Genomic DNA, 72089 nt, shown 5'->3' on the forward strand with positions numbered 1-72089 from the left:
CGACCACGGTGAGTACTGCACCTAGCACACGGGGGGAGAAAAAAGAGCGTGACACACACTCGCAACACGCAACACCCCCCCAACCCTCACCCACATTCAGATATGGAAACAGGTCTGTAACAGATCAGTATATACAAATATGAAAAGCAACTACACAAGTCTGGATAGTGTTCCATTCATTGTCCGTGGACCAGTGGTCCCAAAATGCATGGGTGAAGCCCACACATGAAACCTGCCTCTAAACGGAGAGAACACTGCTGGGACATCAGGTCGAAAAGAAACAGGCACCTCAGGGGGAAGTGAGGGCACCTCAGCCGGATGAAGGGACGATCCCACTGCACCACAAGGGGGCTCCATGCCCACTGATTGGTCATGGGGAGTGCAAAGCCACAGTCTCACAATTATCTCAAGTGGGTGGTTTGCCCACTGTTTGTTCCTGGGGAGTGCAAAGCCAAGGTCTCACAAGTCTCTTAAGAGGGTGGTTTGCCCACTGTTTGGTCCTGTGGAGTGCAAAGCCACAGTCTCTCTAGTGGATTCTTTTCTCCTCTGGTTCTGGAGGGGGCTTAGTGCCCAGAGTGCTTCATTCTGTGAAGAACTTGGGTAGTGGATGCTGTTCTCCACTGGTTCTAGAGGGGGCTTAGTGTCCAGAGTGCTTCATCCTGCCAAGGACTGGGGTAGTGGTTGCTGTTCTCCACTGGTTCTGGAGGGGGCTTAGTGTCCAGAGTGCTTTATCCTGCCCAGGACTGGGGTAGTGGATATTGTTCTCCACTGGTTCTGGAGGGGGCTTAGTGCCCAGAGTGCTTCATCCTGCCAAGGACTGGGGTAGTGAATGTTGTTCTCCACTGGTTCTGGAGGGGGTTTTGTGCCCAGAGTGCTTAATCCTACCAAGGACTGGGGTAGTGGATACTGTTCTCCACTGGTTCTGGAGGGGGTTTAGTGCCCAGAGTGCTTCACCCTGCCAAGGACTGGGGTAGTGGATGCTGTTCTTCACTGGTTCTGGAGGGGGCTTTGTGCCCATAGTTCTTCATCCTGCCGAGGACTGGGGTAGTGGTTGCTGTTCTCCACTGGTTCTGGAGGGGGCTTAGTACCCAGAGTGCTTTATCCTGCCCAGGACTGGGGTAGTGGATATTGTTCTCCACTGGTTCTGGAGGGGGCTTAGTGCCCAGAGTGCTTCATCCTGCCAAGGACTGGGGTAGTGGATGTTGTTCTCCACTGGTTTTGGAGGGGGTTTTGTGCCCAGAGTGCTTCATTCTACCAAGGACTGGGGTAGTGGATGCTGTTCTCCATTGGTTCTGGAGGGGGTTTAGTGCCCAGAGTGCTTCATCCTGCCAAGGACTGGGGTAGTGGATGCTGTTCTTCACTGGTTCTGGAGGGGGCTTTGTGCCCAGAGTGCTTCATCCTGCCAAGGACTGGGGTAGTGGATGCTGTTCTCCACTGGTTCTGGAGTGGGCTTTGTGCCCAGAGTGCTTCACATGGTGTGTGGAAGTTCTCATTCCCGCACCGGGGTGTCAGAGCCACGAGATTTCCTGGGAACAGGTAGCATGATAGTCCATGGAGGCAGAGACACACTCCATCCTGCAGCGACTCAGCCTGCCAACTGCTGGTACTGCCAGTGCTAGTTGTGGTGCCTCATGTACGCTATGCAGGGTCCTGGACATCTCCTGCAGCCTCGGACGACTGCCCACTGGGGATGATGTTCATGTTGGCTGTGGTGGCACAGTCTGAGTGCGTTGCGGGGCAGGTGGCGGTGGTTGTGGCAGTGTCAGAGGCAGACATGCTGGCGGTGGTGCATGTGTCAGAAGCTGTGGAGGGAGACACCAGGACGTCTCCTGCAGCCTTGGACAGCTGCCCACTGGGGATGATGCTGGGGACTGGAGCAGAGGCAGCAGACGTACAGGTAGGCGTGCAGTTGGCAGTGCACCGTAGTACAGGTTGCTGTTCTGACCTGCAGAAGGGGTGTCACCATTCCCTCACCCTGAGGCTTTGTGCCCTGAGCTAACTTCCCTTTAGCTTTGTGTCCCTTCCCCACCTTGGAAGTCGCTGCTGGGACCTTGGCACTGTCCTCTTTTGTCTTGGAGGAGGCCTTGCTGCTTGCTTGGTGTGGCTTGTCCTTACGGCATTTTGTCCCCTTCTTCACCTTGGCAGGTGGCAGAATAGGGTGATCCTTGGCCTCATTAGGTGGCGCACTGGCAGCCCTGATGGGTGTGGCCCACGATGTTACAGGACTTGCAGGGACCACAGTGCTAGAGGATTTCGTGGCTGAGGTGCTGGGCTGGGATTTGGACATTCTGGCCCTAGGGCTAGGACGGGGGGGAGGTTTAGGGAAGAGGTCAAAGTTAGGGAGGAAACGTTTTTTAGACAGACTGGACAGGAAGATGGAGGGGGTTTGGGAGTGGAGGAAGAGGTAGTGGTTGCAAGAGGTGTACGTTTGCTGAATTTGGGTGAGGCTGCATGGGCTGGAGGCTGTTGTGAGGTGGATGGCTGTTGAGTGGGTGTGTGCCGGCGTTTGTGTAGTTTGGGAGGAGGGCTCACAGACACACTGAGAGAGGACACAGGGGACGTGTGAATGGTAGAGGGGGTGGTAATTGCATGTGAGCGGTGTGTGGTGATGGGCGTGCTGATGATGGAGGTAGTGGCTGAGGATGTAGTGCATGCAGGTGTGAGTGGAGACGAGATTGGGAGGGTGGAGGAGGACGTGGAGGTGGGGGACACAGTGTAGGCAGTGGATGTTGGTGTGTCTGCATGGGGATAGTGCTTGTGTGAGTGCCTGTGGGATGTGTGGTGCTTATGTTTGCCATGTCCACTCCTGTGTGTTGATGAGTGTGCATGCTGGTCTGATGGTGTGCTTGGGATAGGCTGAGGTACAGGGGATTGGGTTTGGGTAGTGGAAGTTGGAGGGGGAAGGCTGGACACAGGGACAATGGCTGCCATCAGTGCTGAGGCCAGAGCCTGAAATGCTCTCTGTTGGGCTGCCACACCAGAATGAATGCCCTCCAGGTATGCATTTATTTGCTGCAAATGCCTCTCGACACCCTGGCTGGCATTCAAAATGGTTGATTGTCCAACAGTGAGGGATCTCAGGAGGTCAATAGCCTCCTCACTGACGGCAGTAGGGCTGACTGGGGCAGGGCCTGAGGTGCCAGGGACAAAGGAGATGCCCACCCTCCTGGGTGAGCGGGCACGGGAAACTCGATGAGGGGCTGCTGGGAGGGTGGTGCTGGTAGGGGGTGGCAGCTGTACCTGTTGTTGCAGTGGGCACAGAGGTGCCCGCCATCGCAAGGGAGTTCCCATCAGAGGAGGAGTCGCTGGTGTCTCCTCCTGTCCCTGTCGTGGAGCTCCCCTCGCCCTTCGTCCCACTGGTGCCTAAAGAATCCGTATATACACCCTCCAGGGCCATGTGGGTTGCAGCTCCCTCCTGCTCCGGTGCCACTGCGCCTCAGCCAGATGATGCTAATGCACACAAGGTCAGGGTGACAAAACAAAAAGGGGGGGAAGACAGAGGAGAGACATGTCAATACCTGCAACAACACCACTGTTGGCGGACACAACACACAGGGAGCAGCCCTATGCACTAGGCCATGCACTAACAGTTCAGGGGAAAATCACATGCCCATGGTGGACTGTGCCTATACCCATTTGATGCACACCTGGAACCCACAGGGCCTGACTAGGTGTAGAGGGCCACTACCACTTTTGGGGTTGGACTGCCACTGAGCCTGCCTAACAATGGATCGACCCTGGCACGCTTGTCCTGCCCTAGGGGAACCCACAGCCCTCTTCCCACACCCAGAAACCTCATAACGCGCACAGAGTCAGCTGAATGAGACAGTACTCACCCCTTTGTGGCTGCTCTGATGCCCTCAAGTGCCAATCCAACTCCAGATATGCCACCTCCATGATCCGGTACATCAGGGGGGTCATGGTGCGATGGGCATCCCCTCCATGTTGGGAGGCCATCCCCAGCTGGGCCTCCGCCGTCTTCTTGGTCCAGCAGCGCAGGTCCTCCTATCTTTTGCGGCAGTGGGTGCTCCGTCTAAGGTAAACCCCCAGGGTCCGCACTTCCTTGGCGATGGCACGCCAAATACCCTTCTTCTGGTGGGTGCTGACCTAGAGGAAATGTAAAGTAGGAATGAATTTTCCTCCCCCCGTCTGGTTATTCTTATTCATTGGCCACAACCACCCACCCTGGCCCACAAACACATGCACTGACCATCCTCACATGCTGACCTCCGCCCACCCCCCACCTGTATCTTCTATCAACGCCACTCCATACATTCATGTCCCATCCATCATGCTCACAGTGTACTCACCTGTTTGTCTAGTGGACCGTAGAGTTGCGTGTACTGGGGGAGGATCCCATCCACCAGTTTGTCCAACTCCTCCGCAGTGAAGGCAGGGGCCCTTTCCCCATTGTCTCTTCCAGACTCAGGTCACAGCAGCACTTGCAGTGTAGGTCCTCTCCTGTTGAATGTCAGGTGTCAAGTGAGTGAACAGATAGAAAATGGCGGTCACGTCCGCAGCGGTGCATACCAGCACCGCCGGCATACATTGTCATTGGCTCCTGGAACCCATAGGACCCAATGATAACCAATGATGAATTGCGCTGCGGTCTTCTTCCGCCTACCGCAACGGTGTACAAAGCCAGCTCAGTTACCTAATTTCCCCTTGTCCCTCCTTACAGGTCAGACAGCCGCCATTTCAGGTGGTCACATGGCAGGCCAACTAACTGTGTCACAGCAGTTTTGTGCAGGAATTCGGACATACAGCGCTAAACACAGATTACATCACATTTGTTCTAAACACCCTTGTGAAACCTATGTGGTGTATGACCCTCTGCTCACCCTTCTCCTCCATAGGCCACGTCCGCTGGGGCAGATGATGAGATGGCATCCTCCTCCGGTATACAGATCCCTGGTGGACCTGTCGACAATGGAAGACAGACACATCATCTTCACCTACAGACTTGATGTGCCACAGTCCATGAACTGTGTGCCCAGTTGGAGCCAGACCTGATGTCAGCTATCCGCCAACCCACAGGAATCCCCCCTCTAGAGCAGGTCCTGTCAGTACTCCATTTCCTGGCCAGTGGGTCCTTTCAAACAACAGTGGCCATAGCATCAGGGATGTCACAGCCAATGTTCTCTAACGTGTTGTCCAGAGTGTTGTCTGCCCTGCTGAAACACATGCGCAGCTACATCATATTCACCGAGGTAGCGGATTTGCCCACAGTGAAAGCTGACTTCTATGCCCTGGAACATATCCCTAACATCATTAGTGCCATTGATGGTACATGTGTGGCATTTGTCCCCCCGCAGAAATAAACAGGTGTACAGAAACCGTAAAAGCTAGCATTCTATGAATGTGAAAATGGTTTGTTTGGCAGACCAGTACATCTCCCATGTGAATGCCAAGTATCCTGGCTCAGTGTAAGAGGCTTACATTTTGAGGAATATCAGCATCCCTCATGTGAGGGGGCAACTCCAGAGGCACCATTAGTCCCAACACAGATTACATAGGTGTCTGGCTATGGTAGAATCCCTAATGGTTGGTGTATGTCTCACAGTTGTCCCTCTATATTTGCAGGTGACTCTGGTTACCCCAGCCTGTCATGGCTACTGACCTTAGTGAGGAATCCCAGGACAAGGGCAGAGGAACCCTACAGTGAGGCACATGGGCAGACTAGGAGGATAATTGAGCGTACTTTCGGCCTCCTGAAGGCCAGGTTCCGGTGCCTCCCTCTGACAGGTGGCTCCCTATACTACTCACCGAATAAGGTGTGCCAAATAATCGTGGCATTCTGTATGTTGCACAACCAAGTGCCTTTTCTGCAGGAGGATGGGCCTGATGTTGGTCTTGTGGCAGCTGTGGAGCCTGTGGACAGTGAAGAAGAGGAGGCAGAAGAAGATATGGACAACCGAAACAACATCATCATGCAATACTTCCAGTGAGACACAGGTAAGAGACTGGCACTGCTCCTCTCATATCAGACTACTGTAGGACATTGCATGATTCTGCCTTTTTGCCTCTGTGTATGGACCCTGACAGTTCACTTTGGCTATCCATTTTACAGATCTGTGTACCACTTTCTCCCTTCTGCTATGTTTACTGCTGCCCAAGAACTGTCTAAGATTGGTATGTGAAAATGAACATTGGCTTTGCTATTTTTCTGAAAGTTTGCAATAACACATTTGTGAAAGTACAGACTGACTCCAGATTGATTTGTGATTCAAGGGAGTTTATTTCTGTGCTAATAAGTGGAGGGGGCTGTGCAGTGGGCTGGGGTGATGGTGGAGGAATGTCCATGGTGGAGTCCAGTCTATTGGTATCACAGGTGCATTGTCCAAATGGGCATAGGAAGTGGAGTAATGTCAGTTGAAGGTGGACAGGGTAATAGAGTGGGACAGAAGGGTGACTATCAGGAGAGTCTTATTTCCTGGCGGGGTCTTGGCAATGTTATCTGTCTTGTGCCTGGAACTCAGGGACCGTTTGCGGGGTGGTTCTCCTTCTGCAGGGGGTGGGGTGCTGGAAGCCTGTTAGTCCTGTGGCGGGACCTCCGGTCCACTAGCTCCAGCGGAGGTGGAGGGCTGTTCATCGTTCAGGCTAGTTTCAGGGGCCCGTTGATGTGCCACTGTGTCCCCCATGGTGTTGGCCATGTCTGCCAGCACCCCTGCAATGGTGACCAGGGTGTTGTTAATGGACTTCAAGTCCTCCCTGATCCCCAGGTAGTGTGCCTCCTGCAGCCGCTGGGTCTCCTGAAACTTGGCCAGTACTGTGCCCATGGCCTCCTGGCAATGATGGTATGCTCCCATGATGTTTGAGAGTGCCTCGTGGAGAGTGGGTTCCCTGGGCCTGTCCTTCCCCTGTCGCACAGCGGTCCTCCCAGCTTCCCTGTTATCCTGTGCCTCTGTCCCCTGAACCATGTGTCCACTGACCCCAGGTCCCTGATTGTCTTGGATTAGCAGGTTTGCCTGGGGTCCCTGTAGTGGTGGACACACTGCTGATTGACGTGTCCTGGGTACAGTGGCATGGGCCCGCTGGGTGGGTGCTACGGGGGTGTTTCCTGAGGGAGGAGGTTCTGTGGTTGTTTGTGACAGTGGCAGGGGAACCGACTGTCCTGAGGTCCCTGATGGGACGGGCTGGTCATCTTGATCCAGGCGTGCAGAGCTGCTGTCGTCACTGTGGGCCTCTTCTGTGGGGGGACTGGATATGACTGGCACCCCCTGTCCGGTGACGTTGGGTAGGGGTCCTGTTGGGGGGTAAATGCACAGTTAATGTATCTGTGTGTGCCCTCTTGCCCAATGTGTGAGTTACCCAACCTGTGGTTGGCTTATTGTCTTTGGCCTTGTGTGATTGTTAATTTTAGGGCCTGGGTGAGTATCTGTAGTGGACATGCTTTGGTGATGGGTGTGCATGCATTGGTGTGACATGCAGGTATCTGTGGGGTTTTGGGGTGATGGGTGTAAGGGTAGGGGAAGGAGTTTGTGATGGCATGCAGGTAGGGTGGGGGGGGTGCAGCAGTAAAGATATGACTTACCAGAGTCCAGTCCTCCTGCTACTACCGCCAGGCCCACAGGATGCAAGATTGCCAAGATTTGCTCCTCCCATGTTCTTAGTTGTGGGAGAGGAGGTGGGGGTCCACCGCTAGTGCTCTGTACTGCTACCTGGTGCCTGGATACCACTGAACGCACCTTCCCCCGTAGGTAGTTCCACATCTTCCTGATGTCATCCCATGTTCTTGGATGCTGTCCCACTGCATTGACCCTGTCGACAATTCTTCGCCATAGCTCCATCTTCCTTGCAATGGGTGTCTGCTGCACCTGTGATCCGAATAGTTGTGCCTCTACCTGGATGATTTCCTCCACCATGACCCTGAGCTACTCCTCAGAAAACCTGGGGTGTCTTTGAGGTGCCATGATGTGGTGTGGGTGATGTGTGAGGTGCTGTCTGTTGTGATGTGTGGGGGGGATGTGTTGGGGTGTGTTGTTTGAGGTGCGTGGATGTTGTATGAGTGATGGTGTTGTGTGCCTGTGGATGCTGGTGCTGTGTTTGCTGTTCTCTCTCTCTGGGCTTCTTCCAAACAGGTCATTGTAAGGGGTTGTGGGTAATGTGGGTGTGTGTTTTATATTGGATTGGGTGTGTGAGTGTGGTGTGTGTATGTGTGTCAGGTGTGTGTATTTTGAATTGTCTAATGTAGTTGTGTTTTGTAAGTGTGTGTGCATTTTGAGCGCGACAGTGTGTACTGCCAATGGATTACCGCAGTTGAATGACCGCCGCGTTGATTCATGAGTCGTGATAGTGTGGGCGTAGTTCTATTGGCGTGACAGTGTAGGTTTTGGTATTGCCTGTTTATCACTGACCTTTGGTGTGGCAGACTTGTGTGGGTGTCTGTATTGTGGCAGATTACGAGATGTGGGTCGTAATATCTGTAGCGGATTTCCGCTGCGGCGACGGTTTCTTGGCGGCCGTCAGCACGGTGGTAAGCGGGATTTATCGCTAGGGTTGTAATGAGGGCCTTTATGTCTCTTTTCAGTGATAATTCAATATATATGTATTGCATTTTAATCGTTTTGACCTGCATTTATCCAGATAAATATTATATTTTTCTAAACACTGTGTGGTGTATTTTTGTGGTGCTATATTGTGTTTTTGTATGATTTATTGCACAAATACTTTACACATTGCCTTCTAAGTTAAGCCTGACTGCCCAGTGCCAAGCTACCAGAGGGTGGGCACAGGATAATTTGGATTGTGTGTGATTTACCCTGACTAGAGTGAGGGTCCTTGTTTGGACAGGGGTTAACCTGACTGCCAACCAAATACCCCATTTCTAACAAGCCATTATACATCACAGCTGTCAACTACACAAGAGCCAAATGTGACCCCCATGGCTTTCTACATGTGGTGATAATGTGGATTTGGCCAACACCCAACAATCTGCTCCTCAAATGCCCCTAGAATCTTAACAGTCTGTTCCGACTGGCAATAATACCGTCAGCTGCGGTGGACAGTGTACCTTGGTAACAAAATACACTGGTGATTCTGTCATAGAATCTACACAACAAGGCTGCTTTAGAAAGTTTGTGATGATCCAACAAATACATTGGTGTTGTGACACACTTATAAAGGTCTTATACTGTATTTCCAGCCGCCAAAATACCAGATGCCTGACCTTCACTGAAAATTAGGAAGCGCCAGCAGCTGCCCGCAGAAGTTGACCGCGCACTAGGCAGTTTCAACCATGGTGGACACAGCCATAGGCTAAGATTTTTGCCTGTGGCGATTGCGGGCCAAAGGCTGAGTCTGTCGGTTGTGATGACCATGCAATGGCCTACATGTATACTGTGTTTTGCAAATTCACTCACTTTTCTCCTGACACTGCGGCCATCAACACCTTCACCACTTCAACTGCTGTGTGCCAACTCTGGGAGCAATCATGCCAGGCCAAGCAGGTGAAAGGGCCCTTGCCCTCTCTCCTAAGGAGCTGGACAGACTTGTTCAGGAGGTCCATCCCCTATATGACCAGTTTGATGGGCTTCCTTTACAAGAAGCTGACACATCGGCCCTGATGCATCAGATTTATTGCTCTGCCTAACGATTCTCTTACTACGCCAAGGATGTACTGTATTTTCTATACTGAGCTCCATGGCACATGTTTCCACAGATGCATCAGAAATTCTGATGCATCTGTGGTGCTAAACTGATGCATTGCTGGACTAGCGTCAAAAACATTATGCTACTCCAGAAATACATGGAAGGCTCCACAGGAAACAGCCCTGTGTCCGTTTAACGCCTTCTTTGAGCATGTTGTAAATTTCATTGCATCAGTTCTGCATGGCTTTTTGCCCAGAAAGGCCTACCTTGCAAACATTATACCCGGTGTAGGTATAATGTGATCCAAGGCTTTACAAAATGATGCATTGGGCCTGATGCATCAGTTTCTAATGTGGAGCAGTGTAAAGCACTGCTTACTGCCACTGCTGTGTCACAAAAATGACGCAATGGTCGTGCAAAGCACTTGTAAATGAGTCCCTATGGCTCACCAGAGGAGCAGGTATGAACCTCATAGACATATTTGACTCAGTTCAACACCATCCATTCCTTCCTCATAGGCTACAATGTGCCTCTGTGTGCCAGTTAGACTGTTTGCATGCCTGTTGTCACATTTTATGTGCCATACATGGGATGTACATGGTGCAGGTAGTGGATAAAAGTAGTCTGTGTTTCACATTAACCTTGTGTTCTGTGATGTTTGGTAAGGACTAGATCTTTCTTGTGTTGCATTCATATAACTAGGTAAGGATACTTCACAGCCATACAATGACATATCTTTGGATATGATGGTTGTAAATGTCAAACAACATATATGTGCATCACAGCATGAGCTGTGTATGTATACTGTTGAGTCATTTGAGGATCTTGGAAGCAGTATGTAAAGTGCCACAGATCACTCAGCCCATATCTGGTCTTCCCAAATTGTTGTATAAGACCCATGTAAAACTCACTGTGCCCTTCAGTGTGCCACACAAACATGAACACACATAGATGATGGGCACTGGATGTACAGTCATGCATGGAAGTCATGGTAATAGGAATGTCTTGTAGGTTCTGTATGCTCAGACTGCAGATACTGCAGAGAACAAGGCCTGTCAAATGTATATTCCAGTATGAAACATAGAGTAGGCTTGGGTAGATTTACTGTGGCTATGCAACTGTGGCACAGGGCCCATTCCCTGTAGACCTGTAGATCCTGGCATGTGGCAAAAATGAGTCTCTAGTGGAAAGGCTTGACCTGAAGGCATTTGTCCATTGACTACATTAGGAATGGGTACTGAGGTAACTCCCTGACCTAGTACATATGTGAATTTTGCCGCATTGTCAATGTGTGTCATTGACTTATGCCAGGCCCATTACTCCCACAACTCTGTTGTCACCTTTACATAAGCCATATTTGTCCCGTACAGGCATATTGCACAAGTGACAAACCACCACTGCACATAGCTTGTTGATTCCTGTGAGGGCATGACATGTGAGTCAGCTTGGTTTCATGAAACCGATCAGACCAACCATACCATGGTATGTTGGATGCCATCTCTATAGCATTGCTTATGGGAAAAGGTGCGTTCCGTGCTACTAGTACATACCACACAAACCCACCCTGAAGTTGTATGAGTTTACATTGGGTAGCCCACATGTTCACATATGCATAGCGAATATACTTTCTGTGCCACCCTTGGCAGCCCTTTCATTGTCATTTAAGTCCTACGGATAAGTCTGTATTATGGTAGTTGCCTGTAAGGACAATATGTATTGAGTCTGTGTGGCTGGATGTAAATGTGTCTGTCCAGTTAGGGCCAAGGAGTTTACCCATCAGAAGGCCACACGGGTGTGTTGTTTTTCATTGTGGCTCACATCACAGTACATGTTGCTTGAGCCTGGGCTACCTGATGTCAGCAGACTTGCGTAGTCAGTGTAGGCATGAGCAGGTTATTGGATTAATCTGCAAAGGTTTCCAAAAGGGTGTAGTCATGTCCCTATACTTATCAGCATGTGTGCTTTACAGTTGTGGTGTGTTGACAATTACTACATTTTTGTGCTTGGTGATTCTGAAATGTGTGTGACACAACCATTTGCCCAAAAAAATTGATTTGTAACCTTTTGATTTGTCTCTTGTATCCATACAGGTCAACGCCCATCAGAAGAAAGCAATTTGGAGAGCCATCACCTGGAAGTGGCAGACCCTGGGGATCCGTAGCCAGTGGAGCGCCCACTGTTGGAAGCAGTGGTAGGACCTGAGACACTGGGCCCAGAAGATAGCAGAGGTCCAGATGGAGCAGTTCTCCCAATGTAGGTGGGGAGCACATTGGAACCTGACCTCCTTGTGGCCTGCATTCTGGTGGTGGCCTACCCTGAGCCTGATAGGTATTTAAGGGAGAACTGTAGCTATAAGGAGGTGAGTCCTGTGCATATTCCGGCCTGTTACATTGCCAAGTTAATGTGTTAGAGTCTGCAATCTCACTCTGAAGATTTGAGATGGACATGTGTGACACACAAGATGAGTAATTATTTGTGTACGTATGGTAGTTGGTACTTGCTGATGTGCCTTGCCTATTGGCCCAGAGACCTAGGTCACAAAAGATTACAGTCTTTGACTAATCAACTCTCCAGGTCCAACACATGGCCGAGTACAGTGATCAACAGAGGTGATTTCCCTGGGGACAGCTGATTCATTGTGGTGTGGATATTTGTAGACAAATCCCCCCAGGCATTTTGCCTAACTTGTCTCCAGTGTACATTTCTGTGCAAGATGTATAATTTTTCTGAGCAACTTTAGTACAGTCTTCAGGAGTCTATTTAGACAATGTATATATAGTGATGTTACCATTGTTTTTTTCAGTGTGACATGGGTGTTTCCATGTCACCTACTTCCAGCTATTGTACTTCTTTCAGTAACATGGCAGGAATATTTGGCCATCATTTGATCATGATGTAATATTGGATATATGAAGGTTAGCTGGACGCATGACCTTACAATTGGAGTTGTCTGTGATTCTGAATTTCCTGTTGGAGACTGTTCACAGTTCATGTAGCATGCATGCATATGCTGTGGCAAATGTTGGAGCCACTTTGCTGGAGCTTGTGGCTGGGGGGCTACAGTACATTATGGTAATGTTTGTTAATCACAGATGCTGTTAAGTGTGATCAGCAGGCCCATGTAGGTACCCTATTTGTCTTTGTAATTTCAGCATCAGCATAGGCAAGTGTAGGAGACAGGACCGAACCAAGTGGATAAGCAACTGGCCAAGGTGCCTCCAATCATGAGACATCCAACATGGAGGGAGCCAGTGGACCGGAGGATTAGGGGAGTGCCACAGAAGACACAAGATGTTCAGATTCTTCCTCCAGTCACCACTCCCTAGTGGTGATGGACCCATCAAGATCTGCGCCTGTTCTATCCTTGTCCACCTACCCCAGTTCCATCTCCACCCTCCCTGTTTCTCCCTGTCCATTTGGCCATGCCTGCTCACCCAAAAGGGTGGTTGTCTCCTCCACCCCAGGCACCTTGCCCCGGCCCCCATTACCTCTGCTGTCCTGAGTGAGGAGGCTATTAACCTCCTGAGGAGTATCTCTGTGGGTCAGTCTGCCATTCTGAATGCCATCCAGGTGTAAGGCAGCCAGCTCCAGCAGATGGTGGCGTACCTGTTAGGCATTCATAGTGCCAAGTCTGGCCCACAGAGATCTTTTCAGGTGTGGGCCTCCTTACTGATGGCAGCCTCCCACCCCACATAATCCTTCCTCAACACATACCTTTCCCCATCTAATTTCCCTATTCCCCTACCTGTCCAAAGCACACAGACACATCCACCTCAACACACACAAGCAGCACACATAAACACAAGCATCATAAGACACACAAGCACACAATTACTCAACAGTCATCACACACACAACACCCACCATTCCCACAGATATCACCCTCACAACTCATACACCATACCCACCATACCCACAGACACCACCTCAACACCCACAGACTGTCACACCACGCCCACCATACACCACCCCAACAGACCCACAGACCCGCACACCACAGACACCATACCCCCAGACACCACCCTAAAACCTACACCTAAAACCCACACTCACAGCCACCACACATGCCACCCCCGCAGATACCACCCTAACACCCACAAACACAGCCACTACTCCCACATTACCCAGTACCTCCACCTCACAGCCCCCCAAAAACACACTCACACATGCAAACGGACACCACCCAAACCCAAGCATGCCTCAGACATGCACACACCAGCAGCATCAATAACCACAGCCGACACAATCAGTTCCTCAACCCCCAAACCCTTAATTCCTTCTAAAGTCCCCAGCTGGTTTCCCCTAAGAAAATGTCCTTTTCAAACTTGTCCTTACACTTGTGTTCGCAACCCCCCTCCCAAAACCAAAAGGAAAAGGACCCCACTCACATCCCAACCTATCCCTTCCACATCCAAGTCCTCCCCTGTCGCACCTACCTCGTGAAACCAGCTATACCCTAACACCCTGAAGAAGAAACCCCCCTCCAAAAGTTAAGCCCAACACTCCCAAAGTTAAGTCCACCCTTCCCAAAGTGAAGCCCACCCCTCCCAAACCAAAACCCATTCATCGCAAATGCGACCCATCCCACCCAAGAATGATCCCTGAGGTGCCTGCATGCCCACTTGTTGCCCCTTCCAGTGGAGGTTCAAGCTGGTGCACAACACTGTGCAGAGACTATAATAGACTGGTCAATGGCCTTTAATTCTCATTACTCTTGAGTTAATAAACCCAAGGTGTTTTTTGGGTACACATTTGTCCTTACATAACTTCTTTTCTACCTTTGTGCTGTTCTTGAGTAATTTGTGACTTTAGGGGTAGTGCTGGTGTCACCCAGGACAAGGGTAGATGTTCACTGGATGGATTTACTGACAGGACATCTGTTTGTTGTCAGTGTAAGCATATATGTTTCAGTATGTTCAGATATTTTGGGCTAGTTGTTTCCTGAATAACAGTCTTTTTTGTAACGCTACAAATGTTTATTAAAAACTACAACTTTCTGTATAATATGATGGTGTTTAAATTTAGTTTCCAAGGTACTTCTGATATCATTAGCTCTGCTACAGGAGAAGAGTTTGTGATGTATGTAAGGTTAGTGTAACTTTGTAAACTGCATATTATGAAGCCAAACGTTAGAATAGCAAAAAATGTGTGCCTCTGTGGCTATGGCGCAAGTTGTGAGTAAGAGCATAAACATAATTATATGCAGAGGGACCATTCGACCCAAGGCAAGCCGCATGCTTCAGAAAAAACTTATAACGATTTATTACAGTGTATAGTGAGCAGTGGGGTAGTAAAGGTATTATGGGTCCCAATGCAAGCAAAGAAAATGGGCCCTCTTGCACCCAAGTTTCGTATTAAAGCTAGCCATAATTCAAGTGGTGAGGCACTCTTCTAGGCACTGGTGCTATAGCACCAGCTGCACTAATGATAGTTAGATTACTGTTTGCTGGACTCTGAGTTGCCCTTCTTTCTTGTTTTCACTCTCTTCCCTTTCTCTGTTCATCTCTAATTTTTTCCACCCTTTAACCTTCTTTCTTTTACACTTCCACACTCTCTTTTCCCCTCTTTTTCTAACTCATTGTTATGCCTTTCCTCTCTTTCTTCATCCCTTTCTATTTCATTGCTATCTCCGTGGGACCACCGCCTGCTCTGAAAAAGTATTTTTGCTAACATTCACAAAGGGGAACTGGTCCCATGGGGAACCCTTCCCGTTTGTGAATGAGCTGGCACCAATTTGAAATTAGTGCTAACTGGGATCATACATCGCACTGCGAATTGCATTTAGAACGTGAATGCTCCTTCCTAATTGCGATTTGCAAACCTATTTTGCGATTCGGTAAATAAATTACTGAATCGCAAAATAGGGTTAGTACATACCAAAATGCTTTTTTCTTGTGGCAAACGTCTCGATTCTGTGAATCAGGCTGTTTGCCACATGAAAAAAGATATGTACATGTGTACCCTTGAGGCAGGTCGCAATTTGCGATCCATTTGGGAATTGAGACAGTCACAGGGATGGTGGCCTGCTGGGGCAGCAGACCACTAGGTCCGTGATTGCTTTTAAATAAAGCATTTTTTTAAAATGCATCCTGTTTTCCTCACAGGAAAACAGTATACATTTAAAAAAGCAAAACAAAAAGGTTTCTTTTTATTTTTTAAGAGTAGTCGGTGGTCCGTGGGCCCACTGCCTGCTCTTAAAAAATGTTTTTGCTTCCATTCTCAAAGGGGAAGAGGTCCTCTGGGTCTGAGAATGTTTTACAACTGCATTCAGGGTTGCAAAACATATTCTAAATGCCAATGTAATTCGGTATTAGGAAGGGATACCCTAAACACGCCCCTTCCTAATACCGATCGCAAAAGCAAAATGCGATTCGGTAAACAAATTACTGAGTCGCATTTTGCTTTACTGCATAGAAAGAAGTATTTTTCCAGTTTGCGACCGGAAAAATGCTTTAGAGATCCATTTATTGAGGTTTCAACAATAGGTTTCAGTTGATGGATTAGCACACAGAAAAGTGTAGATGAGGAGAGAGAAGCAATTAATCAGCCATGCTCAGCATGTGCTGACGTCTATAATCTCAATCATGAAATAATTTACTTATATGTATAGAGGGAAGACTGAAAAGCAAAGTTCAAAGAAGCACCAAAACCTTTAAAAGTCATGTGATTAGTTTCATAATGTACTAAGGGTAAAGTGAGTTAAATATCTGAAACCATTCTTCTCATAAATGTTAGTTATGAATGAATTCTATTAAACTAAATTACATGAGATTTCTTGCAAATGTCAGCTCAATAGGAATTTTTAACTTAGAGGTATCATCACACGATTTAAGGAGTGTACTCAATTGCTAAGTCGTGTCAGAGCAGCAAGGGCTAGAAGTCATTTTGATTTGCATGTTTTCACTGAACGCTCCATCAGAATTTTGGGGAAAATGCCAGATTTTAGCTACAATTTGATGATTACAGATCATTATGGCTATGGATCCAGGCAAGTCACACCCCATGGACTCCTCCTGGAGTCTAATTGTCAGAAATGTATGGGTTTTCTAGGTTTCCCAGTGTGGCAGCTAAATCAGGGGCTTCCCTACCATTAGGTTCCTAATAATCCATATGATCCCAATTCCATTGGACGTTCCAAATATGCAACTTGCTCTTGTTTTAAATTGGGGCCAGTGGAGGTTTCCATGCATTCTTTATACATTCACAGATGGGTCTTCTGCCTCATAAAGATGTTCATAAAAGGCAGCAAATGTGTACACTATGTGTCATTCCTTAATTGAGTGTCACCATCCTGTCTGTTATCCTGTGAAGACGCGGCAATCATATGACCTCTAAGAATCACTAATATAGCGTGCCTGATCTTGTTTGTGCTAACCTCATTGGAGTCATTCTTCCTCATGTAGCTTTTAATGGCTTCTTCAATGTCTTTCTGCTCTCGCCTATCCTACAGGATGTGGCTATGCAACCTCCACTTCACCATGCTGGATCAGATCTTACCTCATCAATGATCAACATAATATGAGTGTTATGTGATAAAGCTGTATGTGCAGCATCCATTTTAAGACATCCTCATTCCTTACTCCTCATCCCTACTTTGTATCCTTATTTCTCATCCATCATCACTTTTTCTCATCCATCATCCCTACTTCCCGCCCATCATTCCTACTTCTCATCCCTGCTTCTCATTCCTACTTCCCATCCATCATAAGTACTTCTCACTCATCTTACCTACTTCTCTTCCATCATCCTTACTTCTCATCCATCATTCCATCTTCTCACCACTGCATCTCATTCATCATCTCTACTTTTCATCCCTCATCCCTGCTTCTCATTCCTACTTCTTTTTCCATCATCTCTACTTCTCATCCATCATCCTTGCTTTTCATCCATCATCCCTGTTTCTTATCCATCATACCTGGTTCTCTTCCATCATCTCTACTTCTTATCCCTCATTCCTGCTTCTCATTCCCACTTTTCATCCATCATCCCTACTTCTTACCCATCATCCATACCTTTCACTCCTACATCTCCTCCATCATCCCTACTTTTCACCCATCATCCCTACTTCTCATTGATCACCCCTACTTGTCATTTCTGCTTCTCATCTCTACTTCCCATCCATCATTTCTCACTCTCATCCATTATCCCTACTGCTCATCCATCTTCCCTTCTTCTTAACCATATCCCTTACTTCTCACTCATCATCCTTGCTTCTCATGCCTACTTCCTTCCATCATACTTACTTCTCATCCCTACTTCTCATCCACCATAACTACGTCTCTATCATCTCTACTTCTCATACATCATCCTTACTTCTCAATCATCAACCCCACTTTTTGTCCCTCACCCCTCAGTCATACCAACACACTTTCAATGTTGTAAAACACCCATTCACACTGATTGGTTGGCAACAGCCAATCAGAGTTAAGAGAGAGGGCTGCATTCTATTGGTTTAGTCACTGAAAAAACAGCCTTCTCATTCCACATGCTGGTGGAGGATGGAGGATAGGAAATACAGCTGGTGTTTGCTTTTAGTGAATCCAAGACTTAAAGCATTTCATTGTATTTAAGTAAGTGTTTTTCTGTTTACACATGCCTCCAGGAATGTTCAAACATTTAGTGGAGTGAAGGGGCCTCAGCCTGGAGAGAGGGTTATACAGTTAATGGAAATATTTCTGGTTTCAGTTTCATGTGTAACAACTCTGTCCAGGCTTTGCTCTTCCTAATTTCCTACACAACTGAAGACCAGCCTGTGTAATCTGCAAATTGCAAGGAACGAAAGAAAATACATTTGTGAGAGCTAAAGGGTGCCTCCGACTAAAATATTTTCTTTGAATTCTTTGATATGAATAAAACTGAAACCAGTAAAGGTTTCAGGTGAGCTACATTATCCTGTTTCCAAGAGTTGTTTTTAAACATTTTATTTGTTACAATACTAAACTGAAAGCTGACAAGGTTTCTGATGACCTCTATACCCCTCTCTCCAAGTGTTGATTTATGGCCCAAGAGGTCCCTTGTCTTTCCCAAACCAACAGAGCTTTTTGCAGAGGCATGTGTAAATAGAAACATCACTTAAATAAATTAAATGACGTACAGCCTTGGGTTTACTGAAATCAGTGTGCAAAGATAAGGCTGTTTTTCAGTGGCTAGACCATTAGAATGGAGCCCTCCATTTTAACTCTCCTTGGCTGTTGCCAACCAATCAGTGTGAATGTTTGTTTCACTATATTGAAAGTGTGTTGGTATGACTGAGGGATGAGGAATGTGAAGTAAGAATGATGGATGAGGCATGAGAAGTAAGAATAAGGTGTAGGGATGATGGAAGAGGAGTAGGGATGATGGATGATTCATGAAATGCAGGAATAAGAAATAGAGATGATGAATGATGGATGAGAAGTAGGGATGAGAAGTAGGGATCATGGATGAGAAGTAGGGATGATGAATGATTTGTGAGAAGTAGGGATAATGGATGATGCATGAGGAATAAGGAAGATAGATGAGAAGTAGGGAAGATGGATGAAAACAAGGGATGATGGATGAGAAGAATGGATTATGGATGAGAAATAGGGATAATGGATGGAATTTAGGGTTGAAAAGTAGGGGTGATGCCATACTCCCCACTTTAGATGAGGCTCTACGTTCAGCAAACAGCAGAAGAAACAAGTGTTTGCAATGCAATCGGTCTTGCATTTGCTTGAGTTAGAGCTATTAGCATTGTAAATTCCTAACTGGACTTCACTTGCCACATACATTGAAAATGAAAAGTAAAATAATTGACATAAGCGAGCTAATTCAAAGCGTCATGGCAGCCATGAGCATGAGAGCGAAGGAGAGACACAAAAGGATCAAATGTAAAGCATTTACCAATGATGATGTGGGATTTTTGAAGGCAAACCCATGAACGAGTGATAGGGATGAGCATGCAGTGGAAGTGGTTAAAAGTCCTCAGATAGATTAAAACACGTCAGAGCGATTGCGCACTTGACCTAAAAAAAAACAACAACAACAAAAAAATTCTCCTCATTATCCCTCGCTGTGGGTAGGCACACCATTTTGATGCAATCCTAGGTTTACTACCTTTAGTAAAACTAGGGTTGCGTCAGATTCTACAAGTGGATATATGGGAACACCCATGCTTAACCAGGAAATTCCTACTCAATGAAATGTAATGCAATGCTATGCAAGCCGCTTTATTGCATTACACTTCTTTAGACAATCACGCAGGGTGGTGAAAATGGCCTCTTGCATGGCTTTATGAATACCATTTAAGGACTTGTGCTTCCTTGCGACGACTTGCTTCATGCAAGAATAACGCAAGTCCTTAATAAATATGGACCCAGATGTCCAAGCTATAGACCTTGAATATGGCTAAGTGTAAGTGCTTGTGTTGGCGGAGCAACTTTGCATGTTGAAGGAGGGTCTCCTCACAAGAACCGCTTTGAAATCTTTTAGGAGAAGGAATACAGATCGTTAATAGCGATTTCTTAAAAATCGCAAATGCTATTACCAAATCGCAAATTGCGATACCTGCCCCATTCGCACCTATGGGCCTGTTGGCCCATATCTGAAATTTTTTGGCATTTCCAAAATTGCGATTTCTTAACTAGAAATCGCAATTTTGGAAATGTAAAACACCAGGGTGCTGGGGGCCTAAATGCTGCACACCAAAATATTTTTTTTCACCATGTAAGGTGCACACATGCCAAATGGGCATTTGTGCGGTACATGTAAATTTAAAAAATGCATTTTAAATGCATTTGTAAAATTTGCACATGGTTACCACTAAGTTCAACTTGGTGGTAAATAGCGATTCGTAAATGCCCAAATCGCATTTAGGAATTGCTTCATACATGTGCTAAGGAATCGCAAATAAGGATTCCTTATTTGCGATTACTTATTTGGAGAGTCGCAATTTGCGACTCTCTAAACAGGGTCGCAATTTTAAGGAATCGCTATTTTAGCGTTCAGAATGTCTTTCATACATTCTGAAATGGCATTTTGCATTTGCAAACGGGCATTCGCACCGTTTGCGAATGCAAAATGCTTTCATACATCTCGCCCTTCATTTGTTTAAACACCTGCAATAAGTACATGCACCACACAGTAGATACGATGCAGTACTATGTTCACAAGGAGCAACAGTGTCTCCCTGCTGCAGCCTTGCACGCCAGGATGTACGCGAGCATCGAGTACAGATGGTACTGGGCCCTGTCATTTGTGTGCAAATAGTCTACTACTTGAATCTAAACTCAAATTTTATTGAATCGAAAGTGGTCGTCACAGGTGAAGGTGTGCAGGGAAGTCATTTCTCTGTACATATAGCAGAGTCGCTCACCCGAAAGTGCTCCTCCCGCTATGTGTGGTTCCTGACTAGCACCGACCTCCCACTACTGGAAACGACCTAGCGATAGCAATCAGTGTCCTGTGACAAGCACATGCGCAGTGACATCAGTATTCTGAAGTAGTCTAGAGCAATGATGAGGATCTTGTTATATGCCAGAACTGGGGCGCCATGATGCTGGACAACCCTCCCTTAAAAACGTATGCATTCTTGTGGAGAAAGCTTAAGCTGAACTTCAGCTACCGACACTGTAGGATAACGGTCTCCCCACAATATCCCATACCCATAACATGTTATAGATTAGCTTTAAACATTTAAAGTGTTTTAAAACATTTTAAGTGTTTTTCACTCTGTAATGTTTATTAGAATTATATCAGCATTTTATTATAACAACCAAATTATTGCACCCACACCATATTGTCTTTACTCCAATGAGTAAAGTATGAGTCTTTGTGTATTATTCTATGCAAGTATGGCTTTCCAGTCCCTGTATTTTAGGTGGAGCGCACAAGCGCTCTGAAATGTTGTAATCTATCTGTAGGCTTTGAACTACTCCCTCCTCACGCCCATGACTATCACTCATTCATGGTCCTGACGTTTAAAAATCCTTTGTTATTATTTGTAAATGCTTTACATTTGTCCCTCCTTGGGGCGGTTTTGTTACTGCCTTGGCCATCGACCCTGTTACATGGATAATTGCATGATTGCTGATAAGTTTGATGGCAAGAAAAATCGTTTATCCTTTTGTGTCTCTCCTTTGCGCTCACGCTCATGGCGGCCATGGCGCTTTGAATTGGCTTGCATATGTCAACTCATTTAGGTGGTCATTACAACCCTGGCAGTCGGTGTTAAAGCGGCAGTAAGACCGGCAACAGGCCGGCGGTAAAAATTTGCAATTACGACCGTGGCGGAAACCGCCAACAAAGACAGCCACTTTACCACTCCGACCGCCACGGTGGTACAAACAAACAGCGCTGCGGTCACCGCCAACAGACAGGCAGGACAAAATGTACCGCCCACCCTATTATGATAGGCCAATCCGCCACCTTTTCCGGGGCGGATTCACCGCGGATAAAAACACGGCGGAAACAGGAATCCCGAAGGAAAAACGCTCACTTCTACACACCCCACGAGGAACGAGGATGCCATGGACCCAGAACTCCAAATTATACCTGCACAAGTCTTCCTGCTCCTCTACCAGGAGCACAAACGCCGGCAGCGAAGACCATGGTGAGTACTGCACCTACGACACAGGGGAGGGGGAGGCAAAAAACAGCGACACACACACGCAACACCCCCACCCTCACCCACTACAACACAAACACTAATGCATATCAATACATCACAGTTACACCCCCCAAACCTCCCAGAAGAATGCAAAGACAATAGAAAATGAGTGTAACCATTGTAATATATTAAAAGCAAGTAGGCAGAAATATATTTATACACCATGTACATAATATATACCAAGCATAGTAGTCCAGGTAATGCTCTAAGAAAGTCCGTGGAACACTGGGACCACACGGTATGGGTGAGGCCCACACAAGAATCCCGACCATGACGGAGAGATCACTGCAGGGGCATCAGAGAGCAACTAAACAGGCACCTTAGGGGGAGGGAAAGGGGGGGCACCTCAGGCGCTTGAGTCCATGACGCCAAATCCACGAGGGGGTCACATGCCCACTGTTCCATCCTGGGGAGTGCAAAGCCACAGTCTCTCAAGTCTCTACAGTAGGTGGTTTGCCCACTGTTCAATCCTGGGGAGTGCAAAGCCACAGTCTCTCAAGTCTCTACAGTGGGTGGTTTGCCCGCTGTTCAATCCTGGGGAGTGCAAAGCCACAGTCTTTCAAGTCTCTATAGTGGGTGGCTTGCCCACTGTTCAATCCTGGGGAGTGCAAAGCCACAGTCTCTCAAGTCTCTACAGTGGGTGGGTTGCCCACTGCCATATCCTGGGGAGTGCAAAGCCACAGTCTCACAAGTGGATAACAGTCTCCACTGGTTCTGGAGGGGGCATGGTGCCCAGAGTGCTTCATCCTGCTAAGGACAGAGGTAGTGGATAAGAGTCTCTACTGATTCTGGAGGGGGCATGGTGCCCAGAGTGCTTTATCCTGCTAAGGACAGAGGTAGTGGATGACAGTCTCCACCGGTTCTGGAGGGGGCATGGTGCCCAGAGTGCATTATTCACCCCGTGACGGACTCAGTTGTGTCAGTGCCCTTGCCGCTCATGGGCCAGCGGTGCTTGAGATGGCGGCGCCCTGTTTAGCGGTGCTTGAGATGGTGGTGCCCTGTTCAGCGGTGCTTCAGTTGGCGGTGCACTGTTCAGCGGTGCTTGAGACGGCGGTGCCCTGTTCAGCAGTGCTTGAGATGGCGTTGCCCTGTTCAGCGGTGCTTGAGAAGGCGGTGCCCTGTTCAGCGGTGCTTGAGACGGCGGTGCCCTGTTCAGCGGTGCTTGAGTTGGCGGTGCCCTGTTCAGCGGTGCTTGAGTTGGCGGTGCCCTGTTCAGCGGTGCTTGAGATGGCGGTCTCCATTGCAGGGTCTCAGCTGCTGGCGGTCCTTCATGGCCAAGTGGGGCTTTTGCTGGTGGTCCTTCATGGCCCAGCAGGGCTTGTGGTCCTTCATGGCCCAGCGGGGCTTGTGCCGGTGGTCCTTCATGGCCCAGCGGGGCTTTTGCTGGTGGTCCTTCATGGCCCAGCGGGGCTAGTGCTGACGGTGGCCTCCTGGGCAGCTGGGCTGGTATTGGCGGTGGCCTCCTGGGCAGGTGGGCTGGTGCTGGCGGTGGCCTCCTGGGCAGGTGGGCTGGTGCTGGCGGTGGCCTCCTGGGCAGGTGGGCTAGTGCTGGCGGTCCTGTCCTTGGCAGCTGGGTTTGTGCTGGAGGTGGGCTCTGGGGCATCGGGGATGATGGCGGTCTTCTCCGCCGTGCTGCTCTTCCCAGACGTGCTGGGTTTCTCGTGGCCCTTCCCCACCTTGGAAGGTGTCACAGCTGACTCCACACTCCCACCGGGACCCATGGGAGCGGCTTTGGTGGCTGGAGTCTTCCCCCTCTCCCGCCAAGCACTGGCCAACTTCTGATGCTTCACAGGTGAGGGACTGTCTGTGCTGTGGCTCCGTGCACACTGGCTGCCCTGGTGGCCGGTGCACTCCAGATTCCGGTGACTACAGGCACCACTGGTCCCGGAAATGTTGTGGCTGAGGTGCTAGTTCGGGACCTAGGAGACGGATGGGGTGGGGGAGGTGTGGGAAAGTGGTCAAGGGTGGACAGGAAAAGTTTTTTGGACACACTGGGACGGGTAGCTGGAGGGGGTTTGGGAGTGGAGGAAGAGGTGGTGGTTGTAGGAGGTGTACGTTTGGTGACTTTGGGTGAAGGTGCATGCGCTGGAGACTGTTGTGAGGTGGATGGCTGTTGGGTTGGTGTGTGCCTGTGTTTCTGTATCTTGGGAGGGGGTGTCACAGACACACTGGGAGAGGACACAGGGGACGTGTGAATGGTAGTGGCGGTGGTGAATGCACGTGAGCGGGGTGTGGTGGTGGGTGTGCTGGAGAGGGACGTAGTGGCTGTAGAGGTAGTGCATGCAGGTGTGAGTGTAGATGAGACTGGGAGGGAGGAGGGAGACGAGGAGGAGGGGGACACAGTGGAGGCAGTGGATGTTGGTGTGTCTGCATGTGTTTGATGCTTGCGTGAGTGCCTGTGGGATGTGTGGTGCTTATGTTTGCCAGAGCTTCCCTTGTGTGTTGACGTGTGTGCCTGCTGGTCTGTAGGTGTGCTTGGGATAGGCTGAGATACAGGGGATTGGGTCTAGGTAGAGAAAGTTGGAGGGGGGAGGCTAGAGACGGGGACAATGGCTGCCATCAGTGCTGAGGCCAGAATCTGAAAAGCTCGCTGAAGGGCCGCCTGACCAGAATGAATGCCCTCCAGGAACACATTTATTTGTTGCAACTGCCTCTCTACACCCAGGATGGCATTCAAAATGGTCACTGCCCAACAGTGAGGGACCTCAGGAGGTCAATGGCCTTCTCACTGAGGGCAGCAGGGGTGACTGGGGCAGGGCCTGAGGTGCCTGGGGTGAGGTTATGCCCACCCTCCTGGGTGAGCGGGCACGGGGCAAAGGCTGAGGGGCTGCTGGGAGGGCGGTGCTGATAGGGGAGCTGGCGGCTGTACCTGTCGATGCGGGGGGGGGCACAGATGTTGCCACCACCACAAGGGAGCTCCCATCAGAGGACAAATCAGTGTCGCTGGTGTCAGCTCCTGTCCCCGCCGTGGAGCTCCCCTCGCCCTCCATCCCACTGGTGAACTCTGAGTCCGTAGTCTCGCCCTCCAGGGCCATGTGGGATGCAGCTTCCTCGTGCTCCGGTGCCACTGCTCCTCCGCCTGATGATGCTAATGCACACAAGAACAGGGAGACCACAAAAAGGGGGGAGACGACAGAAGAAAGACATGTTGAGTGCATGCATTACCGCTACCGTTGGCGGACACGACAGACACAGAAGCCCCCTGCACTACGCCGGGCTCTTGGGGTCCACTGTTCAATTCCTGGGAAATGGCCTACAAGGCTATGGACGACATCTGCACACACAGATGACACAGGGGCATGACTAGGTGTACTTGGCACTCTTCAGAGGTGGGGTGGGGTGCCACATGGCCTGCCTTACGGGGGGCCTTGCCTACGGAACTCGCCCTGGCCTAGAGAAACCCACAGCCCTCCTCCCCCACCCAGACACCTCCACTGCGCGTAAAGTCAGCAGAATGAGAGTGTACTCACCCCCTTGTGGCTGCTGTGATGCCCTTAAGCGCCCATCCAACTCCGGGTAGGCCACCGCCAGGATCCTGAATATTAGAGGGGTCATGGTGCGACGGGCCCCCCTCCCACCTTGGGAGGCCATCCCCAGCTGAGCCTCCGCCGCCTTCTTGCTCCAGCGGCGAATGTCCTCCCATCTTTTACGGCAGTAGGTGCTCTGTCTGTGGTAGACCCCCAGGGTCCGGACGTCCTTGGCGATGGCACGCCAAATATCTTTTTTCTGGTGGGCGCTGACCTACATGAAATGTACAGGGGAAAAAGAGAAGTTATTACCACCTGAACCGTCAAACTGATTGTCCCCCATCCCTACCCTTGCCATGTGGCACATGCATTCACCGTCTTTCATGCACGCAGCACTCTCCCCCCTTCCTTCTTACATCGAGCCCTCTCCACACAGTCAAAAAACAGTGACAACAAGGAAGAAATTCATAGGATTTGGGCGCTCACAGAAAGTCCATAAAATAATAACACATTCTGTTCATGGCACGGTGCTTTTGACAAGAGGATCTCCCTCAATCCTCCAATGTTTCCAGAGAAACACAACAGCATAAGAACAGGTGTGGTAGCACTCGTGAAATAAAAAAGGGTTAGAAGTTGTTCATAAGTCCAGTCTCCTTCGTAAATTGACAACCAACTTGTGTTTGTATCACAGTCCAATTTTATTCATAATGTTCAGATATCCTCCATAAGAACAGCCTATTCATAATGTTCAGATATCCTCCATAAGAACAGCCAACACTTGTTTCATCCTCTGAGAAGTATCTCTCATTAAGGACTTCATCAGGGCTTAATGTACTTCATATATTCAAAATAGTCATAACGTTGAGGTAGTCTCCGTTTAATATCTCCTGTCTGAGTGTCAATCAAAATGAATTTAGGAAAAGAGAAACCACGCGGTCCCATTCACCCCGCAGCGTTCCCGAATCTAATGGCCGCAATGTATCCTCTCCACACAGGCATAGCCCATACAACATGCTCCCTGTGTACTTACCTGTTTGTCTGGAGGACCGTAGAGTAGCGTGTACTGGGGGAGGATCCCATCCACGAGCTTCTCCGATGTGAAGGCAGGGGCCCTTTCCCCAGACACTCGAACAATTGTCTCTTCCAGACCGAGGTCACAGCAGCACTTGCAGTGTAGGTCCTCTCCTGTCGAAGATCAGGTATCGAGTGATTGAACAGATAGAAAATGGCGGTCACGTCCTCAGTGGTGCGTACCGTCACCACCAGCGTACATCTTCATTGGCTCCTGGGACCCATAGGGTCCATTGTTAACCAATGCAGCATTGCACCGCGGTCTTCGACTGCCTACCGCGACGGTGTACAACGCCAGTGCAGTTACCTCACATCCCATTGTCCCACTTTACAGGTCAGGCAGCCGCCATTTCAGGGCCCCACATGGCTTCATTTTCAACTGTGTCACACATACCTAGGCCTAGACTCTACACACATACAGGCCATCTTTTGTGTATGAATGGTGTTCTGTGGAAACTGTGGGTATGTACCTCTGAGTTGTTTGACTCTGTGCTCGCTGTTGTCCTTCATAGGCACCGTCCGCTGGGACATGTGAGGAGATGGCGGCATCCTCCAGTGTACCGACCGTTGGTGGACCTGTCTACAATGGAGGAGTGACATGTGATTATCACATACAGGCTTGACCGTGCCACAATCCAGGAACTGTGTACCCAGTTGGAGCCAGACCTGATGTCAGAAATCCGCCATCCCACAGGAATCCCCCCTCAAGTGCAGGTGCTGTCAGTGCTCCATTTCCTTGCAAGTGGGTCTTTTCAAACAACAGTGGACATAGCATCAGGGATGTCCCAGCCTATGTTTTCCAGCGTATTGTCCAGAGTGTTGTCTGCCCTTCTGAAACACATGCGGAGCTACATCGTTTTTCCTCAGGTGGAGGATTTGCCTACAGTGAAAGGTGATTTCTATGCCCTGGGACACATCCCCAACATCATAGGTGCCATTGATGGGACCCATGTGGCTTTGGTCCCCCCCAACAGGAGTGAACAGGTGTACAGAAACCGGAAGAGTTATAATTCGATGAATATACAGATGGTATGTTTGGCAGACCAGTACATCTCCCATGTGAATGCCATGTTCCCTGGCTCAGTGCATGACGCCTACATCCTGCAGAATAGCATCATCCCTTATGTGATGGGTCAACTTCAGAGGCACCCTGTGTGGCTATTAGGTGAGCACCTGGAAGCAAGTCAGTGGGAATGGTTGTCTGGGTCTGGGGATATCCTGCCAGGTTAGTGCATGTCTAACAGTTGTCCCTCACCATTTAACTTTAACACTACTACCTCTCTACTGTCTGTTGTTTTCACCCAGTGTATGGTCATTGAGTTGTCACTTTCCCTTACGATTTCACAGATGTGGGTCCCACTGTGTGACATCTGCTTAGATTCCTCATGGACTAGAGCTGTGTGACATAGGTATGTTGACATTACAATTGAAAAAGCATTTTGTCACTGTAATTGCTAATGCACTATTTCGAAATCACAGACAGACTCCAGATTGTTTTGTGCTTTAAGTGTGTTTACGTAAGTGCTCAATATTGGAGGGAACAGTGAAATGGTGAGGGGTGATGGCGGAGGAATGTCCATGGCAGAGTCCAGTCTATTAGTCTCACAGGTGCATTGCACTCCTTAAGTTTGTGGAGGGAAGGCCAAGACAGGCACCTCCATTTTGTGTTCCTCTGTGCATCTCTCCTGTGTCCTGATACAGCCCAGTGTTCAAGGATTGCAAAAAGACCTAGGTAAGGAGCCCAAAGATTTTTTTGGGTAAATAGTATTATTTGTTCAAAAGGTGTTTGTTTTACTGTGGACTCTCTGTGTTTCAGGCAGCCTGGCCTCTTTTAAAGTGGTGTTTTTTTCAAAATCGTTTTTGCCGTGACTGTGTGAATTCCCTTGCTAGTTTGTGGCACCCCACCTCCCCCCTCTGCCCCCCTTCCCCCCCTATTCTTAGTAAAAAAGGCTACATACATCTTTCACAGTGTGGTTTTAGGAGACTGTTTAAATCTGTTTGTGTGATTTAAATTGTGCTTAAAAACTGTCTGCCCCCCTGTATTTTTGCCTTTACAAAGCACGATTTTAGAGTGTGCGCCCAGCACTATTGCAGTGTTTGTCTCTTAAACAATCTCCCCCTTACCTGGAAAGTAGACTCTGCTAGCTTGGAAGTGTGGATTCAGCCTGTCTGTATCCAAGGAGATTCTGAATAGAGCAGCAGTTGCCTTTCCCCCTGCCCACAGGGACTGGAGTTTAGTTAACTTGCTCCTTATATAAGTTCCTTGTGGTTGTTGCATATGCTGTTGTGATAGGTTGTTGGGAGATGGGGTTTCATTGCTTGCTAGCTCCAGGGATGCAGTTATGTTTGGTGGATAGGGCTGAGATTCTGATTGGCTGTTGGTTCTAGGGCTGGGGCTGTGATTGGTGGTCAGGAATAGGGTTATGACTGGTGATTAGGGCTGTGTCTCCCATTAGTTGGCAAAATCAGGGTTTAAAACTGGATTGGCTAGGGTTAGGATCAGCTTCTTATTGGCCAGTAGGGCTATAAAAGGCCAGGATTCAGGGTGTCTCAGCCCGGGTGTCGAGTCTAAGGGCAGAGAGGACAAGGGCAGTTGTCTGTTTGGGCCTGTTCGGGACAGGTAGGGACTAGGGCCAGAAATGCTGCCCAATTCACATATGGCCAGGAATGGTGTCAACCCCTCCACATCCCTCAACATTCAACCACACATTCTACAAAGACATCCAAACCATGCATCACAAACTGACCACAGACAGATTGCATTGCCCGACCACCCAACACAATACGCTACATACAACACATATACACATACCACCCACAACTACTACAGTCAAACACCTTCATTCTCACAGCAAACACTACTCTGTCCCCTCCCACTAACACTACCTGCCACCACCCACACAATACAAAACTACAACATATATTTCTCTCAGTTTCAGTTTCCCAGATACACACTCTCTGCTGATACTAACCAACAACACTATCCGCTGTTCGCTCCACACAGATCACCTGTCATCATAACAATGCCCAAACCCTGCATTCAAACACATCATCTACAAACACTCTTCCCCTCTCCTCACCAATTACACACAACCACACAATCCCCACATTTCACTCTACCACACATATTACCTCTTCCGTTGATCTCAACTAATACTTACTTCCCTGACACACACCCATCACCTCTGCACACACCTCATACATTCATCTCCAAAACACATCAACACCCCATCTAACACTCAAATTCCACTTAGCAGCACTAACACACATACAAATCCCTCACCAAAAACAACTACACCAATATCCCCTCTCATTATTCCACAAAAACAATACCGACCACTAACATCAGCACATCAAAGCAACACAAACTTACATTACACTCATCGTCATACCCACTCCCACCCCCAGGACTACACAAAGGATACAAATTCCATCCTATCTCCACCCCTACCCCCCCACTCTTCACAAACACCTACCTCAAGCACCCCAACCCAGCAACTTTCATTCACTCGCCTCTCCTCCATTGCACAATTTAGAGCCTTACATCATGATCCAAATGATCCTCCACCACCCCTAACCCATACTCCATCCACACTAAACAAAATAAAAAACATGCCACTCATAGCAACCTCGCATCCCCTTGTCTGTTACATAATAAAACTACCCTACAAAAAACACTACACTCCTCATGGCTCTCTCAGCCACCAAGTCCACCACCCACAAACACAGACCCAACAAAATGCCTCCTTAACCTGCTGGAAGAGGAACACTATATTAAAAACCAAGACTATAGTGAGCCTCAAACAGTTATCACAACTAGCAACACTCCTGCTTCAAGCTCACATTACACTACTTACACTTCTACTAAACAAAACAACACTACCACTAACACACCTTATCTAAACTGCCAGCTCATAAATGCTCGATCACTCTCAAAAAACAAGCACCACATCTACGACCTGCTCACAGACACTCGATCTGACTTACTATTCATTACGGAATCCTGGTTGGGAGATGACATGGCACCAGTGTTGCACGAAGCCCTTCCTCCGGGCTATCAAACCATCACACATGACCGTATAGGCAAGAGAGGAGGTGGACTAGCTATTATATTCAAACAGGCAATAAACCTCAGTAAAACAGACAACATCTCCATACAAGGTTGTGAAGCCCACCTTACCAGATGCCACCCTACTCCAACTTCCTCCTGTAACTTTCTCCTCCTTTACAGACCTCCACCTAACAACTCCACTTTCCCTGATGCTTTTCTTGACACAGTCTCAAACCTTATTACACTATACTCCAATCTATGCATTCTTGGGGATCTAAACATTTGGTTTGACAAACCCAATATGCCCCATCCAAAAGCTATCCCCACTGGCCTACTCGCATTGAACCTACATCAGATTGTACACAATCCCACACACATCGCTGGTCACATCCTAGATGTAATTTTTGCTAAGCCTGAACTCGTTACTATTTATAGCATCACGCCAACCACCTGGTCAGACCACCATATGATAACTTTCCGACATACAACTCCACAAATCAACACACCCCACAACTACTTACATACATACACTTATCGACCATGGAGCAAACTCAATTTGGATCACTTAGAAACACAACTAACAGCATACACAGATCTAGATACAATTAATTATGTACCAAAACTTTATGAGTGGCTACAGGAAGCTTTTGATGTCCTAATACCACTCAGAAAAACTAAACACGACAAAAGAAAACCAACACCTTGGAGAAACACAGAACTTAAAAAGATAAAGCAACAAATCAGAAAGTTGCAGCGGACCTGGCTCAAAACAAACAACAGTCAAGACAAACTGCAGCTACACAAACTTAACAGGATATACAAATCATCAATCAAAAAAGCTAAAAAAAGATACTACTCAGACAGAATTCTAAATGCTCAATCTACAACCAAGGAATTTTTATAAAATTCTCAATGAATTTCCGAAAACCTAAATGCATGGAAGGAAGTCATCCCACCACTCAAGATTTCACAAACAAATTGGCAACTCACTACTCAACCAAGGCAGACACATTGGACTCCTATTTAAAACAGAAGAAAATCATCAGCACCAACCCCTTTACTAAAATACCCTTTAAGAATAAACCATCCCAACCTCTACAGTCCTTCAAACAAATATCCCAGGATGAATTTATGGATTTGGTCAAAGCAAGCAGACCTTCTGGTTGCCCTTCTGACCCTTGCCCACCACAAATCTTCAAGAACATCCTGCTATCTACTTCTGCTGCCACACCTGTAAGAAGAATCATCAACAACTCTTTAACATCAGGAAATTTTCCTGCAGACCTGAAAAAGGCATACATACGACTATTATTAAAGAAAACAACCTAGACCCGCAAGATCCCAACAACTACAGACCAATCACAAATGGACCTTTCCTGGGAAAATTGATAGAAAGAGCAGCATTCGCCCAGATGTCACAATTCATTGAAGACAATTCTATACTTTCAGACTTCCAAACTGGATTCCGCCCAGGAAGAAGCACTGAATCAGCACTCATGGCAATCTGGGACGATCTTAAAAACACAGTCGACTGAAATGGAGTTGCTGCACTACTTCTCTTGGACCTCTCAGCTGCCTTTGATACGGTTGACCATGACACCCTAACTCAAAGACTCCACGAAGCCGGCATACAAGGGATTGCTCTTGACTGGATTACTTCCTATCTCCAAAAAAGAGCGAATATCATCCACTCGCCCCCCTTCTCGTCCGAACCCGACCTCACAAAAGCAGGGGTCCCCCAAGGGTCAATCATCTCACCTTCGCTTTTCAACATCTACATGATATCTTTACCAGAACTGATCAATGATTTCCATCTCACATGCTACAACTATGCAGATGACACACAAATACTACTTAAATTAGAAGACCCCAAAAACATTGAAAACTCACAAATCTTCAGTTGCCTCAGAGCCGTTGATCAGTGGATGACCTGGAGCCATCTCAAACTAAATACCTCCAAAACAGAAATACTCATATGTGGTGACTGGAAAAATGATGACCCTCTGTGCATCTGGCCTGACGATCTCAGACCACCTCCTCAATTATCCAAGGAAGTTAAATTCCTAGGAATCACCATGGATTCCAAGCTAACTATGAATGCCTAAGTAGACAAATTAGCACGCACAAGCTTCATCACCTTAAAGACTTTACGACGCATCTTCCCCCACCTCGGATTTCCACACAAGGTGCAAGCTACTATCTCGCTTGTACTATCCAAACTGGATTATGCCAATAGCCTCTACCATGGATCATCTCTATCTGTTATGAAAAAACTACAACGTTTCCAGAATTCCGCAGCCAGGCTACTACTACATATAAAGCCGCAAGCCCACATCTCCCTTGCCTTGAGAGCACTACACTGGTTACCCGTTGCCAGAAGATGGACTTTCAAGCTGCTTTGTATCACCCACAAAGCTATACATGGAACAGGACCGCTTTTTATAAGAATGAAAATGACCAAATACATCCAACAAAAAACCCTCCGCTCAAGACTGGCACACCGCCTTAGAACACCACCATACAAGAAAAAGACTATAGGTGGTACATCCTTCTCCGTCCAAGCAACCAAACTATGGAATTCATTACCCCCAACTATAAGAGGCAGTTAACTTTCTTGTCTTCAGAAAACTACTCAAGAGTTGGTTCTTTCCTTCATAACCACCTTTTTCAAACAACTATGAACTGTATATGCCTATGTGGATAAATATTTTTTTCAGATTATATGTATATTTCTATTTATTTATAGTTTCTTTGGAAAATATGTATTGCTACTGTCATAACAATAAAATACACACACACTCTTTAAACCTGTGTGACTAAGTCTTTTTTACCCATGATTCTAATTATGTATTGTATGTGCACATGTGTGTGTATTCATGTGTGTGTGTGTATATATATATATATATATATGTGTATGTATGTGTATATGTTGTTTCTGTGCTTGGCATGTTCGTGGATCATTGCATGGCTCCTGGTTTTGGGTTGTTATACTAGATATCTATGAATTCCTGCTCTCATCTTATCACACTTATCTACTCATCACTCTTCTGTCATGTCTCTATCAAACTATCCTCCATTCTCACTCTGACTCATCCCAAATCCCTTCTACCACTTTCATCTCCTAAATATCTCTGCCTAAGCTCTTCCCTCCACCTCCACATCTAAGTCACCAAACCTCACTCTACCTCTGTGACCTCCCACACAACCCTACTAAATTCTCCTGCATTCATCTCACCCTGCTACTATGCTCTCCCTAACCCTTCCACATACTCTTCCCCCTCCGCCCCCCTTTATTCATCTCAAGCCTTTGGGTTGAGTAAATGAAGGCTATACTCCCAATTAACACTTCTGGATTTCTTTCCTCCTCCACCCCTCCATTACTCCAGTCAATCTAACTAACAAACTCTCATATCCGCGGCTCAAATTAACTCATAATAATACTAAAACTGTACTCATTATTAAACTATACTAATTCATCACTAATTCTTGTTGGGTTCCGGAGTAGCGTGCTATTCATCGAAAAGCGCTTCAACGCCTCGTCAGGGGTAGTAAGCGCTATATAAATACGATTACAATACAATACAATACAATACAATTGCCCATATGGGCATAGGAAGTGGAGCTGGAGCAGTTTGAGTATGGACAGGGTGACAAAGTGGGACAGTAGGATGACAATCAGGGTGGTCTCATTTCTTGGCGGGGGTCTTGGCATCGTGCTCTGTCTTTGTCCTGGATCACAGGGACCGTTTGCAGGGTGGTTCTCCCTCTGCAGGGGGTGGGGTGTTGGTGTGGTGGTCCTGTGGCAGGGCGTCCTGTGCATTAGCGCCGGCGGAGGTGGCGGGCAGTGCATCGTCCATGCTAGTGTCAGGGGCCCCTTGTTGTGCAACAGTGTCCCTCCTGGTGTTGAGTACTTCCTTCAGCACCCGTACAATGGTGCCCAGGGTGGAATTGATGGTTCTGAGTTCCTCCCTGAAGCGCATGCACTGTTCCTCCTGCAGGCGCTGGGTCTCCTGAAACTTGACCAGTACTGTTGCCATCGTCTCCTGGGAGTGGTGGTAGGCTCCCATGATGGAGGAGAGGGCCTCGTGGAGAGTGGGTTCCCTTGGCCTGTCTGCCCCCTGTCGCACAGCAGCCCTCCCAGTTCCCCAGTGTTCCTGGGCCTCCGTCCCCTGGACCGTGAGCCCACTGCCACTGCCCCCAGGTCCCTGTTGTTGTTGGGGTGGTGGGTTATCCTGGGTTCCCTGTAGTGGTGGACACACAGCTGATTGACGTGTCCTGGGGACGGAGGTATGGGCCCGCTGGGTGAGTGCTGTGCTGGTGTTTCCAGAGGGGGGAAGGTCTGTGGTGGCCTGTGACTGGGTGAGGGGAACCGACTGTCCCGGGGTCAGGGCCAGGCTGGTCATCTAGATCCAGTTGGACAGAGCTGCTGTCATCACTGTGGGCCTCTTCTGTTGGTGGTGTGGGCATGTGTGGACCCTCCTGTCCGGTGACATTGGGTAGGGGTCCTGCAGGGGTATAAAAGGATGGTTATTACATCTGAGTGTGTCATGGTGTGCAATGTGTGGGTGGCCGTGTACCCCAGTGCTTGCATTCCTGTGTGGGACCTTGTGTGATGATGGTTTAGGGGGTTGTATGGGTAGGTGCAGTGGGTGTGTTTTAGTGATGTGTGTCCATGCTTTGTTGTTGAATGCAGGGCCTGGTGTTGGGATGGGTGGTTTGTGATGTTGGGACATATGTGAGGAGTTGGGGTGCTGGGGGTGAGGGTGGGGGTATGTGCTGGAATGCAGGTAGGGTGGGGGATGTAATAATTAAGATTTGTCTTACCAGAGTCCATTCCTCCACCTACTCTTGTGAGGCCCTCTGGATGCAGAATCGCCAAGACCTGCTCCTCCCATGTTGTTAGTTATGGGGGAGGAGGTGGGGGTCCGCCGCCAGTCCGCTGAACCGCCAGATGGGGTCTTGAGACCACGGAACGCACCTTCCCCCGCAGGTCGTTCCACTTCTTCCTGATGTCCTCCCGATTTCTTGGGTGCTGTCCCACTGCGTTGACCCTGTCGACTATTCTTTGCCATAGCTCCATCTTCCTTGCTATTGAGGTGTGCTGCACCTGTGATCTGAATAGCTGTGGCTCTACCCGGACGATTTCCTCCACCATGACCCTGAGCTCCTCCTCCGAGAACCTGGGGTGTCTTCGACGTGCCATGGGGTGGTGTAGGTGATGTGTGGGGTGGAGTGTGTGGTGATAAGTGTGCTGATATGTAGTGGGGTGTTGTATGAGGTGCGTGGAAGTTCTGTGGGTGATGGTGTTGTGTGCCTGTGGATGCTGTTGTTCTTGCTGGTGCTGTCTCTCTCTGGCCTTCTTCTGGTATTTTTCGTCGTAGGGGTTTGTGGGTGATGTGGGTGTGTGTTTTATACTGTAATGGGTGTGTGGGAGTGGTGTGTGTATGTGTATCAGTTGTGTGTATTTCGAATTGTCCAATGTGGCTGTGTTTTGTAAGAGTGTGTGTATTTTGAGCGCGGTGGTGTGTTTCGCCAATGGAATACCGCAGTTGAAAGACCGCTGCGTGGATTCGTGTGTCGTGATAGTGTGGGCGTTTTTCTGTTGGCGTGACGGTGGAGGTTTTGTTTTCACCAGTTTATCACTGACCTTTGGTGTGGCGGACTTGTGTGGGTGTCTGAATTTTGGCGGATTCCGTGCTGTGGGTCATAATAGCTGTGGCGGAATTCCGCATCGGTGTGTTGGCGGTCTTCTGCACGGCGGTAAGCGGCTTTTACCGCCAATGTTGTAATGAGGGTCTTAGTTTTCATTTTCAATGTATGTGGCAAGAATAGTCCAGTTAGGAAGTTACAACGCTAAAAGCTGTAACTCGACCCATTGCACTGCAAATGCTTGTCTCTTCTGCTGTTTGCTGAACGTAGGGACGAATTTAAAGTGCAGAGTAAGGTATTTGCACTGTCAGGAAGATGGAGTAAAACACTAATCGACCTGACGGATTACCCATATTCCGCATTTAGTGATATCATCTGGTTCCTGATTTTCGAGGGTTTCTGTAGTGACCAGATCTCTACACGTGAGATCACATCACAGGAGTTACTCTCTGATGCCTAAGTCTTGCTTTTCCGCAGGGGCGAGTCCATCCTGGAAGGGGAAAGTCAGTATGTCATACTGTGAAGGCTTTCCCTGCAGAGATCTTTCTATGCTCGAACACTTCCCGGCAGAGCCCATGGAGCTATAATGCAAGCTGCGACACCATACGAAGTACTTGCTGCAGTGAAATGCTGTGAGGATAAGAACTTTAAAAACAACAGAAATACTTGCCTTTAAACCACACCCACCCAAAGGAGACAGAAAATGGTGTAGAATATTCCTGAACACAAGTGAGTTCATGTTTATACTGATATTTCACTGCAAATTATTATTCCACACAATTACTTAAATGTAGCTCAAACTTTAGTAATTTTAGATGCAGCATTTTATACTTACCACCTGAATAAAGTTTGCACATCCCAGCATTTAAACAATTAATTCACCAATCAGAATAAAGCTGGCGGATCCCAGCTTTTAAACAATTAACATTAGTGCTTGAAAAATCTTTGTAGCGGGTTATGGTTATATCCACCCTCATATTAAAACATTCAAAGCAAGTTGTATGTGCTAGCGCCCTCCTGATTGAGCGGGGACGGGCACCACTACTGAGATGCTACAGGGAGGGTGGTGCAGGCACGGGGTGGTGGCTGTACCTGCAGCTGGGGTTGTCACAGAGGTGTCCCTCACCACCAGGGAGTTCCCATCGGAGGAGGCATCAGAGTCTGTGTTGTCCCCTCAAGTCTCTACCCTGGTGCTCCCCACACCATCCGTCCCACTGGTTTCCTCGGCGTCAGTGGACTCTGCCTCCATGGTCCTGTGGGATGCATCTACCTCTGTCGCCAGTGCCTCTGCTCCTCCACCAGATGATGCTAATGCATATAAGGACAAGATGACCAAACAAGAAAGCGGGGGAGAGAGACAAAGGATACACTGGGTCAATGACTGCACCAACACCACCGTTGTTGAACACAGCACCCTCACACACAGGGAACAGCCCTACACACTATGCATTGCACTACCAGTGAAATGGCTAGTCATCAAAGCATGAGGAGGGGCACACACCACCAACTGCAGCACACCTGGGACCCACAATGCCCTGCCACAAGTGAATACTAACAAGCTAGGTAAGCAGTATTTTCCATTCAACCCTTAGCCTCCAGAGGACCTATGCTGCTATGTCTGGCCTGGCCTAGGGGCACCAAGTGACACACAACCACCACCCGGATACCACCCCACCAGCCGTAAGTTGTAATGATAGCCACTGTACTCACCCCCTTGGGCTGCTGTGATGTCCTCAAGTGCCCATCCAGCTCAGGGTAGGCCGCCGCCTGTATGCTGGCCATCAGTGGGGTCAGGGTCCAATGGGCACCCCTTCTTCGTTGGGAGGCCATCCCCAGCTGGGCCTCCGCGGTTTTTCGTGCCCAGCGTCTCAGGTCCTCCCACCGTTTGCAACAGTGGGTCCGCACCTCCTTGGCGATGGCACGCCTTATCCCCTTCTTTTGATGGGCGCTGACCTGCAGAGGCAATACAGACAGGAGAACACCATTAGACAAACAGTCCAACCTGTCACACAAACGGCCCACTGTACCCGTTTACATCACCATTGGCACACACATAGCCCAGCGCACAACATGTACACCGCCAAGAGGACATCCACCCACCCCCCTTACACGATGCCTTCACAGACATCTCCATTCATTCATGCCACATGCATCATGCCCACGGTGTACTCACCTGTTGGTCTGGAGGCCCATACAGCAGTCCGTACTGGGGTATGACCCCATCCACCAGTCGATCCAACTCCTCAGAAGTGATGGCTGGGGCCCCTTCCCCAGTAACACAGGCCATAGTAGGTTCCAGACACAGGTCACAGCAGCACATGCAGTGTTTGTCCTCTCCCATGGAAACTCAGGAAACAAGTGAGGAAAGTGATTTAAGTGGCAGTCACGTCCGCGGCAGTGCATACTGTCACCTACGGCATAGATCCCCATTGGCCACTGTACCCCATAGGGCCCAATATGAACCAATAAGGAATTGCACAGCGGTTCAAGGCCGCCTACCGCCAGGGCGCACAATGTCTGCGGCATTACCTCACTTCCACCTGTTCCTCCACACAGGACAGGTGGTCGCCGTTTCAGGGGGGGTGAACAGGCGTATTGATAGTTGCTGTGTCACAGGATAAATAGGCACATACTTTTTAAATTACACTGTCCCAAAACATGTTTGCATGATGTGGACTGCTGTTGTGGTATAGTTCTTCAAATTGTGACAGCCTGCTCACTCTTGTGTCCCTTAGATACCTACCGGTGCAGATGAATAGGAGATGGAGACATACCCCCATGTACAGACCCCTGGTGGACCTAGCTACACTGGAGGACAGGCATATTATCCTCACCTATATACTGGACAGGGCCACAATCACAGAGCTGTGTGCCCAGTTGGAACCTGACCTCAGTTATCCTTCATCCCACTGGGATCCCCCCTCTTGTGCAGATTCTATCAGTGCTCCATTTCCTGGCAACTGTTTTTTTCCGAGTGACAGTGGGCTTGGCAGCAGGAATGTCACAGCCAATGTTCTCAACTGTGCTAGCAAGATTCTTGTCTGCCCGATAAAAAAACATGTGCAGCTACATTGCTTTCCCCCAGGTGGAGGATTTGGCCACAGTGAAGGGCAGGTTTTATTTAATGGGACATATCTCCCATTTTAACTGGGGCGATTGATGGAACACATAGTGCATTTGTGCTCCCCTTGCAAAATTAACAGGTGTACAGGAATCATAAGAGTTTCCACTCCATGAATGTGCAGATGGTGTGCCTGGTAGACCAATACATCTCCCACGTCAATGCTAAGTATCCTGGGTCAGTACATGATGCCTTTGTCCTAAGGAATCGCAGAATCCCAAATGCGATGTCCCAACTACAGAGGCACAGGGTATATGTTGGTGGATGTCTATGGTGTTGGGTATATAGGATAGTGTGTGGCTAAATGTTGTCCCTTAATATTTTCAGGTGACTCTGGTTACCCAAACCTATCATGGTTGCTGACCCCTGTGAGGAATGCCAGGACAAGGGCAAAAGAACGTTATAATGAGGCACATGGGCGAACCAGAAGGATCATTGAAAGGACATTTGGCCTCCTGAAGGCCAGGTTTGGGTGCCTCCATCTGACAGGTGGATCCCTGTGCTACTCGCCAAAGGAGGTCTGCCAGATAGTAGTGGCATGCTGCATGTTGCACAACATTGCCTCAGGCGCCATGTACCTTTTCTGCAGGAGGAGGAGACTGGAGTGGCCCTGTGGCAGGAGTGGACCCCGAGGACAGTGAGGATGAGGAGGCAGAGGATGAGGATGTGGACAACAGAGCATTGGTGATACATCAGTACTCTCAATGACATACAGGTGAGACAGTGCTACTTCACATGTCTATGACTATTGGTGTATTCTGTGTGGCATTGGCATGCTGGCATGACCCACTTCTTTGCCCTACTTACTGTTACCTATGGATATTCATTTTTCAGATGTTGGTTATATGATAAAATTCTCCTGATGTGATCACAGCAGCCAGCTACATGTCAATAATTCTATGCTCAAACTATTTACAATTCATTTGCAATGGTTGTAGCTGTTTCCCTCAATACAAATTATCAATACATGAAACACTAGTAGTCGAGTTGTATCTAAGGGTGTTTATTGCTGTGCTAAAATATAGAGGGGGAAGTGTAATGGAATGGGATGATAATGGAGGAAAGTCTAGGGTATTGTTCCAGTCTGTTTGTAGCAAAGGTGCATTGTCCATGGGGACATAGGAAGGGGAGCAATGACAGTTCAAGGTGGACAAGGTGACTGAGTAGAACACAAGGGGGACAATCAGGATAGTCTTATTTCCAGGCGGTGGTCTTGGCAAGTGTCTCTGGCTTCTGTCTGGTTCGCAGGGAACATTTGTGGGGTGGTCACCCTCTGCAGGGGGAGGGGTGCTGGTGGCCTGCTGGTCCTGTGGCAGGGCCTCCTGGCCACTAGCGGCAGCTGAAGTGGAGGGCTGTTCAGATGACTGGCTAGTGGCAGGGGCCCGCTGGTGTGAAACTGCCTATCTCATAATGTTGGCCATGTCTGCCAGCACCCCTGCAATGGAGATCAGGGTGTTGTTAATGGCCTGCAAGTCCTCCCTGATCCTCTGATACTGTCCCTCCTGCAGCCGCCTGCTCTCCTGCACATTGTCTAGGATCTGGCCCATCGTGTCCTGGGAATGTTAGTTGGCTCCCAGGACTCCAGAGAGTGCCTCCTGGAGAGTCGGTTCCCTGGTCCTGTCCTCCCCCTGGTGCACAGCAGTCCTCCCAGTGTCCCTGTTGGCCTGTGCCTCTGTCCCCTGAACAGTGTGCCCACTCCCACTGACCCCAGGTCCCTGATTGTCTTGTGGGCGAGGTGGGGCCTGGGTGCCCTGTACAGGAGGGCACACTGCTGATTGACGTGTCCTAGTGACAGAGGTATGGGTACGCTGGGTGGGTGCTGTGGTATTGGCTCCTGATGGGGGAGGCTCTGTGGTGGTCTGTGAGTGGGCCTGGGTGACCGGCTGTACAGTGGTCCCTGATGGGCCAGGCAGATTGTCCAGATCCAGAAGTCCAGAGTTACTGTCTACTGTGTGGGCCTCTCCTGTTGGGGGATTGGATAGTGGTGGCACCTCCTCTCCAGTGACATAGGCTGGGGTACCTGTGGTTATGTAAATGATGTATTATGCTTCAAGTGTCTGACATTTGTACTTCTGTAGCTTCCCCTCTATGGTTGTTGTTCCCCTGCCAGCTTTTGACTGTGTATGTTGGTGTATTGTGGTTATGTTAGTTTCCCTATGCTGTGCATGCTTTAGTGATGAGTGTCCAGGCAGTGCTGGGAGGGGTGTCCATGCATTGGTACAGCAGCAAGGCCCTGGCATTGGGGTTAGTGAGATGTGATGTTGGAGTGTGTGGTATGTGATGGAGTGATGGGAGTGAGGGTGTGTGATGGCATGCAGGTATGGGGGTGATAATTGCTAAAAGTTGACTTACCTGTGTCTAGTCCTCCGCCAACTCCGGCGAGACCCTCAGGATTCAGTATTGCCAGTACCTGCTCCTTCCATGCTGTGAGTTGTGGGGGAGGAGGTGGAGGTCCACTGCCAGTCCTCTGTATGGTGAGCTGGTGTCTTGCCGCTATGGAACGTACCTTCCCCCGTAGGTCATTCCACCTCTTCCTGATGTCCTCCTTTGTTCTTGGGTGCTGTCCCACGGCGTTGACCCTGTCCACGATTCTCCGCCATAGCTCCATCTTCCTTGCTATTGATATCTGCTGCACCTGTGCTCCTAAGAGCTGTGGATCTACCCTGATGATGTCCTCCACCATGACCCTTAATTCCTACTCAGTGAAACGGGGGTGCCTTTGTGGTGTCATGGTTGTTGAGTGATGTGTGTTGGTGAGGGTGTGTTGGGTAATTTGGTGGGGTATGTGATGTGGGGTGCATGAGGGGTGTTTGGGTGTCAGTGGTGTGTGTGTCTAGTCTCTGTGCTCTTCTTCTCAGTCTCGTGGTGGTAATAGTTGTTGGTAAGGGGTTGTGGGTATTGTGGGTATGTGTTTTATAGTGGTGTGCGTGTGTGGGTGTGGTGTGTGTATGAGTGTCAGGTGAGTGTTTTTTGTATTGGCCAATGTAGTGTTGTTTTGTACGTGGGTGTCCATTGTGAGCGTGGCAGTATGTACCGCCAATGGTTTACCACTGTAGAATGTTCGCCATGGTGATTTGTGGGTCATAATACGATGGGCGTTGTTCTGTTGGCATAATGGTATGGGTTTTGGGACCGCCACTTTATCACTGACCTTTGGGCTGGTGGAATTTTGTATGTGGCTGTATTCTGTCGCATTCGTGTGTGTGTCATAATATGGTGAACGGATATTCACCAGCGCGGTGGTAAGTTGGCAGCCATCAGTGCGGCAGTAAGGGGGATTTACCGCCAATGTCATAATGAGGGCCTTTGTGTTTTCTGAACTTTGTTGCTGAATCCTGATGCCTTGCTGATCGACTGATGTCCTGAGGACGAAGACTGACTCTGCTTGTTGATCCACATCGAGGGTAGGTATTATGAATTAGACGATTGATTATTATGCATATTTGTTTTTCCTTTTTAGGTGCTAACTGCACTGTTTTTATAGAGCCATAGTTAGATGTTTTCCAAATTGGTGTTACTAAATTGTTTTGCATGAAGCCCAACATGCTGATGCTAATGTGGTGTTAGTTAAGGATCCTCACTAATGAAATTGTGCTAATAGGGAATAATGTTTGATGAATTTCTCTGCTGAACTTGAATGTATGTAATCACTCTGACGCAGTTGGCTTTGTTATTAATTTGCGCCATAACCGTAGAATGTGTCGTAGTTCAAGCTTTGATTAGATTACCTTTTTTTCCGCCACTTTGGACAGCCAGTATTGTTTCTGTATGTGTTTCATTTGATATTGAGATTAATCTTACCATTGTTAATATAGGAAAATACATATTCTAACTTTTACTAAAAGGTGTGGTTATTCATGACTGAAAGGTCATGGTGCGTGACAATTACTGACTATTGATTACTACTGTTAATGATTATTGATTGGCATGTACTGGAGTTATGATAAAAACATCTTAATTGCAAGTCAAAAGGTTGATCGACCTATTCGCATCCCCTTGTAAATTTACTTATTAAGATCAGACACAATAACAGAGATGGTAGCAGAGGTAATGGTTAATATCCTTAAGAGCTTATCATAGACGTCCGGTACAGGATAACAGGTTTTAATAGTGTTGGTAAAGAGAGGTGAAGGTTTGTCTCCGTAAGAGCCCTTGATAGATGTGCAGAGATAGTAACAGAGGTGAAGATTCATTATTATTGAGATTTGGATTTTATTTTTCAATGATGCAGATTGGAGAGAAAATGTTTCCTTAAGCCCAGAAATGACTTTCCCAGAATCCTGGATCCTGCTAATGGTTATTTGAGGATGTTCTTGGTGTTCTAATGACCATGTGAATGAAGTAGATTGTGCTTGCACAGATTATGCAAACCACAGGTGAATTGTGGGGTTTGTGAGGTTTAGGGAGTTTGCGTATTTCAAATGAAGTTGTAGAAGGAGTGTGCGTACTCAGCAGTGTGAGAGTAGGGAAGTCGTTGAACTTCATATGTGTGTGGCGCTTTGTGCTAAAAAATTGTCCACATGGTTGTTTATGTACAGACCCTGCGTGCTCTAAGACTCCGGAGTATATTGAAAAGTGTATAAGACACTTGGTTTTATGTTATAATCTGTCTGGTTTAGTAGGATGATGGGCGTGGTCAACAAGTCAGAGTGTGAGTCAAATAGAGTAAAAGAACATTTTGACTGAGATTTGGCGAGTCCTATGTGCACCAAGACAGACCCATTGATCAGTTGAGAGTAAAATTTGCGGGTTGAATTTTGCTTGCGAATCTGGAAAACCGAGAAAGAAAGAGTAGCTGTTAGAGTGAGAGCTGTCAGTGAAATATCCGTAAATGTTTCTGAAGCGATTGTGTTACCTTTCATGTAGTAAACCATCAGATTTGTTTTTTGGTTTTTGATTAGTGCTTGCAATTTTTGCATTAATTTGTGTGAATTGGAGTTTGGGAGGACAAGCCGCAAGACTTTGTCAGCCACAGTATTTGTTAGTGGGACGTCATTGGAGTTGCGCTGGGATAGGTCGGTTACTGAGAAGGGTCGCACACGGATTGGCAGCTGTCCATGAGAGGCAATTGGTTGAGAAAGTAGGTAAAAGGAATCTTAGGATTAAAAGTCACTTCCTGAGTTGATTTTGAATAACAGAAATGTCAAAAAGATGACATTTTTCAAAGCTTTAAAGAGTGCCTTAAGTGGAGATATGTATATTACAACGAGTATAGACGCAGCTACACTGCCAGAAAATACACCAGCTTACATTGCAATTGAAGAGAAGGGTGGGAACTTAGCATTTCCCACAAAAGGGACATTCAATTTGACGGGTTAGAGCACTTAAGGATGGTGCTGTATGAATTGAAGCCCCTTCTAAGACCAGCACAGATTGAGGCATTAGCGATTTGGGAGCTGGTAGCTAGACAGCAACAGGAACAGACGTTCAGGAGGAGGATGAGAAAGGCAGAAAAGACCTTAGCAGAGGCTAGGTGGGACCATGATTCGGGAGTTTGGAGGATGGAGACTGTGCACAGAATTAAGTTGTTTCTGGCAACTACACAATGCAATGAGAAGTAAGGAAGGAAAGCTACTAGAAAGACTAACAGAAGTCCGTCCGAAAATACGGAGGCTAGAAAGTCTTCAACAGTTGAGGAGGAATCAGATGATGATGAGTTTATTACAGTTATTGAGAATTTGCACTCCACCATATACAGCACATGAGAGTGGTCCAAGTACCAGTTCTGATCCGACAACTCCGACACAGATTAATGGGACAATGAGTCCGATGCAGGTCAATGCTAGCCTGACACAGAATGTGATGCAGAGTGGTCTTAATGTGCCTACTACTCCTGTAGTGCAAAATCAGGTGCATCAGACACAGGTTCAGAGAATTTACCCTGATATGCCCATTATGGAAACGACTTCGAACTTAATGGTGCCTATGGAACAGGTTCACCCGAGACCAATGTTGGTTCAGACTGAACCAGCTACACTTTTCCTGCCCCAAGTGCAACCACAGGTAATGCCAAGATTCACTCCTGTGACAGGGACACAGTCAGATATGTCTCAGATAATGAATCAGAATATGGGAGTTACTCTCCCACAGAGCGTAAGTGCCAGACCAACCCCAGAATCTATATCGCTACCTATTACTTTTGGTCCAGTCGTACCCTTATTTGCACAGAAAAAATCTACTGTAGGTGAACAGGGAGCAATGTCCCAGAGTATAGTGAGGGGAGGTCATAATGAAGATGTTCGAATCGTCTCTCCTGTGGGACAGACTTTTGATGGATTAGGATCACTGTTAGGCCTTAGTCCGTTTGTAGCACTTCCAGATACTAGCCAGTTAGCCAGAGTTTTAAATTGTTGACACCACAGACCCAAATGCAGTTATACAACAGGTGCCACCAGTCCAAGCAAATAACATTTCGCTGCAAGGATTGACAGCTCAGCAGTTGACTGAATGATTAGACAAGCTGAGTACCTCACAGAGTGCTCCTCGGAGAGGAGTGTTTGAATTATGCGAGGCTAAGCAACAAAGTGGGTGAACTCATTGAGGGAACTATGGGGGTGAACAGAATCCTGCACAGAGTCAGAGTTGAGACATTGTGTCGAAGATTACGAGGGAAGTGAGCAATGTGCATCAGAAAGTAGCAGACGTGGCAGAGAAGTACGGCATAGAAATAGAGAAAACAAAGCATTTGAAAAGGAGTAACAGATTAGATTTTGAGGTTAAAGATTTTGAACACATGAGATCTGCCAGAATGAAGGCACACCTTAAAGAGTTGCTTAAAGTGCTCAGACCTGGGAAGTATTAGACAAGTGGGAAGGCAGATGGTTAAAGAAGAGAGACAAAAGAAAAAGGGATTCTGTGGAGTTGACTGCAAATGTGCAGCATGATAAATATCCAGTGAAACTTTTACCAATGAGAGAGATTCCAAGGGGGAATTTTGTTCATGTCCCTTGAATCCGAAGTGACATTCTATTGTTTACAAATGATTGTCCAAAATTGAGAGAGAAGCCAGTAGAGTGGAATCAGCAAACAGACAGGTTTGTGAAACTCTCAAGGTGCCTGTGGGAGTTCATGAACACATTAATAGAGATAGTGGTTTCAGTTGATCTGTGGATCGAGTGTAAGAGGAGTGTAGCTTGGCCAACACGTGAACCAAAGAAAGACAAAAATACAGGTGCACCATCTCCTGAGGTAATGAAATATTACTATGAGGTGATTGAATTCTTGAAAACGAGAATTTCGCCCAAGAATATTGATTGGCAGAGGATTGACAGGACAGCTCAGGAAACAAAAGAATTGATACATGCGTATTATGAGAGATTGTTGTAGGCGTTCAAGCATTACCGTGATACAGAGACAATTGAGGCGAGAGACATGATTCATTTTGTTGTCAAATTTGTGGAAGGGTTGAGACCTGAAATTGGCCAGATGATTAAGAATCATTTGATTTGCTGGCACGCAAAGCCGACTGATGAGGTTTTGTAGTGTGCGAAATACTGTAGTGATGAGATTCAGTTGAAACAGAAAAAATTGAAATAGAAGACAATGGTGAATAAAGCAGCTCAAACAAGAATGCAAGGGAATTTTCAATAACAGTTACTGCAGCAGCAGCAGGGAAACATGATGTTTCAGCCCCAGATGAGAGGTAGAGGTCGTGGAGGAAATGTGAATCGTGGTCCAGACTTAGGTACTGTAGAGGTTTAGAATGATGTGCATGGAATGAAGAAATTGTTGCCAGGTCATGTTTGCGGAGCCATTGGACATTGGAAATGGGAGTGTCCGATGATGGTGCAGGAAGGTGTTGTTCAGCAGAGTAATGACATCAATTAATTCCAGAACATGAGAGGGCCAAGAGTGAGAGGTCCTCATCCCAAATTTTCAAAATACTGTGAAACAAGTGCAGAATTTTCAGCCCATGCAGCAGGTGCAAATGGCATGTGTACAAATGACACAGTTGCAGCCAATGCAACAGCAGGTTCCCATGGTACATAGACAGCAAATTCAAATACCTCAAGCCCCAATGGAACAGCAACAGATGAGGCTTTCTAAACAGGTCACAGGTCAGAGGCTTAACCAAAGTAAAAACACAGTGCACCAATTCCTGTTACATAGTCAGAATGCAATAAATGATGATTGGATGAGCGACAGGAGTACCGAATCAGTATTTGACAAACCCTGTTACAGAACCAGTTCAAGTTAAAATTGGCAACTTTCAGGGAATGCACAAATTTGTAGTCTGCGATTCAAGTCCGGTATCCCTACTGGGAAGAGACTTGCTGTGAAAAACGAAATGCTCGATTAATTGTTCAAATGATGAAATTGAGATTCAGACGAATAGTGATGATGATGACCAAGCCCCTGAAATAGAAGGTGAAACTATAAATGAGGAGTACCCTCCGATTTAATTTTTCCTGATGTTCACTGTGAAAGAGCTTCATCCTGATTTTCAGGGAATGGTTAAAAAGAAAGTGTGGGATTTAACAGGGAAAGAAGTAGATCTGATAAAGGTACTTGAGACAGTTAAAGTTACTGTAAAGCCAAATGTAGTTTTTCCTCAACTTCCTCAGTACCACATGCCACAGGACTTCCTTATGAAGGTTGCCCAGATAATTACAGACTTTGTAAAGCAAGGGTTTTTGAAGGAAATACTGAGCAGTCCATGTAATTCACCGATAAAGGTTTTACAAAAGCCCTGTGGGAAAGTTCGAATTGTCTAGGACTTGAGAAAAATAAAATGAGATTGTGGTCAAATGTTGTCCTGTGGTGCCAAATACAACTGTGAAAATGCTTCAGATTCCATGTGATGCTGAGTGGTGCACTGTCATTGATTTGTCGCAAGACTTCTTTTCTGTGCCTCTTCATGAGGATAGCCAATTTCTCTTTTGTTTCAAATTTCAGGATCAAGTTTACTGCTGGTGCAGAATTCCTCAATGCTTCTCAGAGTCACCTTCCATATTCAATCAGATCTTGAAGAATACTTTGGAGTCATTGGAATTGCCTTTCCAATCGACCCTGCTGTTGTACATTGATGACTTGCTGATTGCATCCAAAACAAGGGATGAGTGCAAGTATTATACGTTGCCCAATTGAACCATTTGGGAAAGAATGTTCACAAAGTGTCTCCGCTCAAATTGCAATACTGTCAGAAAGTCATGAAATACTTGGGTCACCAAATTGAGAAGGGATCAAGAAAGATACCCAGAGAAAGGATTACAGCTATATAGCAGATAAATCCCCCGACCACACAGAGAGATGTCAGAATGTTTTTAGGGATGGTAGGCAATTGTCACCAATGGATTCCAATTTTTTCAGACATTTCAAGACCATTGCAGAAGCTGACTGATAAGGAAGTCACTGATCCCATAGTGTTAGACCAGGCTGGAATGAAAGCGGTCACTGAAGTGAGAGAGAGTCTGTTCAAGGCTCCAGCTTTGGGTATGCCTGATTACACAAAACCTTTCACATTGTTTTGACATGAGCGTGATGCATGTTCTTTGTCGGTCTTGACAGAGGTCCATGGAGGTGTAAATCACCCAGTAGCATATTTTCTGCTACTTTGGACCCAGTTGCAGTAGCCTTACCACGTTATTTGCGTTCAGTTGCAGCAGTTGGTCAAAGCCTTACACATTGTGAAGCCATTGTGATGGGACATCCTCTGACTATAATGGTCCCTCACTCTATTGGGATTCTACTTAGAAGGACGAAAACCCAATATTTGACTGGTGCAAGGTTGACCAGATATGAACCAAGTATTCTAGGGTCACCAAATGTGTAATTGAAAAGATGTACAGTGCTGATCCCAGCAACCTTACTCCCAAATGAAAATGTCGTAATTGAACAAGTGGAAGATATTGAGCATGATTGTCTTGAAGTAAGCTTGCTTAATCTCCACAACGGCCCCAACAGCGCTGGGATGCCTGGCTTCACCTTGGGGGTTGCCCAGGACTGGGCATCTTACAGGGAAAGCCAGGAGGGGTTCCACAGCGGTATGCGTTCAGCGCCTCGATACCTCCGGGTCGGAGTGCGCTTTACAAGTACGAATTTACATTTACATTTACATTACATTACATTAATTTTCTTGTGCACAACACTGAGACCTGACATTAGAGATACCCAATTGGAAGATAAGGGCCAAACTTTCTTTGTTGATGGTTCTTGTCTGAGAGACAATGCAGGGACACTGAGAGCAGGATATGCTGGGTGCACAATTACTGGTATTTTGGAAGCTTCTTGGCATTGAGGAGTGTATTCTGCCAGAATAGCAGAACTGGTAACCCTCACTAGAGCGCCCTCACATGTTTCTGCTCAGCTGAAAGTTACAATCTATACGGATAGCCAGTATGGATTTGGAATAGTCTATGATTTTGGCCAGTTGTGGTCACAGAGAGGTTTCATGATCTCTTCTGGTTCACCAGTGAGAAATGGTAAAAGGATTAAGTAATTGTTACATGATATTAAAATGCCTGAAAAGATGGCCGTGGTGAAATGCAGTGCACATCTGAAATCACAGGACTTTCTATCATTGGGAAATGGATATGCGGATCAAGTCGCAAGAACTGTTATCTGAAGACGACGAAGCCCATCCAAGCTATGCTTTGAAAGTAATTGACACCTTGGAGGAATTGAAAATGTTGCAAAATAATGCTGACAGGGAGGAAGAACGTTCATGGAGCAAAATGAAATGTGTGCAAAGACAAGATGAATTGTGGGTTTCAGAAAAGGGTCAATTGGTTTTGTCAAATAGTCTGTTGTCTCAAATGGCAAGGTACTATCATGGTCAAGCACAAATTAAGAGGAATGCCATGATTCGATTGTTCAAGCATGATTGGTTTAACCCAAAGTTTAGATAAGTTGCTGAAGCAGTTTGCCATCGTTGTGTCATTTGCCAACAACTAAACGTGGGGAAAGGGTCAGGGAAAGCCACATTGGAAGAGCAGGAGGTCCATTCAGCAGAATACAGATGGATTTTATTGAAATGCCTGTGTGTAGAGGTTTGAGACATGTGTTGGTGATTGTTTGCATTTTTAGTCACTGGATTGAAGCCTACTTTACATGTAGAAATGATGGGCTCACAGTGGCGAAACTACTGCTTAGGGAACTGATACCGCTTTTTGGGTTTCTGATCTCTTTAGAATCAGATAGGGGAAGTAACTTCAACAATGAAGTAATTAAATTATTGTTTGCAGCGTTGAACATGGAGCAGAAGTTGCATTATAGTTACCGCCCTGAAACATAAGAACTAGTGGAACAGATGAATCGTACCTTGAAGTCAAGAGTTGCAAAGATGTGTGTGTCCATGAATTTGAAATGGCCTGACGCATTGCCTTTAGTTTTGATGTCAATGAGAAACACACCAGACAAGAAAACAGGATTGTCACCGCATGAGATCCTTATGGGCCGAGTCATGAGGTTGCCAGCGGTGCCTGCAAATGCACTTCTCAACATTACAGATGATATGGTGCTGGACTACTGCAAAGGTTTGGCTGATGTGGTTCGCTCTTTCTCTCAGCAGGTGGAAGCCACCACACTGCCACCGATCGATGACCCAGGGCACAATCTGAGAGCTGGAGACTGGGTTGTGGTTGGGAACACATGAGGGAAACGTGTTTGGAGCCTCGTTGGAAGGGTCCTTTCCAGGTAGTTCTGACAACTACCACAGCTGTGAAGTGTGCTGTAATTCTCAACTGGATTCATGCGAGTCAGATGAAGAAAGTGTCATGTCCACTGGATCATGAGGAAGATGAGTTGTTGAGAGTGGCAACAACAGCGAAACAAGTCTCAGGACCAGAAAGAGAATAAAGAAGAAGTGAGACAGGATCTGAACCCTTTCAGGACTGTTCAGTCACTCCTCTGAGAGACGAAGGACAAGACCTCCAGGAGGGTGACAGAGAGTCTATCTCAATTGAGGCAGCAGGAGGGCCTAGTCAGAGGAGGGCGTTCCCAGAAGCAGACGATCTTTAGAGGCAAACAGACCAATTGCCAGTGTAGTGAATCCTAGTTTGTTTTAATGGGATAACAGGAGTTAGCTTAGCCTTTGGCTTGCAGACTCGTGCCCCCGTCACCTAGTGACTTTTAACCTACTTGCTCTGTCTAAGCCCATTTATTTGACTAATTCTGCTAAGATGGCTGCCTTGTTTATAGTTAGGCCATTTTGTTTAGCTTTATGTTATCAGTGCCACCGTGCTTAGGAATCAACTCATGCGACAAAGACAAACAAACTGTAGGTGTTCACATTAGGTACTTTCCCTCTTCACGCTGTTGAAGGAATTGTTTATGTTAATTACTGTCTCAAGAATGCTGTGTTATCTATTGTTTGGGAACAACCTACGTCAGGGGTCCAAGTAGATCTGTAAAAACACATCACACTTTAGATAGATAATCCGAGGGATTCTGCCCAGATCCCATCGCTGCTATCGATGCTGCACGTCGCCTTGACACTGACCCGGACTTCGTGTTCCTTCGGAGTCTGAGCACGAGACCTCATTCCAAGGTAACAAGGGTTGGGGGCTCCTTCCAGGGACATGACATTGGCAGATTAGGTTTAACATACCCAGCTCTCCTCTAGGTAGAAGGTTAGGCTATTATGATAGGGTTCTAGGACATATTATAGACTTTGGGGGTCATTACAACATTGGCGGTAAAAGGTGCTTACCGCCGTGCAGAAGACCGCCAATACACCGCCTCCGCGGCGGTAGTCCGCCACAGCTATTATGACATACATCTCGTAATCCGCCGAAATTCAGACACCCACACAACACCGCCACACCAAAGGTCAGTGATAAAGTGGTGGAAACAAATCCTCCACCTCCACACCAACAGAAACAAGCCCATGCTATTACGACCCACGAATCCACGCGGCAGTCTTTCAAACGCGGTATTCCATTGGCGGTACACACCGCCGTGCTCAAAATACACACACATCTCCAAAACACTGCCACATTGGACAATTACAAATACACACACCTGAGACACATACAAACACTACTCCCACACACCCAACTCAATATAAAACACACACCCACATCACCCACAACCCCTACGACCAAAAATCAGAGATGAAGGCCAGAGAGATAGCACAGATTAGAGACTCCCACCACACAGAGGCACACAACACCATCACCCACACCACATCCACGCACAAAACACCACACACCACTACACATCACCACACACATCAACACTCACACCACCCCACACATCACACACACCACCCCATGTCACGCCAAAGAGACCCCCGCTTTTCCGAGGAGGAGCTCAGGGTCATGGTGGAGGAAATCATCCAGGTAGAGCCACAGCTATTTGGCTCACAGGTACAGCACACCTCCATAGCCAGGAAGATGGAGCTATGGCGCAGAATAGTGGACAGGGTCAACGCCGTGGGACAGCACCCAAGAAATCGGGAGGACATCAGGAAGAGGTGGAACGACCTACGGGGGAAGGTGCGTTCAATGGTCTCCAGGCACAACATCGCGGTTCAGCGGACTGGTAGCGGACCCCCACCTCCTCCCCCACAACTAACAACATGGGAGGAGCAAGTCTTGACCATCATGCATCCAGAGGGCCTCGGAGGAGTCGGTGGAGGATGGGATACTGGTAAGTCAAATCTTAACTAACATATCCCCCACCCTTCCTGCATGCTATCACACCCCCCACCCTCACCCCCTCACCTATCACTCCACATCCTCACCAATGTACTAACAACACAAACCACTCATCCCAACACCAAGCCCTGCATGACAGAACTAAGCATGGACACCCAGCACTAAAGCATGCCCACTGCGCAAACCCAGAACACCCCCCAACCAACATCACACAAGCCCCCACACAGGAATGCCTGCACTGGGGTACACAGACACCCACCTATTGCACACCATCACACACAGAAATGCATTAATCATGCTCTTATGCCCCTGCAGGAACCCGAAGGACCGTCACCACACCAGAGGGTCCAGACAACACCACTCCACCCCCAGAAGAGGCCCACAGTGACGACAGCAGCTCTGCCCTACTGGATCCTGATGACCAGCCCGGACCATCGTGAGCCTCGGGACATTCGGTTCCCCTTGCACAGGCACAGCCCAACACTGACCTTCTACCCTCTGGTAACACCAGCACAGCACCCACCCAGCGGGCCCATACCTCCGTACCCAGGTCAGGGCAATTAGCGGTGTGTCCACCACTACAGGGAACCCAGGCTAACCCACCACCCCAACAACAACAGGGACCTGGAGGCAGTGGGCACACGGTCCAGGGGACAGAGGCACAGGAACACAGGGGAACTGGGAGGGCTGCTGTGCGACAGGGGGCGGACAGGCCAAGGGAACCCACTCTCCACGAGGCCCTATCCTCCATCATGGGAGCATACCACCACTCCCAGGAGACGATGGCGACGGTCCTGGACAAGTGGCAGGAGACCCTGCGCCTGCAGGAGGAACAGTATTTGGGATTCAGGGGAGAGCTCAGGACCATCGGCTCTGCCCTGGGCACCATAGTAGGGGTGCTGAAGGACATACAGCAGACCTTGAGGGACACCGTGGCACTCCAAGGGGCCCCTGACACTAGCCAGGACGATGAACAGCCCACCACCTCCGCCGGCGCTAGTGGACAGGATGCCCCGCCACAGGACCACCGCACCAGCACCCCATCCCCTGCAGACGGACAACCACCACGCAAGCGGTCCCTGAGAGCCAGGAACAGGATAGAGCAAGATGGCAAGACCCCCGCGAGGAAATGAGACCACCCTGATTGTCCCCCCACTGTCCCACTTTGTTACCCTGTCCATACTTAAACTGCACCAGCTCCACTTCCTATGCCCAGATGGGCAGTGCACCTGTGAGACTAATAGACTGGACTCTGCCATGGACATTCCTAACCATCACCCATCCTCATTTTACAACCCCCACCCATTTCTGAGCACTTCAATAAACACCCTTGAAACACAAAACAATCTGGAGTCAGTCTGTGATTTTGTAAATATGTATTATCAATGTCAGTGTCATAATGGGTTTCCTATTGTAAAGCCAACATACCTATGTCACACATCACAAGTCCTTGAAGGATGCAAGCAGATGAGAGGTTGGTAACCACACCTGTGAAACCGTAATGGAAAGGTACAACTCAGTTACCAAATACTGGTTGAAATCGACAGACAGGATAGAGATAGACATGTGAAAGTTAATGTAATGGTAAAAATGAAAATGTTCTCACCTGTGTCTCACTGGAAATATTGCTGTATGGCTGACTCCCTGTTGTCGTTGTCTTCTTCCTCAGCTTCCTCCTCATCACTGTCCACAGGCTCCACAGCTGCCACAACACCGTCATCTGGACCATCCTCCTGCAGAAAAGGCACTTGGCGTCGCAAAGCAAGATTGTGAATCATCGAGCAGGCGATGATGATCTCGCACACCTTCTTCGGTGAGTAGAATAGGGAACCACCTGTCATATGGAGGCCCCTGAACCTGGCCTTCAGGAGACCGAAGGTCCGTTCGATCACCCTCCTAGTCTGCCCATGGGCCTCATTGTAGCGTTCCTCTGCCCTGGTCCTGGGATTCCTCACTGGGGTCAATAGCCAAGAAAGGTTGGGCTAACCAGAGTCCCCCACTCGCCATACACGGTGCCTCTGGAGTTGAGCCATCATACCAGGGATGCTGCTATTCACAGGATGTAGGCGTCATGCACTGAGCCAGGGAACATAGCATTAACCTGGGAGATGTACTGGTCTGCCAAACAGACCATCTGAACATTCATAGAATGATAACTCTTTCTGTTCCTGTACACCTGTTCACTCCTGTGGGGGGACCAGAGCTACATGGGTCCCATCAATGGCACCTATGAGGTTGGGTATATGTCCAAGGGCATAGAAGTCACCTTTAACTGTAGGCAAATCTTCCACCTCAGGGAAAATGATGTATCTCCTTACGTGTTTCAGCAGGGCAGACAACACTCTGGACAAAACTTTGGATAACATAGGCTGGGACATCCCTGATGCCATGGCCACTGTTGTCTGAAAAGACCCACTTGCAAGGAAATGGAGCACTGACAGCACCTGCACGTCAGCGGGGATTCCAGTCGGATGGCGGATTGGTGACATCAGGTCTGGCTCCAACTGGGTACATAGTTCCTGGATTGTGGCACGGTCAAACCTGTAGGTGACGATGACATGTCACTCTTCCATTGTCAACAGGTCCACCAGCAGTCCGTACACCGGATGATTCCACCATCTTCTCACATGTCCCAGCTGACGGTTCCTACGAAGGACAACAGCGACGAATCAGTAATTTCTCATCCAGGTATGTACCCACACTTACACACAAGACTACACTACTCACAAAACCATTCTTGTATGTGTGTTGAGTGTAGGCCTAGCTATGTGTGACGCAGAAGTATATGAAGCCATGTGGGCCCCTGAAATGGCAGCTGCCTGACCTCTAAATTGGGACAATGGGATTGTGGGGTAACTGCGCTGGCGTTGCACACCGTCGCGGTAGGCGGCCGTAGACCGCGGCGCAATGCTGCATTGGTTAACATTGGACCCTATGGGTCCAGGGAGCCAATGAACAGGTGCGCCGGCGGTGATGATGCGCACCGCCGCGCACGTCACCGCTGCGGACATCACCGCCATTTTCTATCTGTTCCATCAATAGATACCTGACCTTCGACAGGAGAGGACCTACACTGCAAGTGCTGCTGTGACCTCGGTCTGGAAGCGACGATGGCTGCTGCGTCTGGGGAAAGGGCCCCTGACTTCACTGCTCAGGAGTTGGACAAACTGGTAGACGGGGCCCTCCCCCAGTACACGCTACTCTGCTGTCCTCCAGCCCAACAGGTTAGTACAGAGGGAGCACGTTGTATGGGCTAGGCCTGGGTGGAGAGGGCTGGTTGGAAGAGGGAAGTGGGCAGAGTTAAAAAAATATTAATGCATGTGAATGAATGGGCCACATGGCCAGAGTAGGGAGGGGGCCACTCACATCGACGGTGCAGTTGGTAATGACTGTTCCTCTTCCCTTGTGCATGTCATGTAGGTCAGCGCCCACCAGAAGAGGTAGATCTGGCGTGCCATCGCTAAGGAGGTCCGGACCCTGGGGGCCCACCAGAGACGGGGCACCCACTGCCGGAAAAGATGGGAAGACATTCGCCGCTGCAGCAAGAAGACGGCGGAGGCTCAGCTGGGGATGGCCTCCCAACGTGGGAGGGGTGCCCGTCGCACCATGACCCCCCTGATGTTCCGGATCCTGGCGGTGGCCTACCCGGAGTTGGATGGGCACTTGAGGGCATCACAGCAGACACAAGGGGGTGAGTACAACCTCATTCTGCGGACTTTGCGCGCAGTAGAGGGGTCTGGGTGGGGGAGAAGACCTGTGGATGTACCTAGGCCAGCCAATAACACGAAGACTAGGCCCCTCTGTAATGCAGCCCATGTGGCACTCTACCCCACCTCAGTAGAGTGCCAAGTCGAGGTATAGTTGCCCCTGTGGCATCCATGTGTGCAGATGTCCACCATTGCCATGTAGGCCATATCCCAGAAATTGCATTGGCAGAGTGCAGGAGCACGGCGTAATGCAGGGGGCTGCTGTGTCTGTCTTGTCCTCCAACGGTAGCGGTATGCCATGCACTCAACCTGTTCTTTTTCTGTCTTCTCCCCCCCCCTTTTTGTGCTCTCCCTGTTCTTTTGTACATCAGCATCATCAGGTGGAGGTACAGTGGCACTGGAGCACGAGGGAGCTGCATCCCACATGGCCATGGAAGGGCCACAACCACAGACTCTGAATACACCAGTGGGACGGAGGGCGAGGGGAGCTTCACTTCGGCCAGCGGATCACCAAACAGTGACACGGACTCGTACGCCAATGGGGGCTCCCTTGTGGTGGCGGCACCATCTGTGCGCCCCACTTCTACAGGTACAGCCACCACCTCCCCTACCAGTACCGCCCTCCCAGCAGCCCCTCAGCGTTTGCCCCGTGCCCGCTCACCCAGGAGGGTGGGCATCACCTTCGTCCCAGGCACCTCAGGCCCTGCCCCTGTCACTCACTGTTGGGCAGTCTACCATTGTGAATGCCATCCAGGGTGTAGAACGAGAGTTGCAACACGGTAATGCATTCCTGGAGGGCATTCATTCTGGTCAGGCTGTCCGTCAGCGATCCCTGCTATATCTGGCCTCAGCACTGGCAGCCATTGTCCCTGTGTCTAGCCTCCCCCCTCCAACCTCCTCCACCCAGACCCAATCCCCTGTACCCCAACCCATCCCAAGCACACCTACAGACCAGCATGCACACAAGTCAACACACACAAGTAGCACAAGCAAACATGGGCACCACACACACCACAGGCACTCACGCAAGCCTCACCCACGTACAGACACAGCAACATCCACTGCCTCCACTGTGTCCCCCTCCTCCTGTTCTCCCTCCTCCCTCCCAGTCCCGTCTACACACACACCTGCATGCACCACATCTACAGGCACCATGAATTGCACAAGGACACCCAGCACCCCAAGCCGCTTACCTGCACTCACCACCTCCACTGCCATTTACACGTCCCCTGTGTCCTCTCCCAGTGTGTCTGTGACGCCCCCTCCCAAAGTACACAAATTGCCGGCAATCACTCATCCAAAATCCATCCACCTCACGACAGCCTCCAGTACCTGCACCTGCACCCAAAACACCTAAAGTGACACCTCCTACAACCACCTCCTCTTCCTCCACTCCCAGACCCCCTCCAACTACCCACCCCAGTGTTCGTCAGAAACTGTCCCTCTGTAAAGTTGACCTTTTTGCCCCCACCCCCTCTCCAATTCGTCAGTCCTATCGTAGCGCCTCAGCCAAAAAGCCTCCAATACCAGTGGTGCCTGTTCAAGGTATGTGGAGTGCACCGGCCACCAGGGCACGCAGTGTGACCCGGAGCCAAGGCACTGGCAGCCCACCCCCTGTCAAGGCTCTGAAATTGGAGAGTGGACGACGGGACTGTGTGAAGGCTCCTGGTGGGAAAACAACTGACATGGGTTCCAAGGAGATTGGAGAGTCAGCTGTGACTCCACCAAAAGTGGGGAAGGGCCAGAGGAAGTCTGCCCAGCCTGTTGTGAGTGTCACAGCGGAGAAGGGCGGCATCATTCCCGGCGGGCGAGACACAACCGCCAGCACCGTCGTCACTGGTCAGGAGACCACCGCCACTGCCAGAGTCATAGCCCAGGAGGGCCCAAGTATCCTCACTGGTCAGGAGACCACCGCCACCGCCGGAGTCACAGCCCAGGAGGGCCCAAGTATCATCACTGGTCAGGAGACCACTGCCACCGCCAGAGTCATAGCCCAGGAGGGCCCAAGTATCGTCACTGGTCAGGAGACCACCGCCACCGCCGGAGTCAGTGCCCAGGAGGGCCCAAGTATCGTCACTGGCCAGGATACCACCGCCGGAGTCAGTGCCCAGGAGGGCCCAAGTATCGTCACTGGTCAGGAGACCACCGCCGGAGTCACAGCCCAGGAGGGCCCAAGTATCGTCACTGGTCAGGAGACCACCGCCGGAGTCACAGCTCAGGAGGGCCCAAGTATTGTCACTGGTCAGGAGACCACCGCCGGAGTCACAGCCCAGGAGGGCCCCGGCTGCCACAGCCCAGGCGGGCTATGAGGGAACGTCATGCCACACACCAATGCCCAGTCTAAGGAATGTCATGCCACACACCAATGCCCAGTGTAGGGAACGTCATGCCACACACCAATGTCCGTACCAGAACCGCCATGGCAAAGCACCGCTGAACAGGGCAAAGACCGCCATGGCAAAGCACCACTGAACAGGCCAGATCCGCCATGGCAAAGCACCGCTGAACAGGGCAAAGACCGCCATGGCAAAGCACCGCTGAACAGGGCAAAGACCACCATGGCAAAGCACCGCTGAACAGGCCAGAACCGCCATGGCAAAGCACCGCTGATCAGGGCAAAAACCGCCATGGCAAAGCACCGCTGAACAGGGCAAAGACCGCCATGGCAAAGCACTGCTGAACAGGGCAAAGACCGCCATGGCAAAACACCGCTGAACAGGGCAAATACCGCCATGGCAAAGCACCGCTGAACAGGGCAAAGACCGCCATGGCAATGCACCGCTGAACAGGCCAGAACAGCCATGGCAAAGCACTGCTGAACAGTGCAAAGACCGCCATGGCAAAGCACCGCTGAACAGGGCATGCACCGGGTATGCATGAATAGACCGCCACATCAAGCATCATTATCCCATGTGCAGCTGGGACAGTGACAGGACAGGAACCTTTACGGGGAGACTAATCCAGTCTGGGCAAGAGTCCCCCTCCAGAACCAGTGGAGAATGTTATCGACTTGAGAGACTGTGGCTTTGCACTCCCCAGGATTGAACAGTGGGCAACCCACCCACTGTAGAGACTTGAGAGACTGTGGCTTTGCACTCCCCAGGATGGCACAGTGGGCAAGCCACCCACTGTATAGACTTGAGAGACTGTGGCTTTGCACTCCCCAGGATGGCACAGTGGGCAACCCACCCACTGTAGAGACTTGAGAGACTGTGGCTTAGCACTCCCCAGGATGTAACAGTGGGCAACCCACCCACTGTATAGACTTGAGAGACTGTGGCTTTGCACTCCCCAGGATGGCACAGTGGGGAACCCACCCACTGTAGAGACGTGAGAGACTGTGGCTTAGCACTCCCCAGGATGGCACAGTGGGCAAGCCACCCACTGTTGAGACTTGAGAGACTGTGGCTTTGCAAACCCCAGGATGGCACAGTGGGCAACCCACCCACTGTGGAGACTTGAGAGACTGTGGCTTTGCACTTCCCAGGATACATCAATGGACATGGAGCCCCCTCGTGGATCTGGCGTCGTGCACTCATTCGGCTGAGGTGCCCCCCTTCCCTTCTCCCTGAGGTGCCTGTTGTATTTCTAGCTGATGCCCCAGCAGTGTTCTCTCCGTCATGTTCGGATATCTTGTGTGGGCCTCGCCCATGCATTTTGGGCCCAGTGGTCCACGGACTATGAATGGTGCAATACCTGGACTACTAATCGTGGTGTATATTTTGTTAATAGTGTATATATATATATATATATTTTTGCTTACTGATTTTTGATATATTACAATGGTTACACTCATTTCCTTTTGTCTTTGCATTCTTCCGGGTGGATTGGGGGGTGTTACTGTAATGTATAGATATGCATTTGTGTGTGTGTTGTAGTGGGTGAGGGTGGGGGTGGGGTTTGGGGTGTTGCGTGTGAGTGTCCCTGTTTTTTCCCTCCCCTCTCCCCTATGTCGTAGGTGCAGTACTCACCGTGGTCATCGCCGCCGGCGTTGGTGCTCCTGGTACAGGAGCAGGAAGACTAGCGCAGGGAGATTATGAAGTTCCGGCTCCATGGTGTCGGCGTTCCTCGTGGAGTGTGTAGAGGTGAGCGTTTTTCCTTCAAAATGCCTGTTTCCGCCGTGTTTTTATCTGCGTTGAATCCGCCCCGGAAAAGGTGGCGGATTGGCCTGTCATAATAGTGTGGGCCATACATTGTCCTCCGCCTGTCTGTTGGCAGTGACCGCCGCGCTGTTTGTTTGTACCGCTGTGGCGGTCGGAGTGTTAAAGTTGCTGTCTTTGTTGGCGGTTTCCGCCACGGTCGTAATTCTAAAAGTTTTACCACCGGCCTGTTGGCGGTCTTACCGCCGCTTTAACACCGTCCGCCAGGGTTGTAATGACCACCAATATTCAGTTAAACATGAGGCTAAAGCTCCAGTGAGGGAGATCCTCACTCAGCTAGAATCTCAGAGGGTAGTTGAGCCCTGCGCCTTTGCAATGAATAACCCGTTATTCCCAGTTGCAAAGCCAGATCATTCCTATAGAATAGTCTTAGATTATAGACATTTAAACAGTCATACATGCACATATGCCATACAAAATTCACATAGCACGGCACTGATAAACAATATAGTGCGCAAAAAATATAAAACAATGTTGGATATTTCCAAAAGGTTCTTCTGACAGAAGTTAGCGGAAGAAAGTCGGGACCTGAGTACATTCTCATTTGCTCACAAAAACACTTTTGCCGTTTACCCCAGGGCTATAAGAATAGTCCGGGGCTATTCTCAGCCCGAGTAACATAATTATTATGATATTGATCCTGAGGCGTTATCCTATGTGGATGACATTTATCTCACAGATGACGACTTGAACAATTTTGGGGTTTGCAGAAGTCGGTTGTAAACTTAACTTTAAGAAAAGTAAGATTGCCTTTCTCAGTGTATTGTTCCTGGGATACGAGCTATCAAAAGAAGGAAAGAGCCTTCCTAGAGAAGAGTGCACAACTGCACCCACCAAATACTCTAAAGAAACTACAGTCTTTACTTGGTTTCATTAATTTTGGCAGAACATACATTCCTGACTATGCACAATGTATCAAGCCACTATACGACTCAATACATCCAGATTTTTTTAGTAGACACTAGATAGTTGAAAACACACGCATCTTTAGGGAGTTGCAATAGGACATGCTGGAAGCTAAACACTTGCACACATGTGACAATAAAACAAATTTGGTCATCAGAATAATTGCTGATGCCATTGGGTTTACGTATGTCACCTTCAATGAGGTTGACACAGTGCCCATAGCATATAAATCACATTTATACTCAAATGCAGAGCAACACTTTGCACCCTCAAAAAAAATTCTAACTGCAGTTCAGATGGCTGTCATAAAAGAGAGGCCACTTGCCTAAGGGAAACACATCATTATCTTTACTTTGGTGCCAGCTTTAGAGGCCGTCACCAAAGCAAGCATTCCTAAAGCAAAAGCATTATATCCATGCTGGATTCAGTGGGCGACTTCTCTAACAGCTACTGATGTTGATTATATTTTTGATCCGAAACTTCAGACACAAGAATTTCTCCAATACGAACAGGAGTGTCCTGCTCCTCTACATCTTTTGCCTTTAGTCAACTATCATACTGTCACTTATAATGATGGTTTAGCCCAACCAGCTGTAGGTACCAAACATCAATACTCAGCCGCTTGCGCAGCCATGAATGGAGTGATAAAGGATGGAGTCTTCCACCCTCAAACCACCTACATGCAGGCCCTAGGGGACTGAACAGCTCAGTTAGCTGAACTGAAAGCCCCTTATTTTAGCGCTAGAAAAAACAGAGACAGGAAGATTGACTTTGATAGTCTGTGATTCATATTACTGTGTTCAGTCTTACAATGTTTATCTTAATCATTGGAAACTGAACGGGTTTAGAGATTCTAAAGGGAACACCATAAAACACAAGACATTGAGGGGGAGAGTAGCTGATCTTAAGAATACGCTACAGTGCGTCCATATAGTACATAAAGTGGTCCATCAACGTGTATGAGTACACATTATCGGAAATACTTTGGCTGATGAAGCAGAAAAATCCGCAGTAGCTACAGCTTCTGTGGCTGCAGTGACTTGTTCCCATATGAGATTGGATAATGAAATAGTGACTGCCGTGAAAGCTTCAGCTGAAGGCAAGTCTCTCCCGAAAGGGTACCCTACAAAATATTCTTACCACATCAGTGCACAGAATGTTGCTTATGCAACACTTCCTGGGGTTGGAGATCGAGCAATCCCCAACAAAGACGAGAGATTAGATCTAGTAAAAGCAGTGCATGAGGGTGTCGCCTCTGCTCATGCTGATATTTCAGCCACAGTAACACTCTTACAGAAAAGATTCTGGTGGCCAGGTCTATACAAACAGACAAAGCAATACGTCCTGTATTGTGACATTTGCCAGCAAATAAATGGCTCTACTATCAAATGCCCACCACAGACATCCCTCGTAGTGTCTAGCAGGCCATTGCAATGTATGTACCTGGACCATTGTGGTCCGCTCCAAGCTGATGGTGCATACAAATACATCCTAGTCGCTGTAGATTCTTGTTCTAGATTCCTGTGGGTATGGCCGCAGCGGTCGGCTGACGCTCAAACTGTTATAAAAGATTTTCTGCTTTTTATCAGTACATATGTGGTTACAGCATTCCACTCGGACCAGGGCCCTGCATTTGCCTCAAAGGCATTTAGGGACACCCTGGGGCCGATGGGTGTTGAACTCCATTACTCCTCACTATACCATCACGAGGGAAATTTGGTCGTGGCGAGGCGGAACCGTGACCTGAAGCAGTCTTTAACAGCTAGAGTATTAGTTTCTGGCCGCAGCTGGCTTCATCACTATATGGGGTCCAGAAAGCAGTGAATAATCTGCCAAGACGGTCCTTGGGGGGACGAACTCCCTATGAGGTTTTCTTTGGGATACCTATGTATGTCCCAGATCTTGATGGTTCTGGTATGGTGGCAGCAGAAACACCTTTTGACATAAATTAACGTCTCACTGTCTTATAGGAGCTTCATCAATTTCGAGATGATAAATCATCCACCAGTGCTGCCATCTTAGGAAAAAGGGATATACCAACAACTTCCACTGGCTGGATTCCTAAAGTTGGGGATCTGGTTCGTGAAAAGATTGCTGTGAAGAAGGAATTCGGTCCATCCTACGAAGCGAAAGTCTCAGTCTTGGGAATACAAGGTACCAGAACTGTTATCTTGCGGCCATTGCCTGGTTCCAGAGGAAACAGATTTGTTTCAATCGACAATGTCAAACTACACCATGTGGCTGATCCTGCACAGTAGACCCAGAGGTCCCTTGGGTAGTTCCCGATCTCCTCTCACTACCCAACAGGACATATCTCTTCAGAGTAGAGTGACTAACACTACTGTGGACCACGCAACAATGTCCAACAATGCTATGAATTCCTCCTCGACCATGGGGAGGGTGGAAAATGAGCTCTTGCTGGTTCAAGTCACCACTTCAACAAAGATACCTGGTCAAAAATTGGCCGTCTTACAACACTGACTGATGGCACTATTTACTATGAGCCCCCACGTGAAGTGAACACATCTACAAGTACTGAACTTGCTTCTGTTTTTGCAGAGCCTGGCTCTGGTTACTTCATCGAACTTGATGACTTTTCTTCAGACTCATCCACTCCAGTGATTGAAAATGTTTCAAAGACACGCAATCTATATCTATGGCTTAAAACTAATTACTTGATATACCCATGAAAATTTTTATGGTTCTGCCTAATATTTTTTACCTTAGTTCTATGGATTGGTTTCATGACTGTTTTCTTCTTACTTATAAATGGTCATTATATTCCTGAACGCTCCACTGTCGCGCCAGTGGGTGAAGTCTTAACTCCAAATCATTACTCACACAAGGTCCGCAGAGACTTGTTCCTGTTGAACATTTCAGCTGTACCAATTTCTGATGGGATTGTGTGGGACAAAGCTCCATTTGAAATATACGGGTCTACTGAGGTCATTCAAATTCCATATGTATTCAAAATATCCATGACAGATGTTATTTCACCCAGTGATGATTGGGATGTCCAGACTGTTGATCCTATGTTAACTGAAATGAAGGACTATTCAGTATTTGAAAGTGATGATGTGTATGTAGATACAATGAATTATGGGGAAATTTTCTGCTACAATAATTGGGGACATTACTACCTGCACTGTGCAACTGGACATAGACCGGTACTTAATTACACACAGTGGGAACATTGTGCAACACCACCAGTGGGGAGGCCGAAAAGTTATTTCGAGAAATTCACTTATTTTTCTGGGCATACCACAAGAAATTCTGAATCATATTTTTTCAAATTGCCTCCTTCAAAAATTAGGAAAATGTTGCTAACAGATACAAAACTGATATATTCAGATGCCTTTGTTTCCCGTCTTGCCATTGAAGATTATGATCACTGGAAGAACAATATTGATTTCAAGAGTGTATGGGGAACACAAGAGTTGGCAAATACATGGTAGGGAAGCCTTGTTGAGAGCATGCCTGATTCCTATACAAGTGATTTTTTTAAATGACACTGTTCAACAGACGTCCTGCCTCGGGTTAGCAAAAATAAAAGAAATGAACACGTCCAGTATCCCCACACCGGCTAAGTTTAATGATTGGCAATTCTTCCTGAATAACACTGAGGAAGACCTAGATGCAAAGATTCAGGCTGGTACCTAATATTCTTCACTTTCCAGTCCTGGCGGGTGGTTCGTTTGGCCAATAGTCACCAATGGATGTCAGACGCGTTTTTTAAATTCCTCAGGGGGTTTAAGATTAGCCAGCCAGATCCTCGCTTCATCTCAGGTCAACACAGGGGGATAGTTACTACATACATTGTGGGTAAACTGTGTCAACAATTGGTACAGTCCAACATGTTAACCTTAACACACTTTCTGAAGATATAGACTTGCAGGACTTCTTGTTAGGTCCTAGGAAACAGCACTCTAAAAGATTTATATGGAAACTTTCTAAGAAAGAAGCTGCTGCACTTTTAAGGCAGATAGATAATGAAAAGGCTTTGGCGGTTGTCGATAACGGCATGAATACCCTGTCCAACAGAATTCATTTACTAAACAAACATAGAGGTCCTCATTACAACCCTGGCGGTAAATGCCTCTCACCACCGTGCAGAAGACCGCCAACATACTGCTGTGGTCGCAGAATTCCGCTACAGGTATTATGATCCACAGCTCGGAATCCGCCATAATACAGACAAACGAACCCTCCACCGTCATGCCAACTGGAATACGCCCACACTATCACGACCCACGAATCAACGCAGCAGTCTTTCAACCACGGTATTCCATTGGTGGTACACACCGCCGCGCTCAAAATACACACATATTTACAACACACAACCACATTGGACAATTCGAAATACACACACTTGATATATATACACACCACAACCACACACCCAATCCAATATTAAGAACACACCCACATCACCCACAAACCCTTACTACCAGATTTCTGAAACCACGCCAGAGAGAGACACCACCTTAAACAACACCAGCATCCACAGACACACAACACCATCACTTACACAATATCACACATCTCAAACAACACACACCAACACATCGCCTCACACATCACAACACACACCACCTCACACATCACCCACACCACTTCATGGCACCTCAACAACACCCCAGGTTCTCTGAGGAGGAGCTCAGGGTCATGGTGGAGGAAATCGTCCGGGTAGAGCCACAGCTATTCGGATCACAGGTGCAGCACACCTCCATTGCACGGAAGATGGAGCTATGGCGCAGAATTGTCGACAGGGTCAATGCAGTGGGACAGCATCCAAGAACTAGGGATGACATCAGGAAGCGGTGAAATGACCTACGGGGGAAGGTGCGTTCCGTGGTCTCCAGACACCACATGGCTGTACAGAGGACTGGCGGTGGACCCCCACCTCCTCTCCCACAACTAACAACATGGGAGGAGCAAGTCACAACATGGGAGGAGCAAGTCTTGGCAATACTGCATCCTGAGGGCCTCGCAGGAGTAGCAGGAGGATTGGACTCTGGTAAGTCATATCTTTACTACCTTATCCCCCACACCCTACCTGCATGCCATTACATACTCCAACCCTCACCTTCACCCCATCACTCCAACACCTCACACATGCCCCAGTATCACAACCCACCCATCCCAATACTAAGCCCTGCATGCCACACCAAAGCATGGACACCCATCACCAAAGCATGTCCACTACAGATACCCACACAGACCCCAAACCAAATATCACACAAGGACTAAGCCAAGAATGCAAGCACTGGAGTACAGGGTCACTAACCCATTGCACATGATGGCACACACAGATGCAATAATCATGCCTTTACACCTCTGCAGGACCCCTACCTAACGTCACCAGACAGGAGGTACCAGACATATCCAGTCTCCCACAGCAGAGACCCACAGTGATGACAGCAGCTCTGCACAACTGAATCAAGATGACCAGCCCGGCCCATCAGGGACCTCGGGACAGTCGGTTCCCCTGACACAGTCACAAACTACCACAGAGCCACCTCCCTCAGGAAACACCACTACAGCACCCACCCAGCGGGCCCATACCTCTGTCCCCAGGACACGTCAATCATCGGTGTGTCCACCACTACAGGGAACCCAGGCAAACCCACAAACACAGGACAATCAGGGGCCTGGGGGCAGTGGCAGTGGGCACACGGTTCAGGGGACAGAGGCACAGGAAAACAGGGAAGCTGGGAGGACTGCTGTGCGACAGGGGGAGGACAGGCCCAGGGAACCCACTCTCCATGAGGCACTCTCCAACATCATGGGAGCTTACCATCATTCCCAGGAGACGATGGCAACGGTACTGGCCAAGTTTCAGGAGACCCAGCGGCTGCAGGAGGAACACTATCTGGGGATCACAGAGGAGCTGAAGACCATTAACAACACCCTGGTCACCACTGCAGGGGTGTTGCAAGACCTTGTCAACACCAGGAGGGACACAGTGGCACAACAAGGGTCCCCTGACACTAGCCTGGACGATGAACAGCCCTCCACCTCCGCCAGTACTAGTGGACAGGAGGCACCGCCACAGGAACACAACACCAGTACCCCACCCCCTGCAGATGGAGAACCACCCGCACACGGTCCCTGAGATCCAGGAACAAGACAGAGAACATTGCCAAGACCCCAGCCAGGAAATTAGACCCCCTGAATGTCACCCTTCTGTCCGACTTTGTCACCCTGTCCATACTTAAACTGCCATTGCTCCACTTCCTATGCCCCTTTGGACAATGCACCTGTGAAACAAATAGACTGGACTCTGCCATGGACATTCCTCCACCATACCCCCTGCCTATTTTACAACCCCTTCCACTTACTTGCACAGAAATAAACACACTTCAATCACAAAACAATCTGGAGTCAGTCTGTGCTTTCACAAACGTGTAATTGCAAAAACCATGGAATATAGCAATGTCAATTTACTTGTGCACATACTGATGTAACACAGCTGCAGGCCTGGAGGAAATATAGCGGAGGGCACAAAGTGGGATCCACATCTGTGAAATGGAAAGGCAAAGTGACAAGTCAGGGTCCACACACTGAGTGAAAATGACAGACTTATGCTAGCTCCAATAACAGTATGAGATATGGGAGGCAGTGACATCTCCTTACCTGTGTCTCACTGGAAGTATTGCATGATGATGCTGTTTCTGTTGTCGATAACCTCTTCTTCTGCCTCCTCTTCTTCACTGTCCACAAGCTCCACAGTTGCCACAAGACCACCATCTGGCCAATCCTCCTACAGAAAAAGCACCTGGCGTCGCAAAGCCAGGTTGTGCACCATACAGCAGGCCACGATGATCTGGCACACCTTCTTTGGTGAGTAGTAGAGAGAACCGCCTGTCACATGGAGGCACCGGAATCTGGCCTTCAGGAGGCCGAAGGTTCGTTCAATCACCCTCCTAGTTCACCCATGTGCCTCATTGTAGCGTTCCTCTGCCATTGTCCTGGGATTCCTCACTGGGGTCAGTAGCAATGACAGGTTGGGGTAACCAGAGTCACCTGCAAATGTCGAGGGACACACACTAACCCTTAGGGACAACCGCATCCACAGACACCTATTCACACTGTATAGGGTCTTTGGCCTCACCTATTAGCGACAGACGGTGCCTCTGGAGTTGCCCCATCAGATAAGGGATGCTGCTATTCCTCAAAATGTAAGCGTCATGCACTGAGCCAGGAAACTTGGCATTCACATGGGAGATATACTGGTCTGCCAAACACACCATCTGCACATTAATCGAATGGCAGCTCTTCCAGTTTCTGTACACCTGCTCACTCTTGCTGTGGAGGGGTACAAATTCCACATGTGTCCCATTAATGGCACCAATGATGTTGGGGATATGTCCCAGGGCATAGAAGTCACCTTTCACTGTGGGCAAATCCTCAACCTGAGGGAACACGATGTAGCTGCTCATGTGTTTCAGCAGGGCAGACAACACTCTGGACAACACGTTAGAGAACATTGGCTGGGACATCCCTGATGCAATGGCCACTGTTGTTTGAAAGGAACCACTTGCCAGGAAATGGAGTACTGACAGGACCTCCACTAGAGGGGGTATCCCTGTGGGATGGCGGGTAGCTGACATCAGGTCGGGCTCCAACTAGGCACACAGTTCCTGGATTGTTGCACGATCAAGTCTGTAGGTGACTATGATGTGTCTCTCTTCCATTGCTGACAGGTGCACCAGCGGTCTGTACACTGGAGGATGCCGCCATCTCATCACCTGCCCCAGCAGACGTGCCCTATGGAGGAGAACAGCGAGCAGAGTCATCCAACGCTGAGATATCACAAAATGTAATTTGCACACATTTATTAATCTGCAATGTGCCTGTAACTGTGTGTATTCCATGCCTACATTGGTGTGATGCAGTTATTATTAATGCCATGTGGCACCCTGAAATGGCGGCTGCCTGACCTGTAAGGTGGGACAAGGGGATATGAGGTAACTGCGCTGGCGTTCTACACCGTCACAGTGGTGGTCGAGGAACGCAGAGCAATTCTGCATTGTTTAACATTGGGCCCAATGGGTCTGAGGAGCCAATGACGATGTATGCCGGCGGTGACGGTACGCACCGCCGCAGACGTGACTGCCATTTTCTATCTGTACACTCACTTGATACCTGACCTTCAACAGGAGAGGACCTAAACTGCAAGTGGTGCTGTGACCTGTGTCTGGAAGCGACGATGGCTCATGTGTCTGGGGAAAGGGCCCCTGCCTTCACTTCGGAGGAGTTGGAAAAACTAGTGGATTGGGTCCTCCCCCAGTACACACAACTGTACGGTCCTCCAGACAAACAGGTGAGTACACTGTGAGCATGCTGCATGGGCAATGCCTGTTTTGAGTGGTGTGGATGGAAGATATATGGAGTGGGGGCTGAGGCCTGCATGTGCGGACAGTGATTGTATGTGCGTCAAGGCAAGGGTGGGAATGGGGGCCAATGAGTATGACGGTCCGGACGGGTAAATATTTTCCTTTCCCCCTGTACTATTCCTCTAGGTCAGTGCCCACAAGAAGAAGGCTATTTGACGTGCCATTGCCAAGGATGTCCGGACCCTGGTGGTCCACCACAGACGGAGCACCCACTGGCGTAAAAGATGGGAGGACCTGTGGCGCTGGAGCAAGAAGACGGCGGAGGCCCAGCTGGGGATGGCCTCCCAATGTGGATGGGGTGCCCGTCGCACCATGACCCCCCTGATGTTCCGGATCCTGGCGATGGCATATCCGGAGTTGGATGGGCGCTTGAGGGCATCACAGCAGCCACAAGGGGGTGAGTACACTCTCATTCAGCTGACTCTGCGCACATTACGAGGTGTCTGGGTTGGGGAGGTGGGCAGTGGGTTCCCCTAGGCCAGCGCGATCTTGGTAGGCAAGGTCCCTTGTGTGGCAGGCTATGTGGCACCCCAACCCCACTAGTGGTTAGAGCCTTCTACACCTAGTCAGGCTCCTGTGACTTCCAGGTGTGTAGCAATCGGGCTTAGGCCTTATACCCCATGGGCATGTGATTAATCTAGGAACTATAAGTGCATGGCGTAGTGCAGAGGGCTGCTGTGTCTGTTGTGTCCACCAATGGTAGTGGTGTTGCATGCACTGAACATGTCTTTCTCCTGTCTTCCCCTCCCTTTTTGTGGTCTCCCTGTTCTTGAGTGCAATAGAATCATCAGGCGGAGGAACATTGGCACCGGAGAAGCAGGGAGCTGCATCCCACTTGGCCCTGGAGGGTGAAGCAACAGAGTCTGAAGCCACCAGTGGGACGGAGGGCGAGGGGAGCTCCACGGCGGGGACAGGAGCAGAGACCAGCGACAGCGACTTCTCCTCTGATGGGAGCTCCCTTGCGGTGGCGGGCCCCTCTGTGCCCACCGCAGCAACAGGTACAGCCGCCACCCCCCTACCAGCACCGCCCTCCCAGCAGCCCCTCAGCGTGTGTCCCGTGCTCGCTCACCCAGGAGGGTGGGCATCTCCTTCGCCCCAGACACCTCATGCCCTGCTCCAGTCAGCCCTGCTACCCTCAGTGAGGAGGCTATTGACCTCCTGAGATCCCTCACTGTTGGGCAGTCTACCATTCTGAAAGCCATCCAGGGTGTTGAGAGGCATTTGCAACAAACAAATGCATACCTGGAGGGCATTCATTCTGGCCAGGCAGCCCAACAGAGAGCATTTCAGGCTCTGGCCTCAGAACTGATGGCAGCCATTGTCCCTGTGTCCAGCCTCCCCCTCCAACCTCCTCCACCTAGACCCAATCCCCTGTACCTCAGCCTATCCCAAGCACACCATCAGACCAGCATGCACACACATCAACACACAAGAGTGGCTCAGGCAAACATAAGCACCACACATCCTACAGGCACTCAAACAAGCATTATACCCATGCAGACACACCAACATCCACTTCCTCCACTGTGTCCCCCTCCTCCATGTCTCCCTCCTCCCTCCCAGTCTCGTCTCCACTCACACCTGCATGCACTACATCCTCAGCCACTACCTCCATCACCAGCACGCCCATCACCACACACCTCTCACGTGCACTCACCACCACACTACCATTCACACATCCCCAGTGCCCTCTCCCAGTGTGTCAGTGAGCCCTCCTCCCAAAGTACACAAACACAGGCAC

Source organism: Pleurodeles waltl, chromosome 2_1 (genome assembly GCF_031143425.1).
Source record: "Pleurodeles waltl isolate 20211129_DDA chromosome 2_1, aPleWal1.hap1.20221129, whole genome shotgun sequence".
NCBI lineage: Eukaryota > Metazoa > Chordata > Amphibia > Caudata > Salamandridae > Pleurodeles > Pleurodeles waltl.